Here is a 72,089-nt window from a genome sequence, read left to right as displayed (position 1 = left end):
AAACACTTTCAGAGAAGGGTATGGATTGTGCCATCACGAGTAATCTACTTCTGTTGTCTCATGAAGTGCAGCTGCCATGGAAATTTATTTTCAATCAAAATCAATTTCCTAAAATTCATGCGTTGAGGACTTATTCACAGAATATTTCTAAAAAAGAAACAGACACTGGTGTAATACACCTGTAGTCAGCCCAATGGCTGTCACAGAATCGGGGATGGACGATATTGTCCAAATATAACCAAGTTCAACATCTGGACCTATCAAGAAAAGCAAAATTCTGGAGATTAAGGAAACCTGAAATAGAAGTTAGTGGAGAAACACAATATATGAGGCAACATCTGGAGACAGATTTTGAGTTAACAGATCTGGTCTGTTATGAATCTGTTCTGAAAAAGTCATATTGCAGATGCTGCTAGACATGATAATTTTTATTCCAGCATTTCTTTTCTTTCTTTTGGACTGTCACAATTTGTCTGATCTGAATCACAACAGTGAAGCTGCCATTTGAGTTGACCTTCAAGTATTTGTGAATGGTCATTAAAGGAGACATTGTAAAGTTTCTTTAATAAAGATCCCAAGTATCGATGGCATGTTAGATTGAGATAAATTGCCATGAAAAGTTTGAACTCAGTGGCACTGATATCGCACAATCAGTCCTCTTACTGAAAACGATGCAGACCCTTACCTCAATGTCATACCATGCTCCTGATGTCGCTGGGGTTACACTCATCCAGCAAAGTCTTACCTTTCTGAGACTTTGGGCTCAACTTTGAAAACATAAAATATCTTGATATTTTTCATAGGACGCACTCAACCATTGGTTTTAGCAGGCACTAGCAAAGGCTGAGTTTATTTGTCATCACCAATAGCTCTGGATAAAGCAACAGCGAGCTACCTTCCTGAAACACTTTCAATCCAAATGCTGCAGACGTGCAGACAGAGCTGTTTGTTAGGGATTCCAGGATTTTTTTTTTCAATACATTGTAGTCAAGGAACAGCAATTTAGTGCCTATCCAGGATGACAAGTGACTTGAATGACTACTTTCAGAGATTGATTTTCCCATTGTCCAGTCGAGGACATTACCAGTGCAGGAGTGTCTCCAATTTGCATTGATCACATTTTTGTTCAGGGTCCATAATGCCACAATGAGTGAAGTAACATGGGTGGTATCGCAAGTTACTCTGATCTCACTTCAAATGATGTTGGAACATGAGCTAAAACACTAAAGAGTGAAAGTACAGAACACTGTGCTCATTGTACTCACAATATTCCGAAACATTTTTTTCGGTATGGACTTCCGATTCTGTCAGCAGATGTTTGTCCTATTTGTGATGAGGCTAGTTGGTGTCTGGAATGCACGGCTTAGGAGGGTGGTTGAGGCAGGGAACATCCCAAACTTTAAAAGCACTTGGATCAGCACCTGGTGGTGTAGTCTCAGTGGGCCTTTTCTCAATTGTATGATTCTGTGTGGAAGCAGCCATGAAAGGTCTGATGTATTCTGAAGTACTGGCCAATGGTACTTGTTTGTCTGTTCCATCAACTGTGCTCAGAAAGTGTTTCAAAACAGCATCACTCAGACAGTATCAGCACTTACTCAGCCGAGGACAGCCCAGCTATCTCTGAAGATATACAGGATTTTTCAAATGGTCAGTGCAAGATTATTCCAGCTGTTTATCGCCAATACTTTAACAAAACCAATAAAATGGATACAGCTTTCCCTTCATTAGAATAAAATATTTTAGCTGTTATGGCGTCATTCCCCAAAAGAAGAACAAACTCCTTCTTCCCATGCACACACTTTGAGAATGTATTTGTTTTCCTGCCGGTTCTTAATCCCCACTCCCCTCCAGTGCTGTTTCCATGATCTGGTTCCATGTTCGTGCCACTCGAATATGCATTTCCAAAGAGAATGTTTCTGTTTGAGCCAAGATTGTGAATGCTCACAAACTAACAGATCATATTCCTCAGCACCGTTTCACAGTCCTCAGTTCCTGCAGTAGTCTATGTCGTTATTCCAAAATATGAGGCACCAAGATAATAAAATGTGTGGCTGGATGAACACAGCAGGCCAAGCAGCATCTCAGGAGCACAAAAGCTGACGTTTTTTGGCCTAGACCCTTCATCAGAGACGGGGATGGGGAGAGGGAACTGGAATAAATAGGGAGAGAGGGAGAGGCGGACCGAAGATGGAGAGTAAAGAAGATAGGTGGAGAGAGTGTAGGTGGGGAGGTAGGGAGGGGATAGGTCGGTCCAGGGAAGACGGACAGGTCAAGAAGGTGGGATGAGGTTAGCAGGTAGCTGGGGGTGCGGCTTGGGGTGGGAGGAAGGGATGGGTGAGAGGACGAACCGGTTAGGGAGGCAGAGACAGGTTGGACTGGTTTTGGGATGCAGTGGGTGGGGGGGGGGAAGAGCTGGGCTGGTTGTGTGGTGCAGTGGGGGGAGGGGACGAACTGGGCTGGTTTAGGGATGCAGTAGGGGAAGGGGAGATTTTGAAACTGGTGAAGTCCACATTGATACCATATGGCTGCAGGGTTCCCAGGCGGAATATGAGTTGCTGTTCCTGCAACCTTCGGGTGGCATCATTGTGGCACTGCAGGAGGCCCATGATGGACATGTCATCTAGAGAATGGGAGGGGGAGTGGAAATGGTTTGCGACTGGGAGGTGCAGTTGTTTGTTGCGAACTGAGCGGAGGTGTTCTGCAAAGCGGTCCCCAAGCCTCCGCTTGGTTTCCCCAATGTAGAGGTAGCCGCACCGGGTACAGTGGATGCAGAATACCACATTGGCAGATGTGCAGGTGAACCTCTGCTTAATGTGGAATGTCATCTTGGGGCCTGGGATGGGGGTGACGGAGGAGGTGTGGGGACAGGTGTAGCATTTCCTGCGGTTGCAGGGGAAGGTGCTGGGTGTGGTGGGGTTGGAGGGCAGTGTGGAGCGAACAAGGGAGTCATGGAGAGAGTGGTCTCTCCGGAAAGCTGACAGGGGAGGGGTTGGAAAAATGTCTTGGGTGGTGGGGTCGGATTGTAAATGGCGGAAGTGTCGGAGGATAATGCGTTGTATCCGGAGGTTGATAGGGTGGTGTGTGAGAACGAGGGGCATCCTCTTGGGGCGGTTGTGGCGGGGGCGGGGTGTGAGGGATGTGTTGCGGGAAATACGGGAGACGCAGTCAAGGGCGTTCTCGATCACCGTGGGGGGAAAGTTGCGGTCCTTAAAGAACTTGGACATCTGGGATGTGCGGGAGTGGAATGTCTTATCGTGGTAGCGGATGCGGCGGAGGCGGAGGAATTGGGAATAGGGGATGGAATTTTTGCAGGAGGGTGTGTGGGAGGAGGTGTATTCTAGGTAGCTGTGGGAGTCGGTGGGCTTGAAATGGACATCAGTTACAAGCTGGTTGCCTGAGATGGAGACTGAGAGGTCCAGGAAGGTGAGGGATGTGCTGGAGATGGCCCAGGTGAACTGAAGGTTGGGGTGGTAGGTGTTGGTGAAGTGGATGAACTGTTCGAGCTCCTCTGGGGAGCAAGAGGCGGCGCCAGTACAGTCATCAATGTACCGGAGGAAGAGGTGGGGTTTGGGGCCTGTGTAGGTGCGGAAGAGGGACTGTTCCACGTAACCTACAAAGAGGCAGGCATAGCTGGGGCCCATGCGGGTGCCCATGGCCACCCCCGTAGTCTGTAGGAAGTGGGAGGAGTCAAAAAAGAAGTTGTTGAGTGTGAGGACGAGTTCAGCTAGGCGGATGAGAGTGTCGGTGGAGGGGGGCTGGTCGGGCCTGCGGGATAGTTAGAAGCGGAGGGCCTTGAGGCCAACTCCATGCGGAATGCAGGTGTACAGGGACTGGACGTCCATGGAGAATATGAGGTGTTGGGGGCCAGGGAATTGGAAGTCCTGGAGGAGGGAGAGGGCGTGGGTGGTGTCACGGATGTAGGTGGGGAGTTCCTGGACCAAAGGGGAGAAAATGGAGTCCAGATAGGTGGAGATGAGTTCGGTGGGGCAGGAGCAGGCTGAGACGATGGGTCGACCAGGGCAGGCAGGTTTGTGGATTTTGGGAAGGAGATAGAAACAGGCCGTGCGGGGTTGGGGAACAATGAGGTTGGAGGCTGTGGGTGGGAGGTCCCCTGTGGTGATGAGGTCGTGAATGGTGTTGGAGATGATTAGGTTTCGCTGATGAATGGCTAACAAGAACAGTTCTTCAGTGTTGCCGGGCAGGAATTATCTCCAACAGGACGCAATCCAAAAGCACCACCTTGATATTCAAAGAGATAATCAACTTCCAGTGACAAATATCCTGTGTGTAACTATTCATCTGAAATTCACCAAATCAGAGTCAGAAAGTTGTGAAGAATGGAAACAGAGGCTTCAGTTCTCTTCATCCATCCCAATTACATGTACCCAATAAATCTTGTCCTATTTGCTAGCTTTTGACCCATATCCTTCTAAACCTTTCCTAATCACATACCCATCTTTTCAAATGTTGTAATTGTACCAAACTCCATTACTTCCCCTTGCAGCTCATTCCACACACTCACCTCCCTCTGTGTGAAAAAGTTACCCCTGAGGTTCCTTCTAAATCTTTTCCAGCTCACCTCAAACTCGCACCCTCTAATTTTGGACTCCCCCACCCCACTGAAAACACCTTGTCTAGATACCCTAGCTATTCTCCTCCTTCAGTTTCTCCCTGCAGCTCAAACCGTCCAACCCAGGTAACATCCTAATAAATATTTTCTGAACCTTTTCAAATTTCACAACATCCTTCCGATCGCAGGGAGACGAGAATTGCATGCAATATTCCAAAAGTGGCCTAACCAGTGTACAGCCGCAACAGGACCTCCCAACAACTACACGCAACACACTGACCAATAAAGGCAAGTTGCACCAAATGCAACAGGAGTAGATTCCCAACTTTAAGGGCATTTAAATGGTCATTGGATAAACATATGGATGATAATGGAATCGTGTAGTTTCGATGGACTTCAGATTGTTTCACATTTCGGCACAACATCGAGGGCCGAAGGGCCTGTACTGCACTGTAATATTCTATGTTCTATGTTAAATGGTCTCTTTACTGTCCTATCTATCTCTGAATCCCCTTTCAAGGAACAAAGCGCCTGCACACCAGGACTCATCGCTCAGCAATACTCCCCAGGGCCTTACCATTTAGAGTACAAGTGCTGCCCTAATTTGATTTCCAAAATGCAACACCTCAGATTTATTCAAATTAAATCTACCTACCATTCCTTGGTCCATTGTCCCATCTGATCAAGATCCCATTGTACTCTGAAGTAACCTTTTTCAGTGTCCACTACATTTCCAATTTGGTGAACTTCGAGCTGGAAGTTTTCAAGGTCAATTAATGCCGGTCTAGCTGCACAAAAAACCCAAATGAATTTTAAAAAAAGTCTCATTTTCCAGAAAAATTATTGATCTATAGAGCTAATTGCTGTCTTTGATGTCGTGGGATATATTTGCAAAATGCAGTTCATGCATAATGTGAAAGAAAAAGACAAATCACAGCTCAGGTCACAGATAATTAAAGGTAACGCAGCATTTTTTGAAGCAGCTGGAGGAGCACTCAAAATGCCATGCCTAGTGGGTGTCGACTTCAAGATAAGTGTGATTAATGTAGTTTTGTTTTTTTGATTGGAATAGACATGTTGAGCTGAAGGCCCTGTTTTTATGCTGAATGGCTCTCTGACCTTAATTTTTTGAAAACAGAAAAAGCAGTCTCACAATTTCCATAATATGTCAGCTTTTGTGCTCCTGAGATGCTGTTTGGGCTGCTGTGTTCATCAAGCTTCACACTTTGTTATCTTGGATTCACCAGCATCTGCAGTTCCCATTATCTCTGATCACAATTTCCATGTGTTGTGAGCATCAAGTGATGAGGATTACAATCTCAAAGACCACACAGCATCCTGGCTTGAATCTATATCATTGTCCATTCACTGACACTTCTTCAGAATCCTGAACGCCTCCATGTAACATATGTTAGTGTCCCTGGGTTTCACCATCATATTCTGAATGGAAATTAGACAGAGGCAAGAAATGCAGGTCTTGCCAACAAAAGTCATCTCAACAGTACAAATAAAAGTAATCTGCACTATTAAAGACATATATTCAGCCCAATCTGTTTACTAAAGCAGTTTTATTGAGATTTTAACTTTGTTCTATGTCTCTGATCTTTCTGAAAAACCATGAAGCTTTCCTGAGCATTTTCATAGTGTCGTTTAAAAATCGTATTTGGAAGTTGTACCCATCATTCTGAAAGGGAGAGCTTTCATGGCCATGTGAAAACTTGGATCAGGAGTAAGTGATTAGAAAAATCAAACCAAGTTCGCCATGCGGTGAGCTCTTGAATGATGTGGCCTCAAATAAACGTTCTTCTCCACCCCTGCTAAAATTGGTGTGTTATTCTTAGTCATGAATCTGTCTGCCACTCCCTTACGAATATTCAATAACTTATCCTCCATCTCTCGCTGGAAAGACTTCCATAAACACACAATCATTGGAAAGGGTAAAATAAACAAGTCACCATTGTCTAACTGAGATATTGTCCAGTTTTACAGTCCATCCACTGGTGGTAATCTCGTGCACAAATGGAAATATTGTTTCGGCATTCAACTTGAAAAGACTGCTCGGAATATTTTGCGTTCAAACACGATCATGTGTCATTCACCTAAAGTGCAAGAAATCCAGGGCCAGTCTGGTCATGATTTCCTCTGAAGATGAATACTTCTCAAAGGAATCACTTCAGTCAATCATCTCTGGATGGCTTCTGATTTCATCGTGCCCACAGCCTAATGCAGTCTCACCATTACCCTGGAAAAGTGGCCAAAAACTGCCCTATTCGGCCTTGAGACTGCTCAACCATGTCCTGCAGCAAACCAGGTACTACAGCCATGTTACCTTTCTTAGTACCTGCCTAAGGAACCAGATCATCCCCATTGGACTACAGTCCACATTCAAGCCTTCCCAATTTGTCCCAAGATGTGACAATGTCTACATCCAGAACATTAAGACACTTCAGAAGCATCTTTCCCTGCGACTCCTGAAACACACACTCGCAGCAATGCTACGGCAACTCCAGGCAATACAATCCAGCCTACCCAAGCTCAGAGCCTCCCTCTCTCAGACCTCTACACCCCTCGCACTCACTCCAACCTCTTCCCTGCAGAACGCACATCCCTCTGCTCCAATCCCAACCTCACCATAAAACCCATGGACAAGGGAGGCACAGTTGTAGTATGGCACACTGACCTCTACATCGCAGAGGTTACACGCCAACTCTCCAACACCACCTCCTACTGCCCCCTTAATCATGACCCCACGCCTGACCACCAAACCATCATCTCCCAAACAATCCACAACCTCATCTCCTCAGGTGACCTCCCACCCACAGCCTCCAACCTCATCATTCCCCAACCCTGCAACGGCTGTTTCTATCTCCTTCCCAAAATCCACAAACCTGACTGCCCTGGTTGACCCATTATCTCTGCCTGCTCCTGCCCCACCGAACGGATCTCCACCTCATTGGAATTCATCTTTTCACATTTCGCCCAGGAACCCCCTACCTGCGTCTGTGACACCACCCATGCTCTCCATCTCCTACAAAACTTACAATTCCCCAGTCCCCAACACCTCATCTTTACCATGGACATCCAGTCCCTATGAACCCGCATTCCCAATACAGATGGCCTAAAGGTCATCCGCTTCTTCCTCTCCCGCAGGCCCAACCAGTCCCCCTCCGCTGACACCCTCATTCGCCTTGCCGAACTCTTCCTCATCCTCAACAACTTCTCTTTCAATTCCTCCCACTACCTACAGACAAAGGGGGTGGCCATGGGTAAGTGCATGGACCCAAGCTGTGCCTCCTTCTTTGTAGGTTATGTGGAACAATCCCTCTTCCATACTTGCACAGGCCCTAAACTCCACCTCTTCCTCCATTACAGTGATGGCTACATCAACGCCGCCTCATGCATCCACGAGGAGCTCAAACAGTTCTTTCACTTCACTGACACCTTCCACCCCACCCTTAAGTTCACCTGGACCATGTCTAATGCCTCTCCCTCCTTCCTGGACCTCTCTGTCTCCATCTCCGGCAACAAACTAGAAGCCAATATCCATTTCAAGCCCATTGACTCCCAAAACTAACTGGAATACACCTCCTCCCACCCACTTTCCTGCAAAAATGCCATCCCCTATTCCCAATTGCGCCAGATCTGCTCCCAGGATGAGGAATTCCACACCCTGTACATCTCAGATGTCCTCGTTTTTCAAGGACTGCAACCTCCCCCAACTCAGTGGTCGAGAACTCCCTCGACCGTGTCTCCCACATTTTGCGCAACTCATCCCTCACACCCCGTCCCCACCCTTATCTGCCTTCCGAATGGACTACTCTCTCCGTGACTCTCTGGTCCGCTCCACGCTCTCCTCCAGCCTCACCACACCTGGCACTTTTCCCTGCAACCGCAGAAAGTGCTCCATCTTCCCCGAGACCTCCCCCCTCATCTCAATCCCAGGTCGCACATCTGCTAATATGGTATACTGCATCCACTGTTTCCGTTGTGGCTCTGCTGCATCGGAGAAACCAAGCGGAGTCTTGGGGACAATTCTGCAGATCACCCATGCTCGGTTCACACTAAACAACTCCCCCTCCCATTCTGCAAATGACATGTCCGTCCTGGGCATCCTGCAGTGCCACAACGATGCCACCTGAAGGTTACAGGAATAGCAACTCATATTCTGCTTGGGAACCCTGTAGCCCAATGGTATCAATGTGTATTTCTCAAGCTTCAAAATCTCCCCTTCCGCCACTGCATCCCAAAACCAGCCCAGCTTGTCCCCGCCTCCCTCACCTCTTCTTCCTCTCACCTGTCCCCTCCTCCCACCTCAAGCCGCACCCCCATCTCCTACCTACAAACCTCATCCCGACTCCTTGACCAGTCCGTCCTTGCCGACTGACCTATCCCCTACCTACCTCCCCATCTACACTCACCTTTACTGGCTCCATCACCACCTCTTTGGCCTGACTGCCTCCTCTCCACCTATCTTCTCCGACACAGCAGCGGCTACGCACTGATGATGTCTTCTCAACTGGAGACAAAACGTTTGCAATTCATTTGCCAAACTCGGCGAACAAACCAACAGCCAACTATCTTCTCCTCTCTCCATCTTCAGTCCGCCTCCCCCCTCTCCCTATTTATTCCAGAACCCTCTCCCCATCCCCCTTTTCTGATGAAGGGTCTCGGCCCGAAACACCAGCTTCTGTGCCCCTGAGATGCTGCTTGGCCTGCTGTGTTCATCCAGCTTCACACTTTGTTATCTTGGATTCTCCAGCATCTGCAGTTCACATTATCGCTGATGCAGACAGTGACAGGCTGAAGCACCTTCCTCTGTGCTGGGACATTCTCTGAGTGTGCGGTTCTGTACCAATTGTTGCTGCAATCTCACTGAGCCGCTGCTCGTCATGGAGCTGGTTCATGAGCCTTGTTGGTGACGTCAGCTCTGCCCTACCTCATTCGATTGGTACATTTCCGATGATCCACATTCACTGCGAAGAGAGATTTATACAAAAGGTGCTGAAAAAGTGTTGGTGTAAACTGACTGTTTGGCCTGGTCAGGAAGCCCAGGAGTTTGGGAACAGTAAAAACTGACAGCAGTGATTTACAAGTCTTTGCACACAGTCAGGCTGATGGAAAATATGGAAGGTAACTGGGACTTAAGGTAGTCCAGCACTATAATGGCATTGCTTTTTGGCCTACTTGGTTGACATCAGTGTCTAATACTTATTCTCGTCAGTTTTAATATCTGGTATGTCCTTTATTTAAAGGCCCTATGTTAAACTGTTTGTTGGAGTAAGGAGTAGGATCTTGCTCCATTTGCTGTGTTTCCAGGACTGGTTATAGTCTCTTTGAACCAATTCTAAAAACAGTCTCATCAAAACTTGAGGAAGTGTCTAGGCATGAGATGTCAGCCTTCCTGCCGTGTTCATCCAGCTCTACACCTTGTTATCTCGAATTCTCCAGCATCTGCTCAACAGGCCCTTCAGCCCCACAAGTCCACACTAAACCTCAGAGCATCCTAGCCAGACCTACAACCCACCTAATCTACCCCTCCCTAAACATTACAGGCAATTTAACATGGCCAATCAGCTAACCTGCACCTCTTTGGATTGTGGCAGCACCCTGACGAAACCCACACAGACACAGGGAGAATGTGCAAACTCCACACAGGCAGTCTGCGAGAATCGAACACAGGTCCTGGCGTTGTGAGGCAGCAGTGCTAACCACTGAGCCACCATGCCGCCAAAGTGCTTTCTCTCAGTACTCTCACCCAACTTTCTCCAAATATGCTTGTTCCAAGGTAACTGTTAATCTGTCCTTTTCTGCATGTTCAACACTTGCTCTGATGTTAGTGCCTCATCCCTGGTAATGCCACACCTTCCCACCAACACCATCCCCAAATATCCACACATGGCATCAGAAGTAAAAGCAAATCGCCTGCCAACACTACCTCATTACAAATAGCATTTCAGAAAAAAAAGATGAAGCTATCGAAATATTCACTAGTGTTGACTTTGATGATGACTTGGGATGTATTGAACTAGAGATTTTGGAAACACTGTGAGCTAGGAAAGGATATGGCATATACAACACACGTTTTTCATTTGAGTGCAGAGCAACTAATCAAACAAGTGTGCATGTGACTGCTTTATTTTTCTCATGCCAAGGCCTGAGCGCTTAATCAGATTACCAATTCACTGATGTGGGATACAACTGTGAATGACAGTCAGTGGCACATTATTCCGAAGCCAATTCTCACACTAGCCAGACTGAGATATATTTGCAAATCTCGCAAAATGAGCCAGAGTTAAATAAAAATGCTAAATCAAGATGCAGAATTGCCTGTCCACAAAGTACATTCTTGCTCTAAGAACTCTACAAGCTTTTCAGCACCTGACACGAGTTATGCCGCAATATCTCTGCCCTTCCCTGACATTTTTGCACTTTGATGTTTCAACTAGAACTTAATGTCTCACAGTGCTCCTGTCTCGCCTGGTGTTTATCACAGGCATAAGACAGGCAGCTTAGCATTGTTATCACCAGCAGTCAGTCAAGGGCTGGTCAGCAGCTGTGGCAACAAACACATGTGTTTCGACCAAATGGGCACGTCTCAAATTCTCAGGGAAACTGTTCTCAGTCAGGGCAAGGGAGATAGTATTCAGTCAGGATATCCTGACACAGCATGGCCAAGGAATCATTCGATATCAGCCCAGGGACTTCGACACTGTCAGTCAGCCATTTGGGACAATCGGGATCTGGGAATCTGTATCACTACAGTACAGAGAGGTGGCCACACTCACCACTAGTTACATTCCCAAAATGCTCCAGTAGATTTGTTGAGCCTGAATTATGAGCATCAATCCAAGCTGATGCTGCCCATTCCTACCACTAGGGGTCAGTTTGATGCAATTCTCAAAGGTGTTCAGGAGATTGGGAGGTTCAAGTCCATCGCTCCCTGAAATAGCAACACAAGTAGATAAGATGGTGAAGAATTTCACTTTCATGGTACACTGCATCAGGATCTGGTCAGCTTTGATATCTGGCTCATAAGTGAGATGAGGTTTTTTTTTCAAACATGTCAGAGCATGTATTGTTCCTATGAGAACAACTGTGGTTCCATTCATGCATTTTTTTTTATTTCAACCATGAAACGGCCACAACTTGATTAGAAGTGAAAATGACCATCAAACAGTTTGAACTGTCGGTTGCTAAATAAATTAAGACAGAGGTAAATGTATTTGCAGGAGTTTTTTTTTGTTAAAAAAAATCATTCATGGAATCTTGATATCACTGGATAAGAATGGAAGTTTTCTTCCCTAAAAGGACAGGTGAACAGATGGGTTTTTCTAACTGACAATAGATTCACAGTCATCATTAGATTCTTAATTCCAGATTTAAAAAAAACTCAAATTCCACCATCTGGAATGGTGTGATTCAAATCTCGGTCACCAGACCGTATCTCAGTCTCTGTGTGAGATGTTAATGTGATGACATCCCATTGATTTATATACTTCTATAAATTAAAGTCTCTGTATAGGAATCAAATGCAGATAAAAGACTTCAATTTACAGAAGTAAGCTCTTATCTACCTACACATAGGTATGCAGACACTACCCTGAAGCTTCCTGCCCAGCCAGGAATGCGGTGTGTAAAGCTTTTGTAACTCCTTTTCTTCTCACACATCGGTATGCAGACACTGTCTTAAGCTTCCTGACTGAATTAAAATTAGAATCAAACTGTTGTTTCAAATAGGGTTAGGTGGGGAAAATTTGTAAGGGTGTGAAACCTCTAAAGCATGTAACTTCTGTCGCTGGCAAAGGGGCCAGGGCACTGACTTTGTTCTAGCCAGACACACTAGCAACTTGAAATCACAATCTGTCCTGGACAACAACTCAAAAATTGCCTCCTGCCATTCGCAGCTACTTCACTCGCAATCGATATATAAGCTGGTCTTTTATGTTCTTGATGTAATAATTGCTTGGTATCCTATTTTTGTCTGTTGTAGTAATTGTTTTATGCATCAGGCCATTATAAATTGTGAAATCATTTTAAGTATCATGTCTTTTGTCAAGTATAATAAGCGGGCACTGTCTGCTGCTCGGGGAGAATTACTTGCGAGACTCTGCACTCTGTGCCGGGTTGAGTACAGTAATTCTCCACAGCTTGTACTTGCTTGGTAATAAAAGGATGTGTGTTTTTCTGAACAGGTCAGTGTCTTGTGATTGCAGCAAGTCCGGAGGGTCTCCGAAAACAAACTTGACATGTGGAGTAATGGACAGCAGACTAAATAGAAAATATACACTAGATATCACACAATGTCTTGGTTTTTGTCTTCATCACGAGATCCGTCACTGCTATGGACACCTGGTAAAGATCTGAAGAGACTGCATTCCCCATGGACAGGTCACCAGGTCTCATTGCATTTTTGCAATCGGCTATCAGGGATATAGAATATGACTCATCCCAATCTTTTGTTTGGATTTTAAAAAAAACTTTCCTTTGATTGTTTCCAATAAAGGAATATCTATTAGTAGTTGAAACATGTCTGTGGAGAGCAATAGAATCCATAATTGTAGAAGGTGTGCAAACATATTGCCCAGGCACAACAAATAAAGGGCCATTAAGATCAACATAGAATCCCTACACTGTGGAAGATGGCCATTCAGTCCATTACCAACCCTACAAACAGCATCTCACCCAAGTCTCACACCCTACCCTGCATTTGGCACACAAGACACTATGGGCAATTTAGCATTGCAAATTCAGTAGAATGACACATGTTTGGACTGTGGGAAGAAACTAGAGCACCTGGAGGAAACCCACGCAGGCAGGGTCTGGGTAGGACACTCTTTGTAAGTTCAGTGTGAACTCAATGGGCTAAATGGTCTGCCTCCAGACTGGAGGGATCCTATGATCTCCAGAAGCAAGCCCAAAAAGCATGGTTTGGATATAGCTAACAGCAGAATCAAAAACCAACTTCACAGTTACTCAGAAATTTGCTGCTCGTTAACCAGTCCCGATGAACCAGGAAATCCCTTTTCACATACTGTGCAGGCGGCTAGTCTTTAGTCAGTGAGAATGTGTCAATGTGTCGTGATAACGTGACTATTTCCAAACTCTACCTGACAGATACACAACTGATATTGACATTTTATCCACAATACCTGTACCTTTAATTGAGCAGTGATCAGTAACATCAGTACAAACAGCCCAAAACCATGGTTCACTTGATAGTGACAGTGACAGCAAAATAATTCAACTGTGCTTCTTTGTGAAGTCACTGGTGTGTTAACAGTTTGGATAACTGAGTGAATGCTTTCCCCAATCAGAGCTCATGAATGGGTTCTCCCCAGTGTGAACCTGCTGGAACACAAGCAGGTAGGATGACCAAGTGAATGCTTTCTCACATTTAGAGCAGGTGAATGGTTTCTCCCCAGTGTGAACGCTCTGTCGGTGAGGTGAGCAAGTGAATCCCTTCCCACACTGGGAGCAGATGAATGGCCACTCCCCAGAGTGAAGTCGCTGGTGGATCAGCGGGCAATTCGAGTCAGCAAAGCCTTTCCCTCACGCAGAACAGGCCAACGGTCTCTCTCCAGTGTGAATTTGCTCGTGCATCAGCGGTTGAGATGTCTGAGTGAATGCTTTCCCACATTTCAAGCATGTAAATGGTTTCTCTACAGTGCGAACTCACTGGTGTTTAAGCAGGCTGGAGGACTGAGTGAATCCCATTCCACAATCAGAGCAGGTGAATGGTTTCTCTCCAGTGTGACTCTGGTGGTCAGTTTCTAGCTGGGATGGATTAAAAAATTCGTTCCTGCAATCTGCACATTTCCAGTCTCTCCCCAGTGTCACTGCGCTGGTGTTCGGACATTTCAGATGAATCTTCACAGACTCTTTACAGACCATGTGCATTTCTCCCCAGTGTGAATGCTGCTTTTTCCTCCAATGTTCAAAATCCTGAGGTAACTGGTTTGTGATAAACAAAGTGACTGTCAGACCTGGATGTGGACCTGTTTGAATTCTCCAATTGCAGACTAAGCTTTCAAACAGAAAGCAAGTGCAGCGAGTGAGGAACCAGAAGAACAACCACAGATTGTGAAATCGAGAAATCCTCTGGACATTTATGGAGCGACACTTGGGAAATATGCTGGATCATCATTAGAACAAATTCAAATAAATATCCTCCAGGTAAGGGATCCAGTCAGTATTTGCACACAACTGCTGAAAGAGAGGTGGGAGAGCCAGCGAGGAAGGGCAGGCATTGTAACTCAGACTTTCAGAGGGATCAAAAGGTTAAGAACAGTGCAGAAGTAAAATTGTGGAAATCTGAAATGAAAACAAAAAAAATGCTCAGTCAGTTGTACAGCATAAACCAATCCCTTTCATCCCAGTTTTCCATGCTGACCATATGTCCCAAATTAATCTAATCCCATTTGCAAGCAATTGACCCATATTCCTCTAAACCCTTCCTATTCACATACCCATCCAGATGCCTTTTAAATGTCATAATTGTACCAGCTTCCACCAGTTCCTCTGGCAGGTCATTCTACACAGGCACCACCCACTTTCCCTTAAAAAAGTTTCCCTCTCAGCTTAAACCAATGTGTTTAGTTCTAGTCTCCCCTACCCCAGGTAAACAACCTTGGCTACTCACTCCATGCCCACCATAATTTTATTAACCTCTAAGGTAACCTCTCAGCCTTCAATGCTCCAGGGAAAATAGCCCCAGCATATTCGGCCTCTCCCTGCAGCTCAAAACTTCCAACATCCTTGTAAATCTTTTCTGCACCCTGCTAAGTTTAACAGCAACATTCCTATCGCAGGGAGACCAGAACTGAACTCAGTATTCCAAAAGCAGCATCATCAATGCCTTGTTCAGCCTATAACATTGACCTCTCAACTCCTACACTCAATGCACTGACCAATAAATGCAAGCATAGCAAATATCATCTTCACTTCCTTCTGTACCTGCAATCCCCCTTCAAGGAACTGTGCACCTGCACCTCAAGGAGTCGCTGTTGCGTAACAGTCCCCAGGGCCTCATCAATAAGTGTTTAAGCCCTGCCCTGATTTTCATTACCATAATGCAAAAGCCCTCATTTATCCAAACTAAACTGATTTCTGTCACTCCTGGGCCCTTCAACCCATCTGATTAAGATCCGATTGTCCTTGGAGATAACCTTCTTTGCTGTTTACTACACCAACAATTTGTGTCATCTGCACACTTACTAACCATTCCTCCGATATGCATTCCACATGATTTGTATCAATGTTAAAAAGCAGTGAAACCAGCACAGATCCTTGCAGCACACTGCTGTTAATAGTCCTCCAGACTGAAAAAAATACAACACACCCACCACGATCCTGCTTCCTACCTTCAAGCCAATTTTGTTTCAAATAGCTCACTCTCCCTGGATTCCACTTGATCTCATCTTGCTAACCTGTCCGTCATGTGGAGTTTTGGTGAACGCCTTGCTGAAGCCCATATAGACAATGTCCACTGCTTTGTCTTCTTCAATATTCTTTGTCACTTCCTCAAAAAACTCAATCAAGTAGTTACTCAAGATTTCCCACTCACAAAGCCACGTTGATTATCTGTAATCAGTCTTTGCTTCTCTAAACACATGCAAATCCTGTCCCTCAGAATCCTCTCCAGCAATTTACCCACCACTGACATCAGGCTCAATGGTCCTCTGGCTTTTCCTTAAAGAATGGCACCAGATTAGCCACCCCACCTTCTGACACTTCAGTGTCTCAGTGATGCAGATATCTCAGCAAGGGGCCTAGCAATTAGATTAGATTAGATTCCCTACAGTGTGGAAACAGGCCCTTCGGCCCAAGAAGTCCACACTGTCCCTTGAAGCATCCCACCCAGACCCATACACCTATAACCCACACACCCTTAAACACTACAGGCAATTTAGCATGACCAATCCACTTAACCTGCACATCTTTGGACTGTGGGAGGAAACCTGAGAACCCGGAGGAAACCCACGCAGACACGGGGAGAATGTGCAAACTCCACACAGACAGTCGCCCGAGGCTGGAATCAAATCCGGGTCTCTCTTCCCCAGCTTCTCTCGGTTTGTGGATAACACCTGATCAGGTGCCAGGGACCTATTCACCTTCATGCATTTTAAGACATCCAGCACCTAGATCTCTGTAATATGGACACTTCTCACAACTCATTATTTATGTCTCCAAGTTCTCTAGCTTCCATATCCTTCTCTGCAGTAAATACTAATGTGAAATACTCATTCACTATCTCAGCCTGCAGTTCCACACATAGACAGCCGTGTTGATCTTTAAAAGGGCCCTGTTTTCTCCCTCGTTGTTTTTTTGTCCCAAATGAAGTGTCAGAATCTCTTGGGATTACCCTTAACCCTATTTGCTAAAGATAGCTTGTCTCCTTGTTGCCATCCTCATTTCCCTTGAGTATACTCCAACTGCCCTTATACTTCGAGGGATTGACCCAGTTCCTGCTGTCAATACCTGACATGCGCTGCCTTCTTTTTCTTGAACACAGCCTCAATTTCTTCAGTCGTCCAGTAGCCCCTACATTTACCAGCCTTGCCCTTCACATGAGCAGGAACATACTGTCTCTGGACTCTCCCTATTTTATTTTTGAAGGCCTTCCACTTTCCAAGCATTCCTTTACCTGCATATTACCTCTCCCGATCATTGTTTGGAAGTTCTTGCCCAATAATGTCAAAGTTGGCCTTACTCCAATTTAGAAATGTATATTAAATATACAACTTTTATATTTAAACTGATGCCATCTCTCTGCATCTGGCACATATTCCTCTAAACCTTTCTTATATGTCCTAATTCAAATGCCTTTTAAACAATGCGACTGTACCCACATCCACCACCTCCTCTGAAAGTTCGTTTCACACATGAACCACACTGTAAAAGAAAAATTGTCCCTCATGTCGTTTTTAAATATGTCTTTCTCCTCTCACCTTACATGTCCCCTTGTCTTAATCACCCAACCTAGGGGAAAAAACACTTAATATTCACATAATCTGTGCCGCTCATGTTTTTTATGAACATCTGTAAGGTCACCCTGTAACCTCCTATGCTCCAGTGAGAAAAGTTCAAGCTTTGGCATTCTATTTTGATAATCAAGCCCTCCATTCCTGGCAACATCCCAGCAAGTCTTTTCTGACCTGTCTCCAGTTTAATAATAATCATGTCCTTCCTGTAACAGGGCAACCAGAACTGCACACAATACCTCAAATGAAGCCTCAATGTCCTGTACAACCTCAACATAACATCCCAACTCCTATACTCAAAGGTCTGAGCAATGAAGGAAAGTATGCATAACAATTTACTAACAACCCTGTTGGCCTGTCTCCATAAACTTCGAAGAATTATGCAGTGAATCTCAGCATTTCTCTGTTCCATAACACTACCCTGGGTGCAACCATCAATTGTGTAATTCCTACCTTTGTTCATTTTACCAAAATACAATATTTCACATTTATTCAAATTGAGCTTCATCTTCTACTCCTCAACCCATTGACCCAAATGATTAACATGTCACCATCATCTGAGATAACCTTCACTAACCACTATACCAACAATTCTAGTATCATCTGCAAACTTACTAATCTTGTCCCTTAAATTCTCATCCAAATTGTTAGTGTAAATGAGAAACAAAAGTGGGCCCGTACCGATTGCTGTGGAACACGCTGGTCACACAACTCCACTCTGACAAATCCTCCAGCACCACGTTCTCTCCTATAACTAAACCAATTTTGTTTCCAATTAGCAAGCTCTTCCTGAATCACATGTGATCTAACTTTACTGGAATTCTGGAACCCTGTCAAAGGCTTCACTCTCATTCTAGAGGTGCTGCAAATCTGACCCAATTCTCCTGCCATTTGTCCATGGCCCTCTTGATCAAGCCTTGAAAAGTTAAATCCCAAATCTTTGGGAATAACTACTGAATCTGCATCCAGCTGCCATTCAGACTGTTCCAGATCCTGGGAACTTGCTGAGTCAAGTAACCTGCACGTTTTCACCCTGCATTATTTGCCAATTATCTGAATGTTGTATTCTGCAGTTACCAAACATTGTCACAATGTTAATAATTTTTCTCTCTCTGCAAACTAATATCCTGGAAACAAACCTAGTACTAAACTAAATCATTGCTAATCAGCCCCAAGGAGAATCATCCGAGCTTCTGTTAGCTCTCTCCAAACCAGAAATCCATCATAATTATAGATAACGAAGTGTGGAGCTGAATGAACACAGCATTTGCTGCTTGGCCTGTGTTCATTCAGCTCCACACTTTGTTATCTCGGATCCTCCATCATCTGCAGTTCCCGTTATCACCCATCAGAATTATAATTTCCTTATGGGATGTGGTCTTTGCTGCCCAGACTAATATTGATTGTCCATTTTTATTTGATTTGGAGAAAGTGGCAGTGAACAACTTTCTCTCACTACTGCACTCCATGTGCTCTAAGTGCACCACTGTGCCGCTTATTTGATAATCCACCCTGGAGCCTCACCACACTCCTTATCGCAGGAATCATATCTCAATCCTCACTACCCTCCCTATCATGAGAATGACCCTTGAGCCTGCACTATTGCAGGCTCCACCCTCGAACCTTACCACCTTTCCTGTCACTGGGATCTCTCTCCAGCCTCACAACCTGCCTATTGTTGGAATCCCCCTCTAGGCTCAGATCTCTCACGGTCTCTGTAGATTCCTCTAGTCTCTCAAACCTCCTTATCTCTAATCTCCTCCAGCCTCAACACCCTCCTATCTCTATAAATTCCTTCAGCCCGTATAAACTTCCTTAGCTCTGTAATTGCCTTTACCCTCACAAACCTCCTTTTGTTTGAGGTCTCCTCCAGCCTCTCAATCATCACCATTTCTGTAACCTCCTCCAACCTCACTTTTCCCGACATTTGTAATCTTCTCCAGTCTCAGAACCCTTCCTGTCACTAATATCCTCCAGCCTCTTAAATCTCAATATGTCCCTTCCTCTAATACAGTCCTAATGATGGTGCCCCATTTTTATTCCTCCACTTGATGGCAGCACTTGCAATTTCCTGGCCTTCAAGCTCCAGAATTTCTTGGTAAACCGGTTCATCTCTATACCTCACTCGTCTCCCAAAAACATTAACCAATTAGGATTCATCTATTCTAACATCTCGTTCCTGAGAGGGAAAAAAAATTGCTTGAACTATTGTTTGGCATCTTCTCTGTGAAGTGTCTCTGAAGTCGACAGTAGAGAAAAGGGCTCTGTGGCCCATCCAGCCTGTGCCAGTTAAAAACCACCACGTAACTATTCTAATCTAATTTTCCAGCACTTGGCCCATAGACTTGTATGTGTTGGCATCACAAGTGGGCATCTAAATATGCCTTAAACGCTATGAGGATCTCTGTGCCTACCACCCTCACAGACAGTGAGGCTCAGTGCCATTGTCACAGAATGATGACATCACAGACAGGAACAGAGACGAGCTGAGTCTGTGCAAACCAAAGATCCCCCACACACTGTGAAAGACGGGAGGGTCCCTGATAGGGGGCAGAGGAGATTTAACAGAATGGTTTGTAGGAAGAGGGCTTTTAGTTGCATGGTTAGGGCCTTTTTTTTTTACATTATTCTTTCATGTGACTTGGAAGTTGCTGGTACATATTGAGAATATCCATCTATTATAGATGGACTCTGTTTCTCAACCTCTCCCCTCGCCTGGGGTGTGGTAATCTTCAGGTTAAACCAGCCCTATTTTCAGGTAGGACTACGGTGACTTTACCTTTGGCACAGTGATGCCACTTTCCTTCGGTGGTGTAGAGGGGAATGTTGAATGTGGTAGATGGGACACAACTCTGACAGAGCGCTTCATCTGGAGGATGTTCACTTTTTCTAATAGTGTTGCGGTTGTACTCATGCAGGGAAGTGGAAAATGCTCCAACACAATCCAGACGAGTGCCTTACAGAAAGCAAACAGTCATTGAGGAATCAGGTGTTTGGGGAAACTGAGATTGCTCTCCTTGTAACAAAGTATTTTGAGGGGACCGTTGATAGAGGTGTTTACAAAAGAAACACTTTAGCATGATAAAAGGTACACTCATGACTGATCATAAAAATATTACAGGACATGTATTGAAAATTTTAGGGACGATCTATTGAGAGAATGGGGTGATTTAAGAGAAAAAAAATTAGACGGCAAATGAGAAATGAGCAGGAACACAATACTCACTCACAATGCAAATATCCAGATGTTGATGAATTGAGTAATTCTGTCAGAGTTTGGTGTTACAATAATTGAGTTTCCCACCTGAAAGTCCACTTGTAATATCCTGTAACACAAATTCATAAAATCCATCACTGTCAGTCCGGGTAGAAATTCACAACATCCCCACATCGTGGCCGAAGATAACTGTGCATTGTCCCTATTACACATTATCCCTTGTGGGGGTCAGTCATCGTTTCAGAGGGAAATCTATTTGGGTTTCTAGGAATTTCCACCTTGGGACTTCATGTCACTGACCAGAACTGCAGGTCTTTGACACATGGCAAAGAATGGCCAAGATTTAGTGACAGGAAAGAGAGAATAGAGATGGAGTGGGATTTTCCAATGACAGTGAAGTCAAATATTGGTTTTAAACAGAATGGATGAGATGGACATAACCAGAAAAGAGGAGCAGACAGAACAAGGACAATATCTGAACTGGCATGGGGGAAGAGGCAAGGAGGAGGAGAAATAAGAGAGACTTAGAATGTTTGAGGTTTAGCAGGAATAGGGCAAAGGATTAAGACGCGCTCTGATAAGGCTTCACACAAGACTGGAGAAAGATGCAAGTTTGGGACTAAAACAAGGAGCAACGTGCAAGGCAATTTGGTTTGGTGGGATCGTGGAAGAGAGGGAAGCAGAAGCATCCGATTTGGATTGTCTCAATCTGAGTGACATGGAGTTTCTATGTGTCTCCCTCACTTGTTGTTGGAGGGGAGGATGGAGGAGACAGGATGATGGACAATGGTTTGCAAAAAAAAACAATGCCTGTGTTCGAGATATTCAAAACTGAATGAACAAACTTGATGAATTAACTTTTATCCAGAATACTAAAATGTACAACAGAAGTCTGGGTTTGAATCCTATCTCAGCAGATGGTGGAATTTGAATTCAATAAAAAAAACTGGAATTAAGAATCAACTGGTTGCCATGGAACCATTGCTAATGGCAGAAAAAGAAAAAGAAAACCTGACGTCCTTCAGGGAAAGAAATTTGCTAAACTCAGCAAGCCACTCAGTTACAAATCACTGCAAAGTCTCAACAAAGGAATGAAGCTGGGTGGACCACTTGGCATCTGCCAAGGCACGAGGAAAGACAACTGCAGAATCAGCCCTATCGACTCCACAAACTCCTCCTTACTAATATCGGGGGCGAGTGGCAAAATTTGGAGAGATGGCTCAAAGACTAGGCAAGGAACAGTGTCATATGCTTAGAATCTACCTTATAGACAAGTGACACACACCACCATCACTGTCCTTAGTGAAGGCCTGTCCCAGGAGCAGGACAGACATGGCAGCACAGTGCTATTCTGATCGCAGTAATTGACCTGGGAGTACGACATTGACTCTGACGCCTGGAAGACTCATGGCTCCTGCTGAATGCCATGGACCATCCTCCCTCAGTTGATAAACTGGCAACAGTATTATCGCCAGATTATGAATCCAGAGACCCAGACACCATTGCGGGGACCTGGGTTCGAATCCTGCCATGGCAAATGGTGGAATTTGAATTAAATAATGATCTGGAATTAATAGTCGAACGATGACCATGAAACCATTGCTGATTATTTGGGTTCGCTTATGTGCTTTCGGGAAGGAAATCTGCCATCCTTACCTGATCTGCATGACAGGTAACTGCAAACCCACAGCAATGTGGTTGACTCTTAACTGCCTTAAGGGAAATTCGGGATGGGCAATATATGCTGGTCAGCCAGCGACTTCCACATCCCAAGAGAGAATTTTAATAAAAAACTCCATGTTGAACAGCAATTGCTGTAAGCACAGAGTGTAAATGGCAATAAGTGTACTCAATGCCCACCATCAGGAGTAGTTCACAGCAGGATTACCAATCAGCCTGGTCGGGTCCTAAAGGGAAAAAAAAAACACTACTTGGCTGGGACTGAAGCAGGTGCTGCCACAACCAACAGAAGGGAAAAATATAGCAGATCTCATTGTCACGAATTTCCCAGCTGCAGATGCATCTGTCCGTGACAGGATTGATAACAGCGACAACCACACAGTCCTGTGGTGACAAAGAATCAGCTTAAACTTGACAATACCCTCCACTGTGTTGAGTGGCACTAACATCGGCTAAATGGGGCAGACTTGGAACAGATATAGGAACTCAAAACCAAACATCTATGAAGCTTTGTGGGGCATCAACAGCAGCAGAACTTTCCAGCACAATCTGTAACCTCAGGGGCCAGCATATTTCGCACTCAACCATTACCATTGATCCAGGGGAACCGCACTGATTGAACGGATAATATTGGAGGGCATGCCAAGAGCAGCATCAGGCATACCAAAAAATAAGGTGCCAACCTGGTTGAACTTCCCAACAGGACTATCTGCATGCCAAATAGCATAAGCAGCAAGAGTGAGAGCTGAGCCATCCCAGAGCCAGTAGATCAGATCTCAGCTCTGTAGTTTTGCCACACCCAGTCGCGAATGGTGATGGGCAATTAAACTGGAGGAAGCATGCCAAAAAAATCCCCATCCTTCCTGACAGAGGAGCCCAACCTATCCACGCACAAGACAAGACTGCTGCATTTGCAGGAATATTCAGCTAGAAGTGCCAATTGGATGATAAATCTCAGCCTTCTCCAGAGGCCCCCAAGATCACAGATGTGAGTTTTCATCCAATTTGATTCATTTCAAATGATATTAATAAACAGAGGAATAGTGCAGCAAAGATTGTGGGCCCTGGCAACAGTACCGATGACTTGTGCTGTACAGCTTGCTACCTGCCAAGCCAAACTGTTTCAGTCCTGCTACAGCACTGGCATCGACTGACAATTTGGAAAACTGCCCGGGTCTATTCAGCACAAAAATACAGAGCAAATCCAACCCGACCAATTTCGCCTCAAGCAATCTACTCTCTATCATCGGAGAAGTGATAGAAGGTGTTGACAACAGCGGTATTAAGCAGCACTTACTCAGCAGTAACCTGCTCAGTGACAGCCAGTTTGGGTCACGCCAGGCACTCAGTTCCTGATCTTATTACAGACTTGATCCACAAATTCACAAACATGTGAATTCCTGAAGTGGGGTGAAGGCAACAGCAGAGTCCTGCACAAAAACCATTTCGTTCCACTTCAGTGACAATGACACCTTAGTTTCAGCTCATCTGCTGAACCTCTCATCTAGTTCTGCGTTACCTCCAGACTTACCGATGCAAACTCACTCCCAGTTGACCTCCTACATTCAACACCCCTGTAATCTCAAGAATACATAAAATTCTGCTGCACACAAGTTCATTTGTACCAAAACCTGTTCACTCATCACTGCTGTACTCCCTGACGCACAAAGGCTCCTATTTATAAGCAACAATTTAAAATTCTCATCCTTGATTTAATTCCTGGCTGTGATGAGCTCTATCTCCCTGCACCACACAACCTATGAGACTCTGTTGGAGTCTGAAAGTAAATGAATTGTCAATGTGTTTAATCATTGCTTCACTACTGGAGGCTGTTTCTACAGTTGGCAGGCAACATGGTCTGGAATTCCTACGATAAACCTCTCAGGTTTGTTCTCCTTCTTTAAGATAGTCATGAAAACCTGTGAATTTGGTAATGTTTCTGGTCACCTAACCTAATAGGCCTTACATCAAAAGTTTCTTGATAATGTGTTTGTGAAATTATAAACAAGATAAAAATACATATAGTTTGTTGCTTTGGACATACACCATCAGCTCTTCAGTATCGCTAGATGAATGATCTGTAACTTCTCAAATGACCACAATTGTGGGAGCACCTTCATCATACGAACTGCAGCAGCACAGGAAAGTTAAACATCACCTTCTCCACAGGTAACAGGGCTTTGGCAACGATCGCTGGTATCTGTGGCAGGAGAAACAGAGTAAATGTTGCAGAAGTGCAAAAATGAACGACAGAATAAAAAAAGCTGTAGAATTTGGTGGTCTGAAATGGAAGAAAAATGCACTCTCTTTCTGGGAAAATATTGCGTGACTTTGAAAGATGCCATTCAAAAATTAATCTGGTAAGAGAGCAGCACACAGTTAGGGGGTGGACAGCAGTGGAATATTCAGGTACAACAGGTATAAGAAAATAACAGTGAAATACTAAACAGAGATCAAATATATCCATCATTAGAGACTGAAGAGATTAGACACCGACAAAGATGTGACCAGGAAGCACAGAACTAAGTTAGCAGTGCGAGCTGCTATGATCCCACACTCCCGGAAAGAAATCCAGAAGAAACAAACATTTCTCTTGGTTTGAATTTGCTCTGCGTAATTTCATTTCATTTCATTTCTGAAGAAGGGTCCAGACTTAAAACGCAGGGAGTGCCGATACAGTCATCCATGAACTGGAGGAAGAGGTGGCATTCGGGGCTAGTGTAGGTATGGAAGAGAAATTGTTCCACATAACCGACAGAGGCAGGCATAGCTTGGGCCCATGCAGGTACTCATGGCCACTCCCTTTGTCTGTAGGAGTTGGGTGGAGTTGAAAGAGAAGTTGTTGAGGGTGAGGACGAGATCAGTTAGTCACACAAGGGGGTCAGTGGAGGGAAACCAGTCAGACCTGCAGGACAAGAAAAAGCATCGGGCTTTTAGGCCGTGTGCATGGGGAATGCAGGTGCTAATGTGGTATACTGCCTCTGCTGTACCTGTGTGGCCTCCTCTACATCAGGAAAACCAAGCGGAGGCTTGGGGACTGCTTTGCAGAATATTTACACTCAGTTTGCAATAAACAACTGCACCTTGCAGTACCATTCCACCGGCAACATGTCCATCATGGGCCTCCTACAACACGATAAGGATGTCACCCAAAGGTTGCAGGATCAGCAACTCATATTCTGCTTTGGAACCCTGCAGCCCAATGCTGTCAATGTGGATTTCACAAGCTTCAAAACCTCCCCTGGCCCAAGCGCAGTCCAACACCAGCCCAGCTCATTCCCCACCTCACTAACCCGTTCTTCCTCTCACCTATCCCCTCCTCTCATATCAAGCCACACCCCCATTTCCTACCTGCTAACCTCATCCCACCCCCTTGACTTGTTCAGCCTCCCTTGACTGACCTATCCCCTCCCTGCCTACACTCACCTTTACCTGCTCCATCCCCACCTCTTTAATTTGTGTCTCCTCTCCACCTGCTTCCCCGTCTCTCCCTATTTATTTCAGTATCCCCTTCCCCTTCCCCATTTCTGAAGGGTGTGGGCCCGAAAACGCCAGCTTTCCTGCTCCTCTGATGCTGCCTGTCCTGCTGTGTTGCTCCAGCCCCACACCTCGTTCTGTCACTTTCAGCCAGAGAGAGCTGCGCATGCGCCCAACTTCACCTCCGCCCTCAAAGTTTCAACGCTGCCGCGCATGCGCCCCACGGATCATTGCCCCCAATAAAGATGGTGGCGGTCACACGGGCCTATCACTATCTGAGGCGTTGATTTATTTTCTGCAAACGTGAGCCTGGGAGTTTCAAATGTGGGTTTTCCGACGTGCACTCCCAAGCCCATAAGAATATCACGTCCCTCCCGCTTTCTGCTGTTTTGCCTTCTTCACCGGGTCCTGCTCTTACCACAATTGCACAAACCTTAGTCTCAGCGAAGGGGCCAGTCACAAAACGTCAGCTTTCCTGCTCCTCTGATACTTCTTGGCCTGTTATATTCACCCAGCTCTACATCTCAGTATCTCGGAGTCTCCGGCATCTGCAGTTCCTACTTTTCTCAGCGAACCTGCACTGCTCTTGTGGATGATCACGTGGTTTGCACTGATCCAGCCCCCTCTTCATTCCGATTGGTTAGAAGGGCAGAGACGTCCGCCCGATTATGCACGCCAACCCTGTATTTCTATTGGTCCCACCCTAACATCAATCAACCAGACGCCATTGTGACCTGGAGCATGCGCAGTGCTTTCTGTTGTCATTGATAAATGAGCCTGAGAACTGGATGATAAAGATTGTTACATTAGCGATCCTGGGGCTTTAATAAGTCGCACTGAGGAAGGGGCACTGCACCCGAAACGTTAACTCTGTCTTTTTACTTTCACAGATGCTGCCAGACCTGCTGAGCTTTTCCAGCAACTTTGTTTTTGTTCCTGATTTACAACATCCCAGTTCCTTTTTTTTAATAAGTCGCGAGTGAAAAGGCTTCCTGCAGCTCAAAGCTAAAGACAGCTCTTGATACCGCTCTGGCAGCGAATAGGGAAATGGCGGTGAAGTAAAGGTAATAAATACAGGTATAACAGTCCTCAGGTAAGATGTAAAGAGAATAATTATGAATATGAAGAACATCACGTGGTGAAGTGAGGTGAGTGTTGTTCATATGAACTGTGATTGGGCAGAAAGGGAGGTTAATCAAAAAAGAACAAGCATAAAAGAGATTCTCAAGAAAGGTCTGTGCAATAGAAAGCAACGAGAATCAGAAGGTAAAAGCCCATGACAGAAAGAAACAGTTTGAAGACCAAGGCTGCAAAAACTTCAATAAGTTGTTTCACTGCTAGTTATTGACACTAGCAGTATAACCCACATTCAACTGGAAATAGCTGTCTGAGTTGTCACTATAGTTTACTTCATAACAGATAAACTTCTCCACACTTCGTCTCAATAAGGCTGACAGTTGGTTCATAAATCAGTTCTTCTGCCAAGTCCATTCCTGTTTGAAAAGGGGTGTAGATCACATTTAAATCGACAATGCTAAATGTCAGTCCAGGCTGGCAGCCAAACTCCACTCCCTCACCACTGACTCCATCCCTGCCCCTGGTAACTGGCTGGTAACACACTGCTCACAGTCATGGTGCAATATTTCACCCCAAGATGAGCTTCCAACCACATTTCTCACCCCCACGCCCATTACCACAAAGACCACGTATAATTTCAACCTCAACAGCATCTCAGTTCATCTGTTGCTGAAACTCTCATGCATTCCTTTGTTACCTCTCGACTTAACTCCCCAAACACACTCCCGGCCGCCTTCTTAATTCTACTTCTTTGAAATCTTGAGATAATCCAAAAATCTGCTGCCCATGTGTTTACTCCCACCCATTTCAACACCTTCAAGTTTTGCCATCCTGTGTTCATTAACATACACATTTGCTGGGTGGCAAAGCACCAAGGTATTGAAATTCATATCCTTATTTTGAAATTTTGTCATCAAACCTCCTTCTTTTGATAGTGCCTCCAGCTGCAAAACCCTCTGAGATATATCTGAAGAAGGGTCACTGGACACAAAACAATAATGCTGCTCTCTCTCCACAGGCACTGCCAGATAAGCTGAGTTTTTCATGAATTTCTGTTTGTGTTACTACTTTCGAGCATCTACTGTTCTTTTGATTTTTCCGTCAAGATATTTGTTCTCCCTGACTTCCAACCTCCTGTGGATTTCTGGCTTTAACTTTCCCACCTTTTTCATGGTCTCAGTTTCCAAGGCCATAAACTCTTGAATTTACTCCCTAAACATCCCTGGTTTTCAAAGTCCCTTTGTTTGTTCAGGATATTCCTTGAAACCTACTTCATTGGCCAGTTTTGGGTCACTTGTCCTAATAAGTGCCTGGTATCAAATATTGTTTTGTGACAACCTTGTGTAATATGTCAGATCATTGGATTGAATCCAAAATGTGAAAACATTTAAATTTTTCTTTTGGAAAACATCACTAATCCTTCACGATCATTTGGTAACTCCTTACCTAATATTGTTGCAAGTGCGACTTCATTACATGGACTGCAATCGTCGAGAGAGGTCAAACATCAAATTCTCCAGAGGTAACTGAGGATTGGCAATAGTTACTGATACCTGTGGAGAGTGATCCAAAGTTCATGTATCAGGAAATGTTGAATGAATGACATGGTGCAGAACTTGTTGGTTAATATAAGCTCAGAACAGAAAAGAAAAGGACTGCATTAAGAATAATTCCTGACTACAAAACATACTGTGGGAAGACAAAGCTTCTGAAACCATAGGGTTCAATGAAAGAAATTTGGTGGAAAGCTCATCTGGACGTAATCTGATAGAGTAACAGAAGCATTAAACAGACAGGTACTCACACATTATTAGAGACAGAGGTAAGGCAGAAGTGAAACAGAGCAATATACTGAAATGGATTTAGATCCATACTAAAGGAGACACACCAGCCCTAAAGCTACAGAACATCTCACAGGTAACAGGCACAGCACTAAAACTCAACATTGTTGACGAATGGTCAAATATACTCCACCACGTCACTGTTGACAAATTGAGATTCTCCTGTTGCACCTGCAGCTGGAAAGATATCAGAAATACTGGAGTTAGAGAAAATTCTGTCAGCTGAGGAAATCCCGAAGGAACAGGTGGTCTCACTGTGCTACTGTTGCTGCAGTAGGATCCTCAGAGGAGATAGATTCATTCTTAAACCAGAAAGTTTCAGGACTGAGGGAGTTGTGAAGCGATGAACCACCTGGAGTTGGAGGGAGATTTTATGAATGCATCTAGCTCCTCTGAGGATCCTCCCCTCCTTCACAATGTATGACAATGTCTGTTCTGAGTATACCTGGTCATCCTCGGCCAGGAGGAGGGACGTCGTGAATTCCTGAAATAAAAGAGAGGTGTTGGAGCACCCCATAAGCCTGGCAACGTCTAGGGAGAGAGAAATAGTGCTAATGTTTAGAACCAGTTATTATACTTTTATCTCTGCACTGATAGTGATTGATTTTTGAAGCTTCTTTCACTGAGGCTCATTTGAGGACCTACATATAAAATATTAAATCAAACAAAAGGAATAATTTGTGTGTCTGATTTCCAACCGAGACTGACACTGTCCTTACTAAACTTCTTTTACAGAATATATTAAAACAAATCACAGACAGGAAACTTTAAACAATCATCAAATCAAAATTTGGCATGATCAATCGATTAATCAGAAACTGGACATTATTGGCCTTTTGAGTGTAAGTATTCGGGTCCCTGTCATTACCATTCACTGCAGGTAATTTTACCGTTATAACCTTCATGTTGATCTAAATCTGACATTTGTATCCTATGATCCATTTCTTTTCAGTTAATGTGAACCCCTTGTTTTGTCTACGTTGCCTCAACCAACAATAAACATTATAGTTCCGTCAAATCTCCCTTCAGCTTCAGTTAATCTCTGACATCATAAGCCTTTCCATTTTTAACCTTCCTGGCAAAGGAACAGGTCTGCTCCCTCTCAGCGACCCTACGTCCTTCCCAATGTGTGGGTGATCTCTGGTTTGCACAAACCCAGATGCCCTGTATTCCCATGTGTGATGTCATCATGCAGCAACAGTAGCACAGTGACATCGCCTGTTCCTTAGGTATTCCCTCAACTGAGAGATTTTTCTCTAACTCCAGTATTTCTGATATCTTTCCAGCTGCAGGTGGAACAGGAGAATCTCAAATTGTCAACAGTGACGTGGCAGAGTATTTTTGACCATTCGTCAACAAGATCTTGGACAAAATCGATAAGGAAGATCTGACGAAGAAGCTATGTGAAAGGGCTTCTATAGCCTGGCTGCAGTAATTGTTTGTAGATAGTTTGACTGAGTGGTCAAAATCACTACATTTAAGCTCTAGTCTTTATCGAGTCATGGGTATGAATCTTACCGGTAACCAAAATCATGAGTGATCTACCTCAGGCAGTCACATCGAAGGAGCTGGGCAACTTCAAGTTTGCAATGTTTACATTTCTTCTGGGTAACTGTGGCTGCTTGGGCCTCTGATACTCTCGGTGCTGTAAGTGGGAAAATGGGCAACAGCCTCCAAAAACAGCAAGAGCTCTGGCTTCACAATGGCCCTTCAGAACTCCCCTAACACCCTGCTTTAGCGGATTTTGCTTGGCTTGTTGATGCCAGTTTTTATGGCTCAACCGGTCAGCATTAGGTGGTAAACTGAAAAGTCGGGTGTTTGAGACCATCCGGGCACACAACTTTAGTTATTTTGGATCAAGCAATTTGAGTGACCACCGACCTGCATTTAACCCATGAAAAAGCTACAACAAGATTGGATTCAAAACACATCCATCAATGATTCTCTCTTCCCCAGCTCCACACAGAGTGAGACTGGGGCAAACAGAGGGTTTGACTTCGCTCTCCAATCCCCATTGCCAGATTTTATGGGCAGAGAGATCAAAAGATCGTACAAATGGTTTGAGTGCAGTCTCCTATAAACAGTCTCTGCAGGTGATCTAAAGTGTTAAACGGTGTGAGTAAAGTGTCAACAGCTGAATAACAGGTGAAGGGATGACCTGTGATCTGATTAAATGAGGCAGAGAGATAATTACAAAAACAAACTAAAAATAAGGTTGTGCTTGGCACAAACCAATTTCTGATGAAGGGTCTAGGCCCAAAACATCAGCTTTCCTGCTCCTAAGATGCTGCTGGGCCTGCTGTGTTCATCCAGCTGCACACCTTGGTATGGCTGGAATTATGTGATAGGTATAAGAATCACTTGCTGATAGTCTAACCAAAGTAATAAATAATCCAAAATTGTACTAACTAATCAAGAGAGAGATGTCATAACAATTTATCAAAGTGATGGTGTTGAAATAGGACAATAAGGAAGATTTTATAGATGCAGAACAGTACAGCAGGATCACATGTAGACATGAACTTAAGATCATGATTGAGGCTGTCTTCATGGGCATGGAATTTGGCTATCACTTTCTGCTGGGTGATTCTGCTTTGTCGTGTATCTCAAAGGTCACGTTGCATGTTTACCCGAAGATCGGAAGCTTAATGTACTTTACTGCTGAAGTGTTCCCCAACTGAGAGGGAACATTCTTGTCTGGCAATTGTTGCACAGAGTCCATTCATCCGTTATCATAGCGTCTGCATGGTCTCACTAATATACCATGCCTGGGGCATTCTTACCTGCACTGTGTGAGGTCGATAATGTTGGCCCAGTCACATAAGTATCTCCCTTTATGTGGTGGGTGGTGGCTGCACGTGTGATGCTAGTATCCATGTCAATGATCTGACATCTTTCAGAGGTGCCAGTGGCAGGGTTGTGTGGTGTTGTGGTCGACGTTGTCCTGAAGGTTGAGTAGCTGGCTGCGAACGACAGCCTGATTAAGGTTTGGAGCTTGTTTGAACAGAGAAGTGAAGGTGTATGGATGATCTTGGTGAGATGCTGGTCATCATCATTGACATGTTGAAGGCTGTGGAGAACATGGTGCAATGTCTCCGCTCTAGGGAATTACTTTATGATGAAGGGTACTCTATAGGTTGCATCCTGTGTCTGTCTTCTGAGGAGGCCATTGTGGGTTTTTGCTGTGGCACGTCGGAACTGATGAGCCTCTGTCCAAAAATAAGTCTCTGTCAGTGATCAAAAGGTGTTCGATGGTGTGAGTAAAATGTTAACAGCTGAATAGCAAGGGAAGTGATGACCTATGATCCAAGTAGAGGAGGGAGAGTGATAATTACAAGAAAATTTTAAAAAGATGGTGCTGGAGAGAAACAAAATGACTTTGTTTCTCCTGCAGAACATTAAAACCAATTTTGAGCACTTATTCCAGGATTTTAAATGAATATTTTAAAGTTATTGCCCTCATCTTTGAGCAGTCCACATGACTGCAAATTACACTGTCAGACGCTGGATAAATCTGGGAAATTGCTTCAATAAACCCATTCATTTCTGTTACAGATCGTAAGGAATTCTCATTTGGCTGAAGAGACACGATCAACACTTTGTCTGTTCTGCGTGCAGGGTCTCAGCGAAGATCTGAAGAGACTTTGTACAACTGTTTAAGAAACTGTCGCCAATTTTACTTCTTACATCAGCCAGTGCATCGAAGGCCTGCAAAGCAAGCAACTGATCGAATTGGGGGGAGCTGGTTACATTGAAAATACATTTAAACTCTCTCCCAAATGAGAAAGGCCTCAAATATTTATCACAGTTTCAAGCAAACTACAAAACACATATAGAATCGTGAATTGAGTTATTGATAATGTATAATCCATGTGTTAGGATTACAGAACGAAAGAACACGGCTGATGGTTCAAATCTGAAAGACCAAAAGTGAATGTGAGAGACACCCAGCAGGACAGAATCTAATCTATCAGCAGGGAATCTCTCCGCCCCCAGAGACTGGGGTCAGATTCTTTCGAGCAGCATAGACTGAGGAAGGGTCACCAGACCCAAAAAGGTTCACACTTTTTTTCTTCACAGATGCTGCCAGACCTGCTGAGCTTTTCTAGCAACTTCTGTTTTTGTTATACACTGAGAGACGGGGGACAGGGGAGGGTGGCGAGGATGTGAGTGTGATGTGTTCATTTATGAGGGAAACAGACAGAACAAACAAGATGAATCTTTCTGCTTGGTGGTGGAATCAGTATCGGGGAGGGTGGGGGGCTAGGACAGACACATTAGATGAGATGTTAGGATTTTTTTCACTCAGATGGTGGGAATCTGAAACTCACTGCCTGGAAATGTGGGAGAGCTGAAAACCATCATCACATTGCACTGGTCTTTAGCTGTAAAAAATAAGCGCTGAAAGAACTGTGGATGTTGTATATCAGAAACAAAAAAGATAATGTTGACAAAGTTCATAATAATAAAGTGTGTAGCTGGATGAACACAGCAGGCCAAGCAACATCTCAGGAGCACAAAAGCTGACGTTTCAGGCCTAGACCCTTCATCAGAGAGGGGGATGGGGTGAGGGTTCTGGAATAAACAGGGAGAGAGGGGGAGGCAGACCGAAGATGGAGAGAAAAGAAGATAGGTGGAGAAGAGGGTATAGCTGGGGAGATCAGGAGGGGATAGGTCAGTCCAGGGAAGACGGACAGATCAAGGAGGTGGGATGAGGTTAGTCGGTCGGAGGTGGAGGTGCGGCTTGGGGTCGGAGGAAGGGATGGGTGAGAGGAAGAACAGGTTAGGGAGGCAGAGACAGGCTGGGCTGGTTTTGGGATGCCGTGGGGGGAGGGGATGAGCTGAGCTGGTTGTGTGATGCAGTGGGGGGAGGGGACGAACTGGGCTGGTTTTGGGATGCGGTGGGGGAAGGGGAGATTTTGAAGCTGGTGAAGTCCACATTGATAGCATTGGGCTGCAGGGTTCGCAAGCGGAATATGAGTTGCTGTTCCTGCAACCTTTGGGTGGCATCATTGTGGCACTTCAGGAGGCCCATGATGGAGATGTCATCTAAAGAATGGGAGGGGCAGTTGAAATGGTTCACGACTGGGAGGTGCAGTTGTTGATTGTGAACTGAGCGGAGGTGTTCTGCAAAGTGGTCCTCAAGCCTCCGCTTGGTTTCCCCAATGTAGAGGAGGCCACACCGGGTACAATGGATACAGTATATCACATTGGCAGATGTGCAGGTGAACCTCTGCTTAATATGGAAAGTCATCTTGAGGCCTGGGATAGGCGTGAGGAAGGAGGTGTGGGGGCAAGTGTAGCACTTCCTGCGGTTGCAGTTGAAGGTGCCGGGTGTGGTGGGGTTGGAGGGCAGTGTGGAGCGAACAAGGGAGTCACGGAGAGAGTGGTTTCTCCGGAAAGCAGACAAGGGTGGGGATGGAAAAATGCCTTGGGTGGTGGGGTCAGATTGTAGATGGTGGAAGTGTCGGAGGATGATGCGTTGTATCCGGAGGATGGTGGGGTGATGTGTGAGAAGGAGGGGGATCGTCTTTGGGTGGTTTTGGCGGGGGCGGGGTGTGAGGGATGTGTTGCGGGAGAAGCGGTCAAGGGCGTTCTTGACCACTTTGGGGGGAAAGTTGCAGCCCTTGAAGAACTTGGACATCTGGGATATGCGGGAGTGGAATGCCTCATCCTGGGAGCAGAAGCAGTGGAGGCGGAGGAATTGGGAAGAGGGGATGGAATTTTTGCAGGAAGGTGGGTGGGAGGAGGTGTATTCTAGGTAGCTGTGGGAGTTGGTGGGCTTGAAATGGATATCAGTTACAAGGTGGTTGCCTGAGATGGATGCTGAGAAGTCCAGGAATGTGAGGGATGTTTTGGAGATGGCCCAGGTGAACAGGAGGTTGGGGCGGAAGGTGTTAGTGAAGTGGATGAACTGTTCGAGCATCTTTGGGGAGCAAGAGGTGGCGCTGATACAGTCATCAATGTAACGGAGGAAGAGGTGGGATTTGGGGCCGGTATAGGTGCGGAAGAGGGACTGTTCCACGGAACCTACAAAAAGGCAGGCATAGCTGGGGCCCATGCGGGTGCCCATGGCCACCCACGTTGTCTGTAGGAAGTGGGAGGAATCAAAAGAGAAGTTGTTGAGGGTGAGGATGAGTTCGGCTAGGCGGACGATGGTGTCGGTGGAGGGGGACTGGCCGGGCCTGTGGGACTGGAAGAAGCGGAGGGCCATGAGGCCATCTGCATGTGGAATACAGGTGTATAGGGACTGGACGTCCATAGTGAAAATGAAGTGTTGGGGGCCAGGGAATTGGAAGTTCTGGAGGAGGTGGAGGGCGTGGGTGGTGTCACGAACGGAGATGGGGAGTTCCTGGACCAAAGGGGAGAAAATGGAGTCCGGATCGGTGGAGATGAGTTCGGTGGGGCAGGAACAGGCTGAGACAATGGGTCGACCAGGGCAGGCAGGTTTGTGGATTTTGGGAAGGAGATAGAAACGGGCCTTCCAAAAATCCACACCCCAACCCCGCACTGGCCCGTTTCTATCTCCTTCTCAAAATCCACAAACCTGCCTGCCCTGGTCGACCCATTGTCTCAGCCTGTTCCTGCCCCACCGAACTCATCTCCACCTATCTGGACTCCATTTTCTCCCCTTTGGTCCAGGAACTCCCCACCTACATCCGTGACACCACCCGTGCCCTCCAACTCCTCCAGACCTTCCAATTCCCTGGCCCCCAACACCTCATTTTCACAATGGACGTCCAGTCCCTATACACCTGTATTCCACATGCAGATGGCCTCAAGGCCCTCCGCTTCTTCCTGTCCCGGAGGCTCGACCTGTCCCCCTCCACCGACACCCTCATCCACCCAGCCGAACTCGTCCTCACCCTCAACAACTTCTCTTCTGATTCCTCCCACTTCCTACAGACAAAGTGGGTGGCCATGGGCACCCGAATGGGCCCCAGCTATGCCTGCCTCTTTGTAGGTTACGTGGAACAGTCCTTCTTCTGCACCTACACAGGCCCCAAACCTCACCTCTTCCTCCGTTACATTGATGACTGTATCGGTTCCGCCTCTTGCTCCCCAGAGGAGCTTGAGCAGTTCATCCACTTCACCAACACCTTCCGCCCCAACCTCCAGTTCACCTGGGCCATCTCCAAAACATCCCTCACCTTCCTGGACCTCTCAGTCTCCATCTCAGGCAACCAGCTTGTAACTGATGTCCATTTCAAGCCCACCGACTCCCATGGCTACCTGGAATACACCTCCTCCCACCCACCTCCCGGCAAAAATTCCATGCCCTATTCCCAATTCCTCCGCCTCCGCTGCATCTGCTACCAGAATGAGGCATTCCACTCCCGAACACCCCAGATATCCAAGTTCTTCAAGGACCGCAACTTTACCACACAGTGGTCGAGAACGCCCTTGACCGCTTCTCCCGCATTTCCCGCAACACATCCCTCACACCCCGCACCCGCCACAACCGCCCAAAGAGGATCCTCCTCGTTCTCACACACCACCCCACCAGCCTCCGGATACAACGCATCATCCTCCGACACTTCCGCCATCTACAATCCGGCCCCACCACTCAAGACATTTTTCCATCCCCACCTTTGTCTGCTTTCCGGAGAGACCACTCTCTCCGTGACTCCCTTGTTCGCTCCACACTGCCCTCCAACCCCACCACACCCAGCACCTTCCCCTGCAACTGCAGGAAATGCTACACTTGCCCCCACACCTCCTCCCTCACCCCTATCCCTGGCCCCAAGATGACTTTCAATATTCAGCAGAGGTTCACCTGCACATCTGCCAATGTGGTATACTGTATCCATTGTACCCGGTGTGGCATCCTCTACATTGGGGAAACCAAGCGGAGGCTTGAGGACCGCTTTGCAGAACACCTCCGCTCTGTTCGTAGTAAACAACTGCACCTCCCAGTCGCGAACCATTTCTACTGCCCCTCCCATTCTTTAGATGACATCTCCATCATGGGCCTCCTGCAGTGCCACTATGATGCCACCCGAAGGAGGCAGGAACAGCAACTCATATTCCGCTTGCGAACCCTGCAGCCCAATGGTATCAATGTGGATTTCACCAGATTCAAAATCTCCCCTTCCCCCACCGCATCCCAAAACCAGCCCAGTTTGTCCCCTCCTCCCACTGCATCACACAACCAGCTCAGCTCATCCCCTCCACCCACTGCATCCCAAAACCAGCCCAGCCTGTCTCTGCCTCCCTAACCTGTTCTTCCTCTCACCCATCCCTTCCTCCCACCTCAAGCCGCACCTCCATTTCCTACCTACTGACCTCATACCACCTCCTTGTCTTCTCCATCTTCTCTGGACTGACCTCACCCCTCCCTACCTCCCCACCTATACTCTCCTCTCCACCTATCTTCTTTTCTCTCCATCTTCGGTCCGCCTCCCCCTCTCTCCCTGTTTATTCCACACCCTCACCCCAACCCCTCTCTGATGAAGGGTCCAGGCTCGAAACGTCAATTTTTGTGCTCCTAAGAAGCTCCTTGGCCTGCTGTGTTCATCCAGCTTCACACTTTATTATCTTGGATTCTCCAGCATCTGCAGTTCCCATTATCTCTGATACCATTGTTGACAAATTCTGCAGGTCTGGCAGTATCTGTGAACAGAAATCAGAGTTAACATTTTGTGTCAAGTTTCCCTTCCTTAGATCTATTCTCTCCGCAGATGGTGCCAGACAAACAGAGTTTTTTCAGCAATTTCGGTTGAATTGTGATGACATTTCGGACACATCTCTGGGAAAAGTGCTGGAAATGACACTTGAATAGTTATTTGACCAGCAATAAATCGATGGTCCAAAGGGCCTTTTTCTCTGCTGTGGACTCCGAAACTGGGAGATTCGTTCAGATCAGTGAGCAAGGACACGGAAAGGGGGAGGGGGACGGTGAACAGAGGGAATGAGCGGGTAAAGGGTGGGAGAATTTTGCCGACAAAAGCTTTCAAGCGAGGGGGAGTTGTGATGGAGAAGGAGAGACAAAAGAAGTGTCTGATATAACAAGGTGTGGAGCTGGGTAAACACAGCAGGCCGGGCGGCATTGGAGTATCAGGAAACTTGACGTTTCAGGTCTGGGCCCTTCTTCAGAAATGGGGGCGGGGGTGAGGGGTCTCTGAAATAAATGGGTGGACAGTGATAGCAGGTAGACAGTGGAGTGGATCGGGTGGGAAAGAAGATGGACAGGTCAATGAGGCGGGTATGAAGCTTGAAGAGGTGAGTGTAGGAAGTGAGTGGGGATGTGGGTTGTTCAGTGAGGAGGGAGAGGTGAATATGTTGGAGAGAAGATGGGCAAGTCAAGGGGCAGGGATGAGCGGGCGCTGATCTTGGGATGAGGTCAGGGTTGGGGAGATTTTGAAGCTTGTGAAGTCCACATTAATACCACAGGGCTGCAGGGTTCCCAGGCCGAATATGAGGTCCTGTTCCTCCAACCTTCGGGTGGCATCGTTGTGACACTGGAGGAGGCCCGGGATGGTCATGTCATCAAGGCAGCAGGAGGGGGAGTTGAAGTGGTTTATGACTGGGAGTTGTTGTTTGTCACAAACTGAGTGTAGGTGCTCTCTGTGATCTCTGAGCCTGCGTTTGGTCTCCCTGATGTAGAGGAAGCCACATTGGGGACAGTGGGTTCAAAAGACCTCATCAGCAGATGTACAGGTGAACATCTGTTTAGTGTGGAAGGTTTTCTTGGGGCCTGGGATGGAAGTGAGGAGGGAGGTGTAGGGGCAGGTGTAGCACTTCCTGCGGTTGCAGGGAAAGGTGCCAGGGCTGGTGGGGCTCGTGGGAAGTGTGGAGTGGAAGAGGGAGCCATGGAGAGCGCGGTCCCTCCAGAAAGCAGATCAGGGTGGGAAGGGAAAAATGTCTTTGGTGGTGGGGTCAGATTGCGGGTAGTGAAAGTGGTGGAGAATGATCTATTGGATCCGGAGATTGATGGGGTGATACGTGAGGACAAGGGGGATTCTCTATTTGTTTTTATTGTGGGGAGGGAGTGTAAGGGCTGAGGTGTGGGAAACGCAAGAGATGGGGTCAAGGGTATTTTCAACCACTGTTGCGGGGGGTGTTGTGTGTGTGTGTGTGTGTGTGTGTGTGTGTGTGTGTGTGTGTGTGTGTGTGTGTGTGTGTGTGTGTGTGTGTGTGTGTGTGTGTGTGTGTGTGTGGCCATTGCCGTCCTTGAAAAACAAGGACACCTCAGATGTCCGGGAGTAGAACACCTCATTTTGGGAGCAGAGAGGTCTAGGAAGGACAGACAGGTATCAGAAATGGCCCAGGTGAACGTCAGGTTGGGGTGGAAGGTGTTGGTAAGGTAGATGAAATGTTCAAGCTCCTCTTTGGAGAATGGAGCAGCATTGATACAGTCAGTGATGTAACAGAGGAAGAGATAGGGGGATAGGGCCAGTGTAGCTGTGGGATAGGGACTGTTCCACATTTCCCACAAAGTGGCAGGTACAGCTTGTGCCACTGTGGCCACCCCTTTCATCTGTAGGAAGTGAGAGGAGTTGAAGGAGAAGTTGTTCAGATGAAGAACGAGTTCAGTTTGGTGGATATTGGTGAAGGGGGACTGGTCTGTCTTGTGGGACAGGAAGAAGCAGAGGGCTTTTTTTAGGAGAATGCAAGTATACAGGTATTGGACATTCATGATGAAGATGAGGTGTTGACGGCCAAGGATTCGAATGTTTTGGAGGAGGTGGAGGGATTGGGTGGTGTCCCGGATGTAGGTGGGGAGCACCTGGACCAGGGGGGAGGAAAGAGAGTCGAGATAAGTGGGGATACTATCGGTGGGGCAGGAGCAGGGATGATGGGTCGATCAGGGCAGTCGGGTTTATGGATTTTGGAAAGGGATGAGAAGCGGGCGGTGTGGGGTTGGGCAGCGATGAGGAAGGAGGCTGCTAGTGATGAGGTTATGGGTGTTCTGGGAGATGCTGTTTTGGTGGTCGTGGGTGGGGTTATGATCATGGGGACAGTAGGAGGAGGTGTCAAAAGATGACACATGGCTGATATATAAGTTATCCATGTAGGAGAAAAATACGTAGAATACTTGCACACACAGCAACAAATGTCCCCGAGAATATCAGAGTCAATGTGTGAGCCTCTTCAAGAAGGGCGAGGTGCCTGACTGTCTGCCACTGAGAAAGGGCGCGGGAGTGTCTACAAGTCAGGTCGCAAGGATTAGTGTCATGTAAGCTGGTTGGCTTTCAGGGTTTGCATCACTCAGGCGGGGGTACAATTCCCAGTCAGGAAATGATGATTTATATCTCTTCCTGTTAACTGTCGGAATGAAGTAAATTCCTGGTTATGCACAGAACACGCACTCTGAATCTACCAGAATCAGTCCAATGAGAGCTTGCCTTCACATTGAAGGATAATGGCAGCAGTTTGATGGGAATTTGACCACAACAAACTCCCCTCCAATTTTCTCACCATTCTGAGTTTGAACTATGCCGCTGTTCCTTCAGCGTCGTTGCTTCTAAATCCTGGAACTCCCTTCCTCATAACATCAAAGCTGTACCTACGTGCCAAGGAGTTTGAGTGTTCAATAAAGTAACTCATCACCTCCATCTGTGGGGGAATTCGGGATGGGCAATAAATCCAATCCCATTGAATGAAGTCCTATCCCAGGCTTCCGGGTTCAAGCTGCAGCTTCTAACTGAGCACCTACAAACGGTCAGGAACATGTTCAGAAGCAAAGTGTGGGAGTGAAGCAAAAGTGAAAAGCAACAATGTCTGTGACGGAGGCAGGGGCATGAGGCAGGAAGTGAGTGTGGAACTGTTGGTGCAAGGATCAATGTTGGCTCCAATGGTCCAGGCTTTACATTTGCTCAGGAACCAAAATGAACCTGTTCGTCTTGTTAGGTTCCCTCAGTGTGTGTTAACGTTGTTCATGGGCCCCAGGAGGATGAGCCCATGCTCCTTATCCAGTTAGCTGAAACTGGTGAAATTTGTCAGTTTTAAACCAAAGGGTCCAGGCCCAAAACGTCAGCTTTTGTGCTCCTGAGATGCTCTTTGGCCTGCTGTGTTCATCCAGCTCCACACTTTGTTATCTCGGATTCTCCAGCATCTGCAGTTCCCATTAACTCAGGAGAAAATTGTCTCTTTCCATGTATTTTCACAGGAGTGGTGTTAGATCAAAATTCTCACTGAGTAACACTGATACAGGAAAGTTCCCCAAGTTACTGTGATTGCGTGGTTACGGAAATGGCCCTATGGGTGGGTAAAAAATCAGTGTGTAGTAAACAGGCGATCTTGAGTTAAAATCCCAGCGGTGCCTGAGCTTTACATTGAAGATTCCTTGTTTCAACTTCTCTGAAATGCCATATTGTTGATCTAAACAGCAAAGTTACTTGCCCCCTTTATTCATTCACAGACTGAGGGTGCGACTGGCTCGGCCAACATCTATTGCCCGTTGCTAATTACCCACCATGTTTGCTGTGGGCCTGGAGTCAGATGTAGGCGCGATCAGGTAAGGATCAAAGATGCCTGAACGACATGAAGGAACAGCATGGGTTTTGGTCCCCTGATGATGGATTTATGGCCATCATTGCATTCTAAATTACAGATATTTATTGAATTGAAATCCCATTATCTTCTGGGGGTGATATTTGAACATTGGTCTCCAGAATGTTACCTTGCTTTCTAAATAAACAGACCAGCAACAATACCACTCGACCATTACTTGTCCTGTCGGTGCAGAGAACTGAGCATGGTTCCTATGTTTGAATGCAGACAGTTATCATTTGGTGCTGGCACTCCTGTCGCCTGTTTTCTCCCTATCAGGGAATGGTTTCCTGCTGACAATTAATTCATCCTGAGGTTTGGTAGGAATAACAAGGTGAGACAGAATAAACTGCAGCCTTACTGTGGAATATTGTGATAATGGGGCAGACACCAGGAACTGATCACCCTCATTCTCTGCTGTCACCATTCATTCATTTTACACCAACAGTAAAAACATCACAGTCATTATATAATTGTGGCATTTTGTTTCTTTTCTGGTGGATTAGGAATTCTATTTAGAAGGCTAAACACTCATCATCTTTTGAGGAAATAAATGTCTCCTTGGCTCAGTCCTTAGTAACAGAAACACTATTTGGAGAATGTGAGCCCAGTTCCAGGCTTTACAATCGGGGTGGGAAAGCCTCTCAGCAGCTCCAGTCTCAAACACTGTCCAGTCTTCAGACTTTTCAAAGGGCAGCAATGGGAAATGAGGGATATCGATATAGAATCCCTACAGTGTGGAAACAGGCTCTTTGGCCAAACAAGTCCACACTGAACTTCAAAGCATCCCACCTCCCCATAACCCACCTAATCTACACCTTCCTAAACACTCTGGGCAATTTATCACGGCCAATCCACCTACCCTGCACATCTGTGACTGGGAGGAAACCCATGCAGACACGGGGAGATGACACAAATTCCACACAGACAGCCGCCCAAGGCTGGAATTGAACCCTGGTCCGTGGTTCTGTGCGGTAGTAGTACTAAACACTGTGCCACTTTGCTGCCCCCAATATGGATAATTAGCAGCAGTGTCAAATGGAGAAATGGTCCTTTTAGTGTCTACCTCAATATGCAACTCTATTTGCCTCTGGGTATTCACCTCCATCCAAGGTAGGGACACTATCACTGCCTGAGTGGCCCAAGTGACTGAGAGGGAGGGGAAGATCAAACGGGCACTGCCCTCCCCAGCACTGTTTGCAGGCAAAAAAACAATGGTTTAATGAGAGAGACAATGGGAACTGCAGATGCTGGAGAATCCAAGATCATAAAGTGTGAAGCTGGATGAACACAGCAGGACAAGCAGCATCTCAGGAGCACAAAAGCTGACGTTTCGGGCCTAGACCCTTCATCAGAAGGGTCTTGGCTCGAAGTTTCACTTAACGCTCAAGGTACGGATTGAGAAGCGAGGGGTTTGCAGATGGCTGGGTGAAAAGACACCAGGATTGCATCTTCCTGTCTCCCAGATACAGATTCGGGGAACATGCACAGTGCCACAACTGATCAGAGAGGGCTACACCACTGAAAAAGACCCTTCGACCCATCGGGTCTGACCGGTTGAACTCGAGACCTTGACTGTTCTTGGAACAAAACCAAAATTGCTGGAAAAGTTCAGTAGGTCTGGCAGGATTTGTGAAGAAAAATCAGGGTTAACACAGTGGGTCGGGGGACCCTTTCTCAGAACTGACTGTTCTAGTCTTATTTCCAGGCACATGGCTCGCAACCTCACCATAGTTAGCCCTGCAAGTGAATATCTTAAAGCTCTTTAACTTTTATGAAGGTTTGTGCTTGTGCTGCAATGACAGGCAGTGAGTTGCCTTCTCCCACCTTTGGCAGTCTGATTGAAAAGCCTTGTTCCTTGTCTCAAGCAAACTGAAGGAAGTTAACAGCCCTTGCATTCAATACCAGACTTCTCCCATAGTCAGCAGGATCAGAAGCAACATAGGGATGCCCCACAAGACATTGGCCCACGACCTTAACCAATCAGCCATGACTGCTAGGAGAGATATGATGCCGTTTATCTTTTCAGGTCACTTTCCATGGCCAGTTGAGCTGTGGCAGAATGAATTATTGCTGGGTTTGTTTGAATCCAATCACTTCGCAGATTTTTAAAGTGTTATACTTGGTATATGGTGATTCTGGTTGTTTCATCCCAATAGATAAAATAAACTTTCATTCGCAAGCAAAATATCAATTGCAGGAAAAAGGCTCAGCAGATCTGGGAGCATCTGTGGGCAGATAATTTGAGTCAATGTTTTAGAGCTTCTTCAGAACTCTGTTTTCTCCTTTCTGTGGTGCAGTTTCTGCTTTTGTTTCAGATTCCAAGCATTCCCAGCTCTTTATGGCAGCGAGAAAAGCAACAGTGAAATACCTTTGAAGTCACTCACCAGACAAGATTTCCATTTGGGCAACATTTTCCTGACTACCTTAAAACCCGTAACTGTACAGTCTAAAGGGAACTGGTAGAGTGAGAATACCACTTGTTCCTTCCTCGGTGGCCTCAAACCGACAGCTTCACATTTCACAGTTGAAAGTGACAGCCAGTTGATTAGATTAGATTCCCTACAGTGTGGAAACAGGCCCTTGGGCCCAACAAGTCCACACTGCCCCTTGAAGCATACCAACCAGACCCATCCCCCTGTAACCCACACACCCATGAACACTATGGGCAATTTAACATGGCCAATCCGCCCAGCCTGCACATCTTTGGAGTGTGGGATGAAACTAGAATGGCTGGAGGAAACCCACACAGACAGTCGTCAGAGGCTGGAATCGAATCTGGTTCCCTGGTGCAGTGAGGCTGCAGTGCTAACCACTGAGCCACCGTGCCGGATGGCAGCACAGAAAATTGCGAGCTCTTAAAGCAGGTTTGGAGTGAATTCAAACTCCCAACTGCCCTCAGTTGAAATGATAATTGTCTGTATCAGCTGTACTTTTCCAAAACTGAAGGCATTTCATGAAAAACAGCAGTTATGCAGAATAAACAGACGGAACACTGCAGAAACTCAACATGCCTAGCTGTACTGGTGGGAAGTGAAACAGAGCTGACGCTTTCGGGAAAACGGGATTCTTGTTCAGAACATGTCTTTCCTGAATGGAAACACATTGCCTGACCTGAGAAAATGTGAGCTTGTTTTGAGAGGAACGTAGTTGGCAGGATTTGAACCTGCGCGGGGATACCCCAATGGATTTCTAATCCATCGCCTTAACCACTCGGCCACAACTACAGGCCACTGACTGACTTTTAGTATTTCTTTTGACATGTATCTAACAGGAAAGGCAAGGATTCAATTCGTGATGTCTGTGCCACGACCCTAATATTTACTGTCACCCTGTACTTGATCAGAACAGTGTCGGCTGTTGTGGGATTGAATTGAACTAAACACGTTGATGAACGATAGAGTGGATGGAAAGGATCCATTTCCATGAGCGGAGAGATTAATTATCAGGGCAATGGATCGAGGAAGAATTATGTCCTTGCATTTTAATCGCGCCTTTCACCACCACCCAAATCACAGCCAATGAAGTACATTTGGAACAGGATCATCTTTGGCAAATCTAACGTGCAAATCAGGGCAGTTGGTTTAATGAGAGGTCTAAAAACAAAATGCTGGCACTGGAGACACCGGTGAGTTCACACAGAACTTTGGAGGCTGGTCATGCTCGGATTTATACCTGGGTGTGTTATCTCAGGGAAATGAGTTGCCCATATATGCAATATATGCAAATCTCTGGCTTCTATTTTACAGCAAATTCTGTATCCAGACAGCCAAATTTCCATGAATCCCATGTCTCCTAACTTTCTAAATGAGCCTACCTTGGGGAACCTAATCAAATGCTTATCTAAAATCCATATGCACCACATCCATTGCTCGAACTTCATCAATGTCAGTTGCCACCTCCTCAAAGAATTCAGTAAGGCTTGTGAGGCATGCCCTGCCCCTCACAAACCTACACCAACTATTTCTAATCAAATTGTGCTTGTCCAAATAATCATAACTACTTTCTCTCAGAATCCTCTCCAATAACTAGCCCACCACAGAATGACTGACTGTTCAGCAATTCCCAGCAGCAACCTTGTGCATATCCCATCTGGCCCGGGGGCTTATCTATCCTCATGTTTTTCAAAATTTGTAGCACATCCACCTTCCTAATATCAACCTGCTCGAGCATATCTGCCTTTTTCATGCTATCCTCACAATCGTTAAGGTCCCACTCACTGGTGAATACTGAAGCAAATTATTTATTAAGGCCTCCCCTACCTTATCTGACTCTGCGCACAAGTTTCTTCCACTATCCCTGATATGTACTGCCATTATTCTGACCATCCTCTTGTCCCTCACGTAAATATACAATGCCTTGGGATTTTCCTAAATCCTACCTGCCATAGCCCACTTCTTGCTCTCCTAAATCCATTCTTCAGTTCCTTCCTGGCTATGTTGTCGTCCTCCCGAGCTCTGTCTGACCCTTGTTTCCTTAACCTTAAGTAAGCTTCCTTCATCCTCTTGACTAGATGTTCCACGTGTCTCGTCATCCAAGGTTCCTGCTTCAAAGATCAGAAATGGGAAATGGGGAATGCGGACAATGGATTGTCAGAGAATGTGAAAAGAGGGTGAGGTGGATACACAGAGTCAGAAAGACACAAATAGAGACACATATTGTGACAGACACAGAAACGAACAATTCTCCATTCAACATGGCCGCTAACTGACAAAAGGAAAAGAAAAAGGCAACCATCTAAACAGACCCTTTCAGCACCTCATGGTAACTGAAGCAGCATTACAGCTGATAACGTCCCTTTAAAGTTGTAAAGTTAGCATGAGTAAGCAAGTGAGAGAGCGATTTTGATAAATACATTGATTCAACAGATAAAGTGACAAATTTCTCCCAACAATATAATACAGAAATGCAATATTAAACTAGTAGGGGTGAACAGTCAGTGGGTCTGAAACAACAGCTCTGTTTCTCTCCACAGATGCTGCCAGGCCTGCTGAGTTTCTCTACCAATTTGGGTTTTGTGTCGTTCCAGGCACCCACCACCCTCCGTGTAAAGAACTTTCCACACATATCTCCCTTAAACTTTCCTCCTCTCACTTTGAACTCATGACCCCTAGTAATTGAGTCCCCCACTCTGGGAAAAAGCTTTTTGCTACCCACCCTGTCGATACTCCTCATGTTTTTGTAGACCTCAATCGGGTCCCCCGTCAATCTCTGTCTTTCTAATGAAAATAACCCTAATCTACTCAACCTCTCTTCATAGCTAGCACCCTCCATACCAGGCAACATCCTGGTGAACCTCCTCTGCACCCTCTCCAAAACATCCACATCCTTTTGGTAATGCGGCGACCAGAACTGCACACAGTACTCCAAATGTGGCTGAACCAAAGTCCTATACAACTGCAACATGACCTGCCAACTCTTGTACTCAATATCCCGCCCAATGAAGGAAAGCATGCCATATGCCTTTTTGACCACCGTATTGACCTGTGTTGTCACCTTCAGGGAACAATGGACCTAAACACCCAGATCTCTCTGTTCGTCAATTTTCCCTCGGACTTTTCCATTTACTGTATCGTTCGCCCTTGAATTTGATCTTCCAAAATGCATCACCTCGCATTTGCCCGGATTGAACTCCATCTGCCATATATCTGCCCAACTCTCCAGTCTATCTATATTATGCAGTCATCTCTGACAGTCCCCTTCACTCTCAGCTACTCAACCAATCTTAGTGTCATCAGCAAACATGCTGATCAGACCACCTACACCTTCCTCCAAATCATTTACATATATCACAAACAACAGTAGTCCCAGCACAGATCCCTGTGGAACACCACTGGTCACAGGTCTCCAATTTGAGAAACTCGCTTCCACTACAACTCTCTGTCTCCTGTTGCCTAGTCAGTTTTTTATCCATCTAGCTAGCACACCCTGGACCCCATGTGACTTCACGTTCTCCATCAGCCTGCCACGGGGAACCTTTACAAACTTCTTACTGAAGTCCATGTAGATGACTTCTACAGCCTTTCCCTCATCAATCAACTTTGTCACGTCCTCAAATAATTCTATTCAGCTGGTAAGACATGACCTTCCCTGCATAAAACCATGTTGCCTATCACTGATATGCCCATTTTCTTCCAAATGGGAATAGATCCTATCCCTCAGTATCTTGTCCAGTAGCTTCCCTACCACTGACGTCAGGCTCACCAGTCTATAATTACCTGGATTATCCTTGCTGCCCTTCTTAAACAAGGGGACAACATCAGCAAGTCTCCAGTCCTCCAGGACCTCACCCGTGCCTAAGGACGCTGCAAAGATATCTGTTAAGGCCCTGGCTGTGCCCTCTCTTGCTTCCCTCAGTAACCTGGAATAGATCCCATCTGGACCTGGGGACTTCCTGCTTTCCACCACAATTTCTCTGCCAAAATCCCTAACATAGGGAAAACTCTAAACACTTACGTGTTGCATCTCTTTGTGCTTCTGTCCCTGTCTCACCTCCGGCTCCCATCTCATGAGCTGCTTGGTATGAACGTAGGCACATTATGAAGTCAATCTTTACCTGGAAGGTAAGGCAAGGGATTGTAAGATGGGGCAATGAGAAGCAAGAGTTTGTGCATGGCTGGGTAAAGAAGTACCAGTGTCTTATTTTCCTGGTTCTCCCAGATACAGATTCCAGGAATATGCACAGTGCATAATGGATAATTTGCCTGACAGGCAGAACTGTATTTTGCAAACTCTGTCCCGTCGCTTCACAAACTGAGATCTCCAGCACTGAAGAAAACCCCTTCAGGTCTGCAGCAACTTAACTCAAGACACTGTGTAACTTAGTCTGATTTCTAGCACTTCACTCACTGCGTCAAGTGTACGTCTGAACATGTCTGAACTCCAATCTTGTTCTACTCCGACAGGCAGTGAGTTGCATATTTTCATTGTTGGTGAAATGCTTCTCCTCCACCCTTCCTGTGATTCCTGTTGCAAACAAGGAGGCGGGAAGAAAACTCCTTTCCAATTTCCCTCAGCACTCAACCACAGTTGGCAGGATTTGAAACTGCCCAGGGACACCCCAATGGGCTTCAAACTCCATCTCCTTAGCTACTCGATGATGACTGCAGCAACACACTACCTACTCACCTTTCCAGGTCTCTCTCCCTGTGTGGCTGAGGAAGTGTGATTCATTACTTTTTTTAAAATCCAATCACATCACAGATTTCGAAAGGGTTATATTCAGTACATGGTGGGTCTAGTAGTTTCATCCTAATGGTGGAATATACATTCATTCAAAAATAAAGACATAAATTGCTAGATAAAGCTCAGCAGATCTGGAAGCATCTGTGTACAGAAAATCAGGGTTAACATTTTCAAAGATAATGAGAACTGCAGATGCTGGAGAATCCAAGATAACAAAGTGTGCAGCTGGATGAACACAGCAGGCCAAGCAGCATCTCAGGAGCACAACAGCTGATGTTTCGGGCCGAGAGCCTTGATCAGAGAGGAATGATGAAGGGTCTAGGCTCGAAACGTCAGCTTTGGTGCTCCTGAGATGCTCTTTGGCCTGCTGTGTTCATCCAGCTGCACACGTTGACATTTTCAAACCTTGTTTTATCTCACAGGTACTGCCGAGCCTGTTGATTTTCTCCAGCAGTTTCTGTTTTTGTTTCAGATTCCCAATATCGATTGCTCTTTACATTAGACATTTTTTAAAAAATCGAACCGCCTTTGTGGTTACTCATTGGTTGAGATTTCCATTTGGGGAACATTTTCCTGACTGCATTAAAAACTGGAACTGTGGAGCAAAGAGAACTGGTAGAGCGCAAAAAAAAATCACTCCTTCCTGGGTGGCCGCAAAACACCAAATTTCAGCTTAACAGCCAAAAGCTCTGACCAATGGCGCCACAGAGACTGGTGAGCCATTTCCTGCATAAAGCCTTAAAGCAGACTCTTAGTGAATTCAACCTTTAAACCACTTTTCTTAGAATGACAATTTTCCTCAATCAGTTTTATTTTACCAAAATAAAGCCTTTGGCATTCATTGTGGAGACAAGGCAACAGTCTGATCCCACCCTCTGCAGACACATTTATGTCACTGGGAACCCTCTCTCCTACTAATGGGGCTGTCTGCCTTCAAGACTTTCAGTGTCTTGCCTGTTCCCGAGTTTTCTCATTGCCCCGGAGCCAAGATGAGTTTTAAATTCCTGATGTGCAGGAACGAGAATCCTTTCAATGTCCCAGATCAGATCATGTCCGGACAACATCAGAGTCAATGTATTGGCCTCTTAAAGAAGGGTTAGGTGCCATGACTGCTTGATGTCACTTGGAAAGTTCACCCTTCTATAATCAAAATGATGCCAGAGAACGGCGACTGTGTGCCCGTTTCACTGTGCCCAACTATTCCAATACTTAGTCCATGTAACAATAAAATCTATATCTAAATCTAAATTTATTCTCCTGTGATTCCACTGCCCAGAGAGTTTCAAAAGATTCACAAAGTTGGGGGCAAGCTTTTCCATTTTGCTTGCTTAACATTTTCCAAAATGCCAACTGACAATATTTTCCCAAAATTTCTTCACAATCCTCCACCTCGCACCACATGCATGGATGAGAAATCCTGTTTTGTGGACTGAATCCCACGGCCAGGAATGTTCTCTTTGGAGCAAAGATGGTTAACCAAGGATTTCCTGGGGCTGTGTTTAATGACAGGGGAGGGAGTGGAGGGATGGATGGGTGGGTAGTTGGAGAAATTGTTGCCATTGCCTGGTGTCAGTTACCAAAGTGTTAGGTTCAACGATATTTATTGAAAAACAGAATTTGTTTAGATTAAATATAGAGAATGCTGCAGAAATTCAACAAGTCCAGCAGTATCTATGGAAAGAGAAACAGAGCTAAGAGTTAGAGCATGGTAAAATTCTCGTTCAGATCTCATGTTTCCTGAATGTCAACCAATGGGCAGACCTGAGAAAATGTGATTTTGAGGTAGTGGCATTTGAGCGAGAACTCATTGAGCATGAATTTCTTTAGAATAAGCAAGTTGAAGCAACATAGCTGGCAGGACTCAAACCTGTGGAGGGAAACCCCAATGGATTTTTAATTCATCGCCTTAACCACTCGACCACAACAATAGGTGCTGACCTGGTGTTTAATATTTTTTCATGAAAAGGTTTCAACAGGAAAGGCGATTATTCAGCTGTCCTGTCTGCCCCACAACCTGATGTTTCCTGTTACCTGATAATTGATCAGAAAGGAGGAAGTTGTTGGGAGATTAAATTGAAATACATACATTGATGAAAAATAGAGTGGATGGGAGGGATCCATTTCCATAAGTGGAGAGATTTCCATTAAAGACTAGGCCCGAATCCACACTGCACATTGGCTTATCAGTTACTGGTCTCTCCCCTCCTCCTGGCTGCTCCTTCTGGTCCCAGGAAATACGTTGTAAAGTACAGGCCCGAATCTGCATGGAGCTTCATTTATAGACTTACTGAATCCTGTGTCCTACCCCACCTCCCAGCTGCTGCTCCAAGAAAGTGGCTTGTAAACACTTGGCCTGATTCCGCACAGCACAATGTTGACTGGATCACCAGCTGCTGTGTGCCTCCCTGGCCACTGCTCCAGGCTAAGTGCTCCAAGATGCTTGATTTACAGGCTTACCATTTTTTTGTGTCCCTCCCCGCCATCCAGCCACTACTCCAAGCTAAATGCCCTGTAAAGGCTAGGCCTGAATCAGCATGCATTAGATTTACCAGCCTCTGGATACTGTGGCCCACCTCACTTGCTGGCCACCTCTCCAAAAACGTAGCCTGTAGGACTAGGCCCAAATCTGCACAACACTAGATTTATAGGCTGACTGGGTGATGGTGTTCCTCTACGCCTCCTGGTTGCTGGAGCTGCTTCAAGGAAATTCCTGGTAAAGACTAAGCCCAAATCTGCACAGTGTTAGTTTTACTGGCTACTGGTTACTGTGTCTCTCCCTGCCTCCCAGCCACTGCTCCAAGAATATACCCTGTATAGTACAGGCCTGACTGGGCATGAAGCCAGATTTACAGGCTTACCAATTACTGTGTCCCACCCCACCTCCCCGCTGCTGCTGTGTTTCAGGGAAGTGCCCAGTAAAGACTAGGCCTGAATCTCCATGGCACTAGATTTACAGGTTTACCGGTTACAGTGTATTTCCCACTTACCCGCCTCTGCTCCAAGACAGTGCCCTGTAAAGACTCGGCCTGTCGGTAGACCAAGTGCCCGGGAGAGACTAGGTGCTAGATTTACATGGTGACTGGGTTACTGTGTCGCTGCCCACCTTGCGGCAGCTGCTGCTGCTTCATGGAAATGCCCAGTAAAGATGAGGCCCAAATCTGCATGATGCCAGGGTTATTGGCTTGCTGGTTACTGTGTCCCTCCTGCTCACCGACCACTGCTGCAAGAGTGTGTTCTGTCAAGACTTGGCCTGAATCTGCATGACATCACATTCATCGGCTCACTGGTAACTGAGCCCCACTTCCTGGCTGCTGCTCCAAACTAAATCCAGGCCCAAATCTGCACGGAGTTAGATTTACAGCTTTGCTAATTACTGTGTCCCACCCTGCCTTCCTGAGGCTGCTGCTGCATCAAGGAAGTGCCTGGTAAAGGCTAGGCCTGAAATTGCACGGTGCTATATTTACCAGCGAGGCTTCCCGATTACAGTTTCCATTCCGCTTACCAGCCACTGCTCCAAGAAAGCGTTTGGTAAAAATTAGGCCTGAATCCACAAGTGGTAGATTGAAGCCTTACAGGTTGCCATGTCCCACTCTGTCTCCCAGCCCTCTCTCTAAGAAAGCATCCTGTAAAGTCTAGGCCCAATTTGCACGACACTGGTTTCATAGGCTGACTGGATTATCGTGTCTCTCCCGCCTTCCGGGTGCTGCAGCTACTTCAAACAAATGCCTGGGAAAGACTGGGTCCAATCCGCACAGAGCTAGATTTACAAGCTTACTCGTTACTATGTCCATCCCTGCCTCACAGCCGAGTTTCCAAGAATGTGCCTTGTAAAGAATGGGCCTGAACCTGCACGGAGCTATATTTATAGGAGCCTCGGCTACAATGTTCCTCCCTGCCTCTAAGCTGCTGCTGCAGGCTAAGTGCCCTGTAAAGACTAGGCCTGAATACACATGGTATTGCATTCATAGGCTCATTGGTAACTGTCCCTGCTTACTTGCAGCTGCGCCAAGCTGAGTGCATTGTAAAGAGTACGCCCAGTTCCACACAGCACCAGATTAATAGTCTCACTGATTACTGTGTCCATCTGTGCCTCGCAGCTGCTACTATAGGAAAATGCCGTGCAAAGTTCAGGCCTGAATCTGCACGGAGCTGAATTCATCAGCTTACAGATTATCGGTCCTGCCCTGCCTCCTGGCTGTTGCTACTACATCAATGAAATGTCTTGTAAACACGAGGCTTGAATCTGCGTGGCACTAGATTTATAGGTTTACTGGTTAATCTGTCCCTCCCTGACTCCTGCGAAAGGTACAACTCAGTGTTCAATACCTCAGAATCAAATTGATGACAAGTACAGACGTGATGGGCTGAAGGGCCTCTCTCAGTGTTGTAAAACTCAAGAACTGACTCTATCTGTCCTTCACTGTCTCCATTTATCTCTCATATATATATATATATAAAATATATATATAAAATTCGCTAATAAACAGTCATAATAGTTATTCCAATGACTGTCAACACACAGTGAAAAAATCTGTCTGCGCACCAACAGATGGAAGATTCTGTTTTCCTTAATACAAGCGAAGTGATTCCCTCTTCACTACATTATATACCATCATCACTCCTTGCCTACTCAGTTAACCTGCCCATATCTGTTTGCAACCTGTTTGTATCCTCTCAGTTTCCTTCCCACATAACCATATATTTTAGCTCAATCTGGATTAATGGTTTGAATTTTCTGAGGATGTGAGCAGGTGCAGGTGTATACCGGCAGTCTGGAGAAATAAACAAACACGTGAAAGCTAACAGATGCGGAGTTAGAGTTCCTCAAAATAATCCACACCAAACACAGGCTTCCAGGACTGGTACAGCATAGGGTTTGATGCCACCGAATCAAAATATCACTGGCTGTACATTATAAACGGGTGCTAAGCTTTTCAGTAAATTTCACCACACATTTCCTTTTTTTGAGAGTTTCTGTTCTGCTCTGATTCACTATTAGACTCCTGTTCTTAACATTCACAGGAACAGTTACCTGAATCCCACATGCCATGCCCTGCTCCCAAACACAACACCTGATTGGAATATGAGATAGCAAGAACTTCAGATGCTGGAATCAGAGATAATAAAGTGTGGATCTGGAGGAACTCAGCAGGTCAGGCAGCATTAGAGGAACAGAAAAGCTGATGTTTTGGGTCGGGGCCCTTCTTCAGAAATGAGGAGGAGGATGGGAGCTCAGAAATAAATAGAGATTTTAGGGTTGGTTGGAGGGTGATAGATGAGTGCAGGTAGGCAATGGTAGGGATTGGTCAGTGAGGTGGGAGAAGTGGATAGTTGGTAGAGAAGATGGGCAGATTTGTGCATCAAGAAGGCAGGGATGAGAGGAAGGGTTGATCTTGGGATGAGGCTGATATTTGTGTGGAGGGAAATATACCACTGGCATTACGCCTCACCTCTTCTTCCATTACATTGATGACTGTATTGGTGCTGCCTCGTGTTCCCACGAGAAGTTGCCTTTCACCCCAACTTTAAATTCACCTGGGCCATCTCAGATACCTCTCTCTCCTCCCTCAACTTCTCTATTTCCATCTCTGATGACCTCCTTTAACCGACACCTATTTCATGCACACTAACTCCCACAGCTACCTAGACTATACATCCTCTCACTCACCTTCCTGCAAGAATGTAACCACCTACTCCCAATTCTTCTGCCGCCACAACATCCGCTCCCAAGATAGGGTGTTCCACTCCTGCACATCCCAGATATCCACATATTAAAAGGATCATAATATCCCCCCTCCAGCAATTGAAAAAGCCCTCAAACACATCTTTTGCATTTTCATTACCTTTGCCCTCACAACGTCTCCACCCAACAAAAACAAAAAAAGGCAGAACCCCCCTTTTCCTCACATATCACCCCACCAACCTTCACATCCAAAGTATCATTCTCCACCACATCTGCCACCTACTGTCTGAGCTCTCAACCAAAGATATATTTCCTGCCACAACCTTATCTACCTTTTGAAGGCTCACTCTGTCTGCAGCTGCCTCATCAGCTTCACATTCCCCACTGCCCACTAACCCCACCATCCTCGGCACCTTTCCCGGCAACTGCAGGGGGTGCTACATGTGCCCCTACACCTTCCTCCTCACCTCAATTCAAGGCAAAAATCAAACCTTCGACATCAGACACAGGGGTTCACCTTCACATCCATCTGCATCATCTGCTGTTCCCAATTTAGCCTCCTCCACATCGGTGAGACTAAAAGGAGACTTGGATACCATTTTGCACAGCATCTGCACCCTGTACACAACAAACAACAACTTCCAGTCGCGAAACATTTTAACTTACCCTCTCACTCTCGAGGTGACATGTCCGTCCCAGGCCTCCTCCAGTGTCACAATGACGCCACCATCAAACTAGAGGAGCAGCACCTCGTGTTCCACCTTGGGAGTCTGTAGTCTGATATCCTAAATGTGGATTTTACTAATTTCAAAATCTCCCCAGCCCCAGCCTCATCCCATGACCAGCACTCCCTCTCACCCCCAACTCCTTGCCCTGACACAACGTGTCTATCTTCTCTCCCAACTATCTACTCCTCACACCTCAATGACCAATCCCCATTACTTCCCACCTGCACTCACCTATCACCATCCCATCTACCTTCTCCAGCCCCTTCTTTATTTATTTCAGCTCCCTTTCCCCTCCCCCATTTCTGAAGTAGGTGCCCAGCCCGTAACGTCAGCTTTCCTGTTCCTCTGCCTGTCCTGCTGTGTTCCTCCAGCTTCACACTGCTATGTCTGATTGGATTGTGGAGTGTTTTTATTTCAATTGTCCTTTGTGGGCTGTGGGCGCCACTGGCTGGGCCAGCATTTCTCGCTCATCACTAGTTGCGCTTGAGAAGATAGTGGTGAGCTGCCTTCTTGAACTGTTGCAGCCCTCCTGCTGCGAGTTGACCAACAATGCCAATAGGGAGGGAATTCCAGGATTTTGACCCAGCGACAGTGAAAGCAGGGCGATAAATCTCCAGCATCTGCAGTTCCCATTATCTCCGATATATTTCCAAGTTAGGTTGGTGACTGACTTGGGAGGGAACTTGGAAATGGTAGTGTACCCATATATCTACTGCCCTTATTGTTCTCGCTGGAAGTGGTCATGGGTTTGGGAGATGCTGTCTGAGGATCTTCCATGATTTTCTGCAGTGAATCTTGTAGATCGTACACAATCCTGCTGCTGAGAGACATGAAATTTTCAGTGTTGGGGGCACGTCTGTCTTGAGCATAAACCAGTTGTGTGCTTGTCTTAGATTAATTATATTTATGCGTAATTGAGCTTTACTGTTGGGAAAACCCAATTTTTTTTGTCATTCAGTGAGTGTGCGTGCGTGTGTGCATGCCCTATAACAATGGGAGGCAAATGCTCCTTTACGCTCATACTTATGATGAACCATTCCGTCTGGGTCCTTGTACATAAATCACAGAAAGCACATGTGGTGCCACCAAATTTGGAAGGGTATCTGATGGTTTGCCAGTTATTACCAGCTGATGGCACTAAGAATGTGAGGATGTCTTGCTGTGATCGTACATGGATTTAGGGTAGAAAATGGACACAATGAAATCAACTCAAAACAAGGAGCAGATGTATGTCACAATTTATAGATATTCCAGGAGAGACAGACAGAGAGCAGAAGGTAGGCACACATATATACGCTGACTAAGGGACATGGAGCCACAGAAGGTTATTTGGCATCTAATCCAGTCAATCTGTGATTAAAAAAAAAAAATTCACTGGTAAAGACTTGTGACAAAACACATTGCAAAGTGGACAGAGGAATCTGCAAATTATACGCTAAATAGTCACAACATAGCATGAATTTGTGAGGGTAGATCATGCCTGAAAAACCTTATAGCATTCTGTGAAGAGGTGACAGAACACCTGGATGAATGTAGAGCAGTGGATGTGGAATTCGCGGATTTAACTAAGGCGTTTGCTAAGGTTCCAATGATAGGCTTATGCAGAAAGTTAGGAGGCATGGGATGAGGAAAATGTGGCAGATTGGATTCAGAATTGGCTGACCATTAGAAGACAAAGGGTAGTAGTGGATGGAAAATATTCAACATGGTGCTCAGTTATGTGTGGTGTACCACAAGGATCTGGCCTGGGTCCACTTCTATTTGTGATTGTTGTAAATGATTTGGATGTAGGAGTAGAAAGGTGTGTTAGTAAGTTCACAGACAATATGAGGGTAGATTAAGTTGTGGCCAGTGCGGAGGGCTGTCCTAGGTTAAAAAGGGACATTGATATGATGCAGAGCTGGGCTGAGATGGAGTTTAACCCTGAAAAGTGTGAGGTGAATAATTTTGGAAGGACAAACTTAAAAGCAGAATTTGGGTTTATGGAAAGATTCTTGGCAGTGTCGAGGAGCAGAGGGATCTTGGGGTTCATGTCCACGTTCCCTGAAAGCTGTCCCCACGTGGATAGAGTTGTTAAGGAGGCACATGGTGTGTTTGCTTTCATTAACAGAGAAATTGAGTTCGAGAGCCATGAAGTTATGCCCCAGCTATGCAAAACCCTGGTTCGACCTCACCTGGAGTATTATGTCTGGCTCTGGGTGCCTCATTGCAGGAAAGATGTGGAAGCATTGGAAAAGGTGCAGAGGAGATTTACCAGGATGTTGCCTCGAATGGAGGGAAGGTCTTATGAGGAAAGGTCGAGAGAACTAGAGCTTTTCTCTTTAGAACGACGAAGGATGAGGGGTGACTTGATAGAGGTGTACAAAATTATCAGAGTTACAGATAGAGAGGACATCCAGAGACTTTTTCCCTTGGGTGGAGGTAGCTATAATGAGGGGGCATAATTTTAAAGCGAGTTGAGATAGCTATCGGGGAGATATCAGAGATAGTTTCTTTACCTGGAGAGTGTTCGTGATGTGGAAGGCATTGCCAGAGAGGGTAGTAGAGTCAGCCTCGTTCGGGGCATTTAAGCAGCTATTAGATAGGCATAAGAATGATAGCATAAGGTAGGGGTGGAGGTTAGATAGACCTTAAGTTTAGGGTAAAAGTTCAACACAACATCGGGGTGAAGGGCCTGTACTGTGCTGTACTGTTCCATGTTCTATGTTCCAACATATTCTGGTTTGGGTCTGGAAGCTGTTCCCAATCTCTTCACCAACAACTCCTTATTACCCCATTCCCATTGTGTTCCCATTACAATAGTGCCTGTCCATTTCTCATACTGTTCCCCTAGCAACAGTTTCCAAGACTGCTCACATTGGATTTATCTGAAAACTGACTTTTGCTCTCTACTTCCTCTATTCCTCAAGAAACAATCTCCTGTTTCACTCCCATGCTGTATGCAAACAAACGTCTCACTTTCCATACCCATTCTGTTCTTGGAGAAAGTGCCTCTGGCCACAATACCATCATACCCCATTACCCTACAACGGTCCATTGTTCTGCTCATGCTCTCTGCTCCTGGCAACGTCCTCTTGTTATCCGTCACTGTTGTGCAAATAATGGCCAGTGGACTAACACACGCTCTTCCAGTAGTAATGGCCAAGGAACTTACCCCACTCCATTTGATAGGAATGGGGTTTGCAGCCCTACTAGTATACTTGTCCTTTATCAATGGTCTCAGGCCTCACCCCACACTGTCACCCTCGCAATAACCTGTAATCGCACTCTGACTGTTTCCGTAATACTGACATTCAACCACACTTAACAATGGGCACGAGACCAACCCACACTCTGATCCTCCAGTAATGATTAACTGTTATACCTCCAGCCTACTTACTTAACAACAGGCTGTGTCCCAGTCGCCACTTTGCTCCCTAACAATTACTGCATCTTCAACCCCAGCCTGCCTTCCCAACGCAGCCACAGCATGTGGACCCAAGCTCAATATGTTTCTCAAGCCCTCAATCCCACACTTTTCCCGTAATGAGTGCCTGTGGTCACACCTTCACTCTGTTCCCAGAGCAATGTCCTGTTGTTCCACTCACACTCTGTTTCCTTAGTAGTGGGCAGTGGTCCCATACCCAGTCTGCTCCCCAGCAACAGCCTGCAGCACCACTCCAAAATCTGTTCCCTGAGCAAAACAGCATGCTGTTGCAATCCCTACTTTTCCCCTGGAAACGTCCTGTGGTCCAACTCTGACTCTGTTACCCTAGCAAACGTATGTGGCCTCACCCCCATGCTTTTCCCCTGCCAATGGTCTGCAGCATCACACCTCAGTATGTTACCCTAGCAATGGCCAGTTGTACCACCTCCACACTGTTCCATGGCAATACCCTATGGAGCCTTGGCAGCTGTGTTCTCCAAATAGGGTTATCTGGCCCAACTTCCACACTTGTTTCCCAGCAACAGCCTGTGATCCCACTCTCTCACTGATCACCTAGCAATGGCCTACGGACTTACCCCACGTCTGTTCGACTCGCAAAGGCCTTGTATCCCATAACCATGCTGTTCCCCTAGGATCGGCCTATATATACAGAGACCCACTCTGCTCCCGAACAAAGACTCCAACATTGTTTCCACGGCAATGGTCTGTGGTCCATCCCCATTCTGTAGCCTCAGTAATGGTCATTTATCATTCCCTCCACTGTTCACCGAGCAATGGCCAGAGATTGTACCCCACTCAATTTGCTATCAATGAGCATCCTGGCCCCCAGTCCAAGCAATTGCCAGTGGCCCCACATTCACAATGTTTCCCAGGAAAAGGCCTGTTGACCCACAATCAATCTTTTCCCTAGCTATGCCCTGCATCCTGATTCACACTCTTTTCACCCAACAACAGCTTGTGGCTCCAGGGCTACTCTCTTTCCATAGCAACGGCCATGGGCGCAACCCCACTCAGTGGCCCTAGAAGTGGTCTGTTTAAAACTCCTCTGATCCCTTGGCAACAGCTTATGATCCCACTCCGACACAGCTCTCCTAGCAATGGCCAGTGGTTGTACATTCAATCTGTTTCATAGCAAAATCCCATGGACACACACTCACTCTTTTCCCCAAGCAACACACTCTGGGCGCCCCCCCCCCCCAGCAATGATACCGTGGCAACAACCTACAAAAACACACCCATCTGTTTCCTCACAGCACACTGGTCCGACTCCCTCTCTGTTCCCCTCATTCTGGGAGGTGCTTCCACCACCACTCTGTCGTCCAGTTATCATCCCCCATTTTGTTACCTAGCAATGTCCCATGGACAGACCACCACTCTGTACAACTAGCAAGGGCCGGTGGTCCCCACAACCACATTGGTCTCTGAGCAATGCCCTGTTGTCTTACTCTTGCACTGTGCCCCTGGTAATGGCCTGTGATCACATACCCACTCTGTTCCGTAGCGATGCACTGTGCTCCCAGCACCACTTGGTACCTCAAGCAACAGTCAGTGGTCCCACTCCCACACTTCCCTCCAGCAATAGCCAGTGCCCGAAATACACACTTTTGCCCAGAAACAGCCCGTGGACATCTTCCACACTGTTCCTGATCAACGGCCTGCTGCAACAGCTCCACTCTGTTTCTGAGCCAATGGCCTGCTGCCCAATCCCAAATCTCTTTCTTTAGCAATGCCCAGTGGCTTACCATCTACACTTTTCAACAAGGAACAGCCTGTCGACCTAATGGCAGAGTATTCCTTGAGCAATGGCTAATTAGCGTCTGCATTGTCTTGAGTGGTTCAAGTAAACCTCTCAACACCTCCTTCTCAAAAGATCCTCAAGATGGGCAATGAAACTGGCTCACATTGCATCTCTATAGGCCTCTTTTCAGCTGTCTGAGGTCACTCCCTGATCCATCAAAGCATCCTATTTAGCCCACAAAGTTTACCTTCTCTGTCACTAAATGGACCTCTCCACGTCACTACATCCAGCTGGCCAGTGTCTCCTATCTGCACAGACAAAGGTTCCTCTCATGTCTGCCTAAGTGCAACACCATTCTGGCTGGGCTGGGAAATGGGACACCCCATTGCCCATGATGTCTAAACAGGCTCTGATTTACCAGAGATTGTGGAGTACAAGGCTCAGAGCCAGTGAGTAAGTCTTGTGGGATGCAAGACTCTGTCCTTTCCACAAAGAGACCTGCTCCCTGACGAAACCCCACCACAGGACTGTGAGGAGTGTGTCAGTGTGACTGAAGGGCAGAGAGGGAGAGGGAGGGAGAGGAAAATGAAATCGAGAGGAAGTGAGAGTAGATCAAGTGAAGTAGGAGGAACGAGAGATGCAAAAAGCCAAAAAGAGGGAAGGAGGAAGAGGGATGGAGAGAGATCGAGGCATGGAGAATGACAGAAAAGTAATGGAGAGGAAGGATATTCAGGAATTTCAGTGGAAGAGAGGTTTAGAGAGAGTGAGGAATTTCTAAGAAAGGGAGGCTGCAAGGTAAAGAGAGATCGCGGGATGGAGGCAGTCTGAATGAGAATGAGAATGAAAAGCTCACTGAAAGAGAGTGAGAAAATCAGAGGGAGATTGCTGGAGGAGAGAGAGGGAAAGAGGTAAGTTTGAGTGTGAGGGGAGAACGGGTGGGAGGCAGGTATGAAGTGAGAGATTCATCAGAAGTGAAAACAAGGATAGAGTGACTAAAATTCAACACCTGAGCTCAGTGCCGGTCTCCTTCACATCCCTGATGAACCAAAGTTAGGGCAAAGACTATCTCTCTCCAGATTAGCTTCTTCAACAAATTAACAAACAAAATACAGTTAGCTCAGTGACTTGACATTTCTTTTTCAATTGATCATTTTATTCTTTACTAATTATAGGTTTTAAGTCCAGTGAGTGGAATGGTGCCTTTTTTTCACATTCACCTGAATTGGGAGAAACTTTGAAATGTGTCCCGAAATGTGTCCCCGTAACTCTCTGTGGGATAAGCTTGGACAAACCAGGATGACCCTCAGTCTGTTACAATATCGAAAGGCTGCTTTATTGCTAAACATTGAACTGAAATGAGAAAATCCTGGATGGATTTATTAATGAGTGAATTTGATTGCTTGATGAATTTGGGTAAAGGGATATTTCAGCACATTCTAGAGCTGCTGCCTGAACTTAGACTGGGTCACGGCATAAATCGCGGTGTTTGTGCAGCAACTGAGGAGCTGCAGCATGAAGCCTGATTCCAGCACGGAGTAATCTAGGTACACAGAAATATAACCAATATTATTCATCCGGTGCGATATAGAAAACAGCATTAACATTGACCATAACAGGATGAAATTGGCTGAGATCACAAACAGTAAAATGATGGATTTTTTTCGATTTCTCATTTCTGTGTCACACTGACCATCCCGATTGGTGTGAGCCCGGAGTCTCCTGCGGGCTCTGCTGGTCACTAAAATGTGTCTGACGGTGAAAACATTGAACAGCAGAATCAGGAGAAATGGGAGAGTCGGGGTTAGAATGTGGTGGAGGAACTCGATTGTGACCCAGACACGAGATGATTGAACATCGTCTGTTACATCACAAAACCAGGGGGCGTTCACCAGCCAATAGCGAGCTGTGAGCATAAAATACCAGAAAATGTTCTTTAAACAGCTCAGCACAGTCACTGTTCCCAGAGCCACAGCCGCCGTTTTCTCACTGCAATATTTACTTTTCAGCTTCTGGCAACAAATGGCCACAAATCGATCAAAGGTGAAAGTGACGGTGAACCAGACAGAACAGTCAGTGGCTGCATAAAGCTGGACGGCGTGGATATTACACACGGGGATGTACCGCAGGAAATAAAACTGCTCCAGATAAACAATGGGAATGTGCCTCAGTATCAGGTCGAGGATAATGACCAGTAGATCCGCCACTGCCATGGCCCCCAGTAACGTCTGACACATGGGGACAATCCACAATCTTTATAAAGCAGGACGTAGATCGTCACTACGTTAACTGTGAGGAAGGAAAACAAATAAATTACACATCAGCCTGGAGGTCAAGTTGCCTGTTTGTTTGAGAACCTAATGAGATGTTCAAATGAGTCACTGTGTTTAGAAATTTGTTCATGTAATTAGAGCAGAATTACATGTAAAATGTGATGGAAAGCAACAACAATCATTCACTCTCCGCACACTCAGGCACACATACACGAGAAGAGATGGTTTCTAGAACGTTTCCACACACTCAATCATTCAAAAGCAGATACAGGTCACTTCTTCACAGTTCTTTACAGGTGGTCAGTTATATCACATTCTCAATCTACCTCACGGAGCCAGCCAGACACATTGATCCAGATGACATATCTGTTCCCCATGGGTTACTTTGCAGATCAGGCTTGTGTGTTGCTCAACACAACCAGACAAACTGTCCAGAGTGAACATTGAGCAGACTACTCAGGCACATTGATCGGTAAATCCAGATGAGATATATGTCCAGCATGGAGCGCTGTGCAGACCAGTTCAGTGCATTGATCTATAAATCTGAACAAGATATCTGTCCAGCATGGGAAGTTGTGTCATAAACTGCAGTGAATTGATCTGTATACCTGGAGCGTAAACCTGCTAGTACGCAGAGCTGTGCAGATCAAACCAGTGCATTGGTCTGTAACAGATCACTGCCCAGCATGTGGAAACTTGCAGCTCATCATGTAAGTGACAGGATGTGCAGCTCCCGTCCATTTACAGCTCCATGTCTCCATTGTGCCATGGCAAGGGGTGCTGTGGATGTGAAAATCACTTCCAGAGAGAGAAGTCACAGGGATGTGCGGATCAAGGGAGAAAGTAGTTTGCAGGCATTCCTGTCCATCAATCGCAGAAGGTAAACATGGAGGTGCAGCAAGCGGTAAAGAAAGCAAATGGTATGTTGGTCTTCATTGCGAGGGGTTTCAAGTAAAGGATCAGGAATGTGTTATTGCAGTTAAAAAGATCTTCGTGAGGCTACACCTCAAATGCTGTGTGCAGTTTTTCTCTCCTTTTCTGAGGATGGATACTCTGGCTTTTGAGGGAGTACAGTTTACCAGGCTGACTCCAGGGGTGGTAGGACTGATGCATGAGGAGAGATTGACGAAGTTAAGATAGTTTTTGCTTGAGTTCAGACGAATGAGGGGGGAGTTCTTCGAATTTTTTTAAAAATTCTAACAGGATAGACAGGGTCGACGCAGGGAAGATGTTTCAGATGATAGATGTGTCCAGAACCAAGGGTCACAGTCTGCGGATTTTGTTCGGATATTTAGGACAGAAATGAGGAGACATTTCACCAAAGAGTGGTGAGCTTGTGGAATTCATTACCACAGGGAGTAAGTGATGGCAAAACATTGATTACATTCAAGAGGTGGCTAGATATAACACATGTAGTTAATGGGATCAAAGGATATGGGGAGAAAACGGAATTAGGATAATGATTTTGAACGATCAGCCATGATTGTGAAGAATGGTGGAGCATGCTCGAAGGGCTGAAGGTCCTCCTCCTGCTTCTGTCTTCAATGTTTCTATGATCAGTTTAAATACTAACAAATAGCAGAAGGTTGGGAAATAGAGAGGGGGGGAGATTGAGAGAGTGTGATATGGAAAAATGTGTTTACAAGTTTAACAATGACAAAATTAAAACAGTTTGATAGCATCCAGCACCAAGGGCCACAGTTTTCAGGAATGGTAGATAATGGGTTGTTGGTAGGAGTTCTGATGTTGGAGAGCTTTGGATGAACATTCTTTCTGTCGCCTTTTAACAGAGATTGGGATCAGCAGAGTCTTCGAATCATTGGGCTGAAGTAACAATAATTTGTCGAAGTGTCTTTTGCATTGAGTTTGACATAGGGATAGTCTGCATGAGTTTGAGCTTGTTTTCTGGTGCTATAGTGTCAAACTCACCTTATTAACTAACTATCTCACCCCATGGTGACCCTGTCATTCAGTGGCAGTCTGATTCTCCCATTCCTCACGGCTGGATGTACCCGCCAGTGACTGAATGGCCCGGAAAATTCCATGATCCTTTGTGCTGATGCAATCTTTAAAAAGCACGTTTGAGCTTTCTCAGTTTGGACTTGCCCGACACGGTTTATCCCAAGCCAGGCAGATAACGGGCAATTACACCCGAATTTATTGACAGGAGCCTGGCGGTCCGAGTGGATAGGCTCGTAAGGAGGAGGACCATTTTTTTTTCCAAGAGGAGGGCACTTCGCCAGATCCATTGAGCATGCTCTGAGCTCACCATCCAGCTCAATGCAGTATCTGTAGTCTGAAGAATTGTCCAGAAATACAGTGCAAGCTTCGATAACCTTCCCCACTGTGCTAGGATAAGTGCTACCATATTCTTTCTGCTCCCTCACATTCACTCTGTATGTGTTATAGCACCTATTACTGAACAAGGCTCATTCTCCACCACTCATACTCCTGTATACAGCATCTCCCCTCTCACATTTGCAATACCCCACATGGTTATGCAATGCTCTGGCGAATGCCACCTCTAGAATTTTCTGGATTATGTTGTTTGTAGTCCAGATAATGTTCAAACAATCCCAAGATCAGGAAAATGCCAGTCCCACAATGTGTAACATACAAGGGAAGGAGCAAAGCTGTAATTTTTCCAAATGACTTATAATTAACGTCTATTATCTGGCCATTTAGTCCTTCAAATCTGCTCCACCTTTCAATAATATCAGCGTCTATCTAATTGTGTCCTGATCTCTATGTTGTAGAAACCTTCAGTCATTCAGTCCTTTCAGCTCCTGTCACTGACCAAATGACACTTGGATTTAACGTACATCAGTTTTCTTGAAGCATGTGATCAGTAGGCAGCTCTCATGAGGACAGACTCTCCAAATCATGTATAACATTAGCTTTATACTTTTATGCATTTGTAAGCTCATTTCACACAAACCAATCAAAAATATACACGTATTTTATGGTCAAAAATATCCATTCACAGTTAGTAATTGTGATTATCTTGTTTGCCTCAACTTATTGTTCAGTCAATGACAGCATTTAAACACTTCTCTCACTTTAACATTGACTGCTAGCAGAGGATCTGTTTTATTTTGTCTTCAGCTGTCGTCTTGAACATTACCTGACTGATAGTTTCTTCATTGTTATCAAAGTTTCTAAAATCCTTTGTTTTTGTCTACTTCTTTCTGCATCAGCTTCTTGGCTTCCCACTCAATTGGCTGGCAGGTAGTTTGTGATGCAGAGGGAGGCCAGCAGCGCAAGTTCAAATTCCACACTGACACAGGTTACAATGAATAGGAATAAAAATGCACAGCCCACTTTCTCAACCTTGGACCTTGCCTGAGGTGTGATGATCCTCAGGTTAAAACACCAAGAGTCGTCTCTCTCCCTCATGAGATAATACTCCCATGGTCCTCTGGGACTATTGCAACTTTATTCTATCACTGCTTTCATTTAAAAATTTTCTCCATATTATCACTTCATTTTCCATTGTATTTCTTGGGAGTCTGGTCATATTGTATCACTGTCAGCATTTCTATCCGAAAGTACACATTCCTTTCCACTTCCAGATAATCCTTGGTTCCTTTGTTATTCATGTATCTGTCTGTCGGTGCCTGAGAATATTCATTATCTGTACCTCCAATGCTGTCTGGGGAAGAGAGTTCAAAAGACTCTCAACACTCTGAGAAAAGAAAAATAAATCTCATCTTGGTAATAAATTGAAGATGATTTTTTTAAAAAAAAGACACAAAATGTATCGTCTCGCTGCATTTTCAATCAACTTTGGAAGAAGGACGTGACACAGTCAGAGCTTGTGATGGTTTTGTTTATCTCCTGACCTGAGAAAGGATAAAGTGACATTCGAAGCAGTTCACAGGCGTTTCACTTCATTATTCCTTGATTGAAGTTCTCACATTATGAAGGTTTAGTATGTTACCCACTCAATGAAAGGTGATCTTATTGAGGAGAGTGGATCGCCGTTTGCTGTCTGCATAGTCCAAATGTATTGTCATTAGGCTTTGTGCGTTTGCTGAGGGCGCTTGATTCGGTTATAAACCGGTTATTTATGGCTGACAAAAGAAATCTGTCTGACTTGTTCCAATCACTGAGCCTGGCCCAGTCTGAGGCCTATGTCATTGGCCATATCACCAGCCTGGTTGCACTTAAAATTTGTTGTGACCAATGAAGGAGTGGGATTGGAAAAGGAAACAATGACACCTCAAACCTCAGTCAGAATAGGGATTGGGGAGAAATATACAAAGTGGGAATCTGTTGAGGTGGAAAATCTCTTTCCCAGTAGTTTGTGGTGGTTGAATCTCAACATTATTTCGTGGCTGACTTTGTTTGATTTTCGATGGACGGGTGAATTATGGAAAATATAGTATTGACAGGAAAGTGCAGCTGAGACCACAATGGGATGAGCTACGATCTTATTTATTGGTGCAGGAGTGTAAAAGAGTTGATTGGATCACGCATGCTCCTCCATCTTATGTTCTGATGATCGATTCAGCCCCTCAGATCATTGAGGAATAGGTTGGAAAATATTCTTGGAAAATCCAACCTAGGTCAGGAAGAACACAACCACACCCACCCCAATCCCTCTTTACAGGCATTCCCTCCCTGCAATGTCTGCTTCGGATGTGGATCATGCTGCAAAGCCAGATTCACTGTAAACACAGTCCCCATACCTCACCCAGGCTCACTGACCCAGGATTGGCTCTGGTCTCTGTGAATGCAAAATTGCACAACATGACTTCTAAAAAAAAACAGCTACTTTCTAATAACAGAACATCAGAAATAGGATCAGGAGTGGGCTACTCGGCCCCTTCAGCGTGACCCGTTAATCAATATGAACATGATTGTTCTGATCCAGTGTTCCCCTCCACTTTAATGTCAACTGCTTGTATTCCTCAACTTGCTGATATATCAAAATTCAACCACCTCATCTGTAAATACATTCAGTTATCTAGCCTTCAAGACTGTCTGGGTTAGCAAATTCCAAATATTCACTACCTTCTGAAAGGAAACAAAAATCCTTTGCATCTTCTTTGTTCTGTATCTATGTCCTCGAATGAAAATGACTTCTCAATACCTACATTGTCAAGCCCCTCTGCATTTTTTTCAATAATATCACTCCTCATTCACTTCAACGACAATGAATAATCACCTAACCATTTTAGACCTTCTTGATTCGTCAACAGTTTAACCCCAAGAATCAACCTAGTTAGGAGCTGCACTAAAATGCTAATTTTGTGTTTTTATACATTTTTTTTGGCGTACTCCCCATTAAATAACAGCGTAGCTTTTGCCTCTCAGTGCCAAAGTACAGGACTTCATACTTTTTGTTAAAATAATTTCCACTTGTCAAATATTTGTCAAGTCACTGCCCTAATCTATGTCTCCTTTCATATTCCTTACATGCTCACTGCGATTTTCCCTCCTATGTATGTTTGCATCATCTGCACTTTTGGATATATAATGCACTCAAGCCTCGCCTTCAAGCCATCAGTATAAATTGTAAATAACTGATGTCATAGGACTGATTTTGTGGTACTCCGGTAGGTATATCTTTTTAAACTGATAAAGACATATTAATCCCCACTCTCAGTCTTCTATGTGTTTAACAATCCTCATTCCACACGTATCTATTAACCATCACACTGTGAGCTCCTGTCTTGTACAAGAATCTTTATTTTGTTTTATTAAGAACCATATAGAAAACCAAGCAGTGTACACAAGTCCCCCTTTATCAATCTGCTTGTTATGTTCTCAAGGAACTCCAGGAAAAATTTACATGATTTTACAAGGCAAAACATAATTTTCCTTTCACAAAACAATGTTGAACCTAATTGCATTAAGCTTTTCTAAATGTCCTTCAATTCCTTCTTGAATAAGGGACTGAATGGCCAATAGGTTCCTATTTTCTGTCTCAGTACCTTCTTGAAGACAGTTGCTACAATGGAAGTTCTCCAATCTTGCTGAAACATTTCTACAATCTAGAGAGTTATGGAATATTTCAAACTCTGCTGCCAGCCACTCTGCTGCCACTTCTTTTAGAACTGTGTAACAGTTATTGTTGACTTGTCTACCTTTATGCCTGTATTTTTATCAAAAAAGTATTCTTTTGGTTTGAGACTATTTAGGTTTTCTCCTAGTAACATCTTACATATATCAATGAAACACTTACAATGTCTTTATTTGTGAGGAACGATGTAAAACACTGGTGTAAATTACTTGCTTGTCCCCTGTATTCCCCAGGTCATACCCTGCAAATGTACCACACGTACTGCCATGACCTTCTTTCTTCAAAGGGTGACATACTCACCTTGAACGGTTTCTTATGTATGCATTGAAAATCTCTTGCTACTTGTTATATTTTAATCTTTCTTTCCAATGTACTTTCATAACATGTTTTCTTTCTTTTTGCTTCACATCATTTGCTTCTGGCTCCGAGAATAAGCATCTCATTTTTGGCCTACACTAGCTCTCAACAATTTGAATACTTTAGTTTGTGATGAATGGTATCCTTGACAGCCTATGTGCACTATGGGCAGATATTCTTCTTATCGAGTCCATCCTTTTGAAAAGAAACAATCAATGCTGAGCATCATGGATTGTCTACTTAAACTTCTGTCGCTGTACATCCTCTGACTTTTCTGTGGTTCGATTTTCACATCCTGCTTTAGAGCAGTTAAAGGACAAAAACCTGCAATTTAAATGTCTGGTTCTTTTGAATCATTCAGGGGAAACTTCCACATGTGGCTGAGCACATGATCAGCTCAGAGTGACTCCATTTTCCCAGTTTCTCCGTTTCTGTCATTTCTGTTCAATGATGCCATATTCCAGCGGGAAGCCTTGGGCATGTCCTCCTTTTCCCTCCAAGAGAAATTTCCCCCATTTCAGAGCCTTCAGCTGGGGCTGACCCATCTCCTGTGTTTCTGTTCTCACCCACTCCTCTTCTCTCCAGCAGAATGATACCCTTGTCCTCACTTTCCACTGCACTAGAATCCACATTCAAATAATCATCTTCTGTCACTTCCACCACTTCCAGCAGGACAATACTGACACACAGCAGTTTAATGTTTCTCGGCTTAGCCCTGCCAGCATTCTATACACTAGGCAGCCAAGAATCAAAGCCAAGGGAGGGTACAGAGGAACAGAAAGATTCCAATTCAAGAAAGAAACAGACAGTTAATTAAATGAGAACATGTTGTGGAAATATGGGGGAAAAAGGGATGGAAGTGGGACTAACCGAATGGGTGAGACCTTAGAGGGTCCCAATCATAATAATGACAGCAATAAATAAAAGCAATGCCAAATCAACTGAAATGACACGTTACATCACATTCTGACTCTGCCTCACAGATCCGGCCCAAATTCCATAAATGGGACAAGATGTGAACTGAACATGGAGCTTACGTTAGTGTATTGTTCAGTAAACTGGGCTATCTGCCCAGCATAGACAGCATTGCAAACCTTTGCCAGTATGTTGCTACCATACTAGCACTAGACAACTACTGAGTTTAGGGAACATTGTAGCTCATGCTATAAGTGACAGTAAATGGGCATCCCACAAAGTTATATGTGTACTTATGTAAATGTATATATTTATATCTGTGTCTATAGCTCCATTGCACAAGGGCAAAACAAGAGGGGGTGTGTGTGTGTGCGTGTGTGTGTGTGTGTGTGTGTGTGTGTGTGTGTGTGTGTGTGTGTGTGTGTGTGTGTGTGTGTGTGTAGGGGGAATAGGGCGGTTGTACATGTACAAATTTGAGCCAGAACACGCATGGAAGTAATCAGTTCATGCATGAAAATCTGACAGTGTTTTGGGAATCAGTTTAGACAGACTGAGAGATATTTCATGGATAGATGTGATTTTGTACTTGAGAATATTAAAATTAAATCACTACCAGATCAAAGATTGATATTGTTCAGTGCGCACAGGAATTACACATGGATGGTATTTTTGTGAGTCCAGATACAAGCTGTACAGGATTGACCAAGGCCTACTTAGGCAGGTTTGAATCTGGGAGCGTCAGCAGCAGATTATTCTCATCATATCATAGAATTCCCTACAGTGTGGAAACTGGGTATCTAGATCAAAAAGTCCACACCACCCCTCCAAAGAGGATCCCACCCTGACACATTCCCTTAATCCTGCATTTCCCCATTTCTAACCCACCCATCTGAAACATCCCCAAACATATCTGGCAACAAAGCATGGCCAATCCACCTACCTGCGCACCTTTGAACTGTGGGATGAAACCGGAGCACCCAGAAGAACCTCATGCAGACACAAGGAGAATGTGCAAACTCCACACAGGTGGAATTGAACCCAGGTCCCGCGTGCTATGAGGTAGTAGAGCTAACCACTGAGCCATCGTATCATGAACAGTCTCTGGCATGTTATAACACCAATTAAAAGGGATTCCGGTTCAGATCTCTGAATCCGGAGATGTGGAGACAGGCACCTCAGTGTGTCCAGTGCGATACCGCAAACAATCCGGAAGAAACTGGCGAGACCCCCAGGGGTAGTTCTCTTTTCTTTGTAAAGGGCAGGGCACCCTGGACTGGGTTGACACTGAAAGAGGGGCTCATGCCTTGGAAAGCTTTGTGTTCCCGATGGCACCTGGTGAGCTCTCGCTGGCCCTTGAAAATCTGGGAGAGATGGTGTAAATCTCGCGCCGGGCTGTACCCATATGCGCAGCAGGTCTCCAAAATTATTGGCACCATAAAGACTGAATTTCATAGCTCAAGTTTCAAATAGCAGATCTGACGAGTAAGTAAAGTAAATTTTGAGACTGTCAGTAGTTAAAATTAGGAATGATCAGGGACCAGCTCATGGCCAAAATAATCACTGCCATTGTAATTCAACTGTTTCAACCTGAGATATTGGATCACGATGGAATGGAGTCAATGGAATTTGTAATGAGAACAGAAGACAGTAACCTTCATACTCACGATATTTAAATAACAATTGTACGAATGCAACGAATCACAGCAGAAATGGTATGGCTCAGTATAGAGACCCACGAGGACACTGCCAGTAGCAAAAGGGAGAGAGTTCATGAACAAGTTCACTATTGCAGTTAATACTGTTTTGAAGCGGAATATCTGGACTCAGAGGCTTAGCAGGAATAACAGCTAAGAGTGTAGAGTAAATTAAAAGAACAGCATTACAGTTGAACACGGCATATAGAAATAAAAATCGAACAGTGCGTCTTACCAGGAACACCAATGACAGCAAGGATAGGATAATAAAAGCATTGAATAATGTAAAGCGTGCATTGTATCCGCCCTGGTAATGACATCCCATCATAATACGTAGAAAGAAGCCAAACATATGTAGATAAACTCCTTTCCATTGTTGCAGCATTCCAGTCTATTGTTCTCAGATTCTGATCCATTGCTGGAGTATTTGAGTCTAATTTTCTCAGACTCTGACCTCTGCTCCCCTTCTCTCTGGAGCTGCTGATTCCTGTTAGTGTTGTAGGTTATGCTCCAGCTCATACTATGGGATAACACATCGAATGGAGTCCATTTATCATTAAAAGATGGAACCATCCACTTGGATAATTAGAATCCATGGAGACTGAAATTAATCACAGTCACCGAACAAACAGATTCAGTTAACACCCTCTTTACACGGTTTTTCATATCACAATAAAAGGGAATATTTATGCAGTCTGGATGATAGGAATGAAATTGCTGAGGAATG

General features: G+C 45.4%; 1 long non-coding RNA gene and 1 other non-coding gene across 6 annotated transcripts; both read right to left on the bottom strand.

Moving 5' to 3' along the window:
• Positions 1-13,714: 13,714 nt before the first annotated feature.
• On the bottom strand, positions 13,715-26,521 carry LOC132209840 (uncharacterized). 5 transcript variants are annotated; one of them, XR_009445979.1, is made up of 5 exons: positions 26,358-26,521; positions 24,492-24,647; positions 20,777-20,876; positions 20,330-20,506; positions 13,715-14,881 (listed from the first exon to the last, which is right to left on the bottom strand). It is a non-coding gene; the product is annotated as an uncharacterized LOC132209840 (long non-coding RNA). The 5 variants fall into 5 exon arrangements; XR_009445980.1 differs by having other exon boundaries at positions 20,781-20,876; XR_009445982.1 differs by lacking the exon at positions 20,330-20,506 and having other exon boundaries at positions 26,343-26,521.
• Positions 26,522-44,482: 17,961 nt separating this feature from the next.
• trnas-aga (transfer RNA serine (anticodon AGA)) lies at positions 44,483-44,564 on the bottom strand. Its single transcript has one exon. It is a non-coding gene; the product is annotated as a tRNA-Ser (tRNA).
• Positions 44,565-72,089: the final 27,525 nt, after the last annotated feature.

The sequence above is a fragment of the Stegostoma tigrinum genome, chromosome 7 (assembly GCF_030684315.1).
Source record: "Stegostoma tigrinum isolate sSteTig4 chromosome 7, sSteTig4.hap1, whole genome shotgun sequence".
Taxonomy (NCBI): domain Eukaryota; kingdom Metazoa; phylum Chordata; class Chondrichthyes; order Orectolobiformes; family Stegostomatidae; genus Stegostoma; species Stegostoma tigrinum.
The sequence above is the reverse complement of the archived record's forward strand: the minus strand, read 5'-3'. Positions and strand labels throughout refer to the sequence as shown.